A 72,089-nucleotide genomic window follows, 5' to 3' on the forward strand; every position below is an offset into this window, starting at 1 on the left:
ACCCTTAAGGACACTTGGGGGTCCATGGATCACACTTTGAAAACCCCTGTCTTAAGGTATTATCATGATTGTGATTACTGATATTGGTGGTTGGCACCAATACATGGCATCTTTAAATGTACCTCTACATCACGATAAAGCCACACTTTCTCAGACCTCCTCAGCACCTTTGGAAGTGATCAAACTGCCAGCGAGCCTGTCCCGAGCATGTGACAGAATTGTAACCAAAAGGTCGTGATAACAGAGATTAAATATGAATGTAAAGTAGGAAGAAAAATGTATGCTATGACACAAACAAACAAACAGTGGAGCCGTGAATTTTGAAATGGTATTTTTTTTTTTTTTTTTTTGACTGTGACTGTAATTTGATTTTAGTTACAAAGGCGGGTCAGTTGGATTCACAAAATTTGTACAAAGATGCCAGACCTTTCAGACAATTCAGCATCTGACATATACAGAGCACATGCAGTCAGTACACGCTGCTATACTGGGAGAATAACAATAATCATAATATAATAATAAAAAAAAATACGAGCCGTCAGTGTGTGGCACCAGTGTAGTCAAGAACACTCATCGATGCGCATTATTCTGCATTAATTACTCCTCCCCCAGACCAACGTGTGAAGAAACATTCGATCAGGTAGCTCACAGATGTGCTGCTGCTGTTCAGACCTATGAAACCAGCAGACATGTTTCCATAGAGCCAGCAGGAGGCAGTGTGGCTTCGACAACTGAGGAGCCAGAGCTAACTGGCAGCGTTTAAGGCTGCTGCAGCTGTCTGTGGGATCCACTGGTTTGGTGTGTATGTGTGAAGGCTCTCAGCATGAAGGAGCTGGCTAGCAGCAGTCAGACAGTGTGTATCTGCTGACCTGGCTGATTCTACAGAGCCCTGACCACTGCGGGGCCACTGCAGAACCCACTGGCTGCGAATCTCAATGAGGATCTGTGTGTGTGTGTGTGTGTGTGTGTGTGTGTGAGAGAGAGAGAGAGAGACAGGGAGGCACAGAGAGATTGTAAATGATATGTTGTTGGAAGCAGTGAGAGATGTGTGAGTGTGCATGGGGCGTTGTTTATAGTATGTGTTTGTAGGTGTGTGTGTGTGTGTGTATGGTCAATGTCGGAAGTTGCATAAGAGCACCGGGGTGCTGAGGAAGAAAGCTCACTCAGTTGAACTCAGTGTCACTGTGATCTAATCCTGTATCGATCTGACTGAGTTTGCTCGACGCTTTAGATCTTTAATTGTCTCTAAAACATGTCTTGCCTGCTCCATACTGCCACTCTCTCTCTCTCTCTCTCTCTCTCTCTCTCTCTCTCTCTCTCAGAGAAACACTGTTAAAACTGTACTGATTTAAAATACACTGTATTTTAAAAAAAAAAAAAAAAAAGGGGGAGAAGGAGATGATGAAGAAGAAGACCGCAACGTTTGATGGAACAGGATTAAGGCCAAGATTAATATCACAATTGTGAGAGAAAAATCAGAATTCTGACTTTGATCCCATAAGTCTAACTTTTTTCCTCACAATCCTGAGATCAGCCAAAGCTTTGTGTGTGTGTGTGTGTGTGTGTGTGTGTGTGTATGTGTGGTAATTTTGTGTCCAAAACTAGCATGAAATTACTGAAAAATTGCAACAACAGAAAATGACCAAACAACAAACATAACCACAAAAAAGTAACATAACTGAACCCCAAATTTAATATTAAAAGCACCTTTCAAAACGCTCCTGATACTCTGATATGCAATATGCAATATAAATACTCTCCCTTAAAAAATGTGGTTGCACATGTGGTAGAACTAATTATTATGATAAAGCGCCTCCTCAGAGCCATATGCTTTCAAATATGTACAGTAATGCAAGTGACGCTGGTGGAGACTGTTGAGTGTGAGAGGCAGTGTCGAGGTTCGTAACATAAGGCCTCACAGTAAGGGCTCTGGGAGGCCCTGCTGTTCTCAGTGTAACACACACACACACACACACACACACACACACGCTCAACACGCAGTTTCAGCATGTAGATCCACTGTCATTCTCTCAACTGTAACCATTTCCCCTTCCTCAGCTGTTGTTAAAAAGACCTTGTTTTAAGTACACACTGTAAATACACATAAGACACACTTAAAATGTGGAATTTTTTTTTTTTTTCAACTGAGTAGGAGAAATCAAACTGAGGCTGAAACTGAAGCGCTCACTCTCGTACTCAGACTCAACGTTCCATTGACCTCCATAGCAAGTACAGTAATGCGCTGTCTAATATGACAAGTGCTGCTCTCACTAATGCTCTGTCACACACACACACACACACACACACACACACACTCCTTGGCTCCCATCTTCCTAATCCTCTTACAGTCTCTGTCACACTGACATATATTAGGCACACACACTCCCACGCCACCTAATCAATGATAATGGAATCTATATCCTACCTAGTAACACAAACCTAAGTTGGTTGTGAAACAATTAACACCATAACCTACCATTGTCGGTCACACGCACATCTTGCAGGCAAGCAGAGACGTATATAAAGCAGGGATATATACGCAGACTCACATACACACTGAAGAGGAGCACAGCATGCTGAGCAAACGGGTGGAAGAAGGAGTGAGGACAGACGAGGAGAGCCTGAGCCTGTTACTGTTTTTTTTTTCACTTGGATGGATGTAAATGCTTACTATTGTCAGTTTATATGTGAGGCACTGAGGGAGAGAAAACTGCTGTATTATTGCACTGCTCATTTACCCAATTTCCCCTCAGGGGTTAATAAAGTTACTTCTGATTCTGATGGAGACAAGGTATACAGGTAGAATTCCAGAGGGGTTTGGGAGGGAATTTAAAATAACTCAGAACACCCGTGGGCATCTAATGTTGTTTTTTTTTTGGTTTTGTTTAATTTATAAGAAGCTGTGTTGAATGAGATTCCACTGAATACTGTAAATAGTCAATAAATGTGAAGAATCAGGCTATTTTTTACAGTTATTTTTGGCATTTCTGTTTCATTTGATAGTTGGAGTTGGAGACAGGACAGACAGGAGAGAGAGAGGGGAGGACATGCATAATCTTACCAAGATTATTTGTCTTATTTCAAGTCAAAAATGTCTTATTCCTAGTCAAAATATCTCATTACACTTAAAATAAGACATGATCACCACAGAATTAACTTGTTTTTAGACAACTGTCTCTTGTTTCAAGTGAAAATTTGCTTGAAACAAGTGAAAATTTGCTTGTTTCATTGGCAAAATTTTTTCTTGTTTCCAGCTAATTTTCACTTATTTCAAGTGAATTTTCACTTTTTCCACTGGCAGATTTTGCCAATGAAACAAGCAAATTGAAAATTGTCTAAAAACAATTTACTTCTGAGGTGATCATGTCTTATTTTAAGTGTAATGAGATATTTTGACTAGAAATAAGACATTTTTGACTTGAAATAAGACAAATAATCTTGGTAAGATTTTGTGTTTTTGCAGTGAGGACATGCAGCAAATGGCCTGGGCTGGGATTCGAACTGAGCTTCTGACACTTCTTCCAGTGTTTTTCTCTCACAAACAGCGGGCGGCTCTCCCCTGTTCAGCCACCTCCTCCGGCAGCTGTTGTGTCGGTATAGCCGCTGTGAGGAGAGTGTTTTCCCGTCACGTCTTGCTCGCTGCACTGGGAGAGCAGTGCCCCGACCTTACCAGAATGTTGCTTATTAACATGTGCACAGGACGCATTTAGAAGAGATACTTTTGTTCTCTCCAAATACCTATCAGTAACTGCATCTGTTAGTTTTCTATTAGTCACTGATGAGAGGATGATGTGGATGGACCAATGGGATGAGCACACAGTGTGCCTCAGTACGGCCAAACCGCTACGTCAAAGAGAACAGGACGTATCAGGAAAACACACCTACCCCCCCATGGCCAAACAAATACAAACCAAATTCTGGCAGCTGACACCAAAAGTTCCCAGAATTGCAAAAAAAGAAACAGGTTAGCCCAGAACACAACGATGCAGCCTATTCCTGATCCAGCTCATGCCACATCTGCAAAATGACCCATAAGCACAATGTAACCATCTCCTGAAACAAACAATCCATCAGAAACAATCTGACCACGACAAATTACCAGTCAAAACCACCAAAACAGGCACTCAAAAGGAGGCTAATGCCAAATGTCCAAGTCACAATGCTTTCTTATCAAACTCAAGTTCAACAGCCACCTGGAGCAAACACCACCAGTAAGCCAAAAGTGGTTGAGCTCCCAATTTGTCATGATCGGCCCATTAGACCATTGGTCCCCAGCCCAGTCCTAAAGGATCCGCTGTCCTGCAGGTTTTCATTTCAGCTCGACTCTTTCACACCTGATCCATTTAAGGGCTTCATGCTGATTGGTTCAAACAGATCAACCTGAACAGGGCGTGCATGAAAGTACTGTATGTGGACCTTAACTGGGGCAAGTGTGCTAGAATACAGCTGAAACGGAAACCTGCAGGACAGGGGGCCCATGAGGAATGGTTTGGGGACCACTGCGTTAGACCACGGGAAGGAGGGGAGATGGACACATAAATGCCAGCAAAGTTGCAATATTTGAATGAATGAATGAATGAATGAATACAGTTTATTTGGTCAATCCAAACATTATAACACAGACACATATTTCTTTTCACTACCATTAGTTCAGACAAACAAAAGATTCAGTCAGGATTCAACCAAAAGGGTAAGGCTGAAGCAAAGCTTTTAAGGAGCCGTATTTATCGTAATATGAAAGGACAAACAGAAAAAAAAAAAACATAGGTGGGAAATGAATGCTTGGTGAAATTAGCCTTGTAGGTGGATGCATGAATGGAAAACATGAGGTGGAATGACGTTGCTGTCACAGAGGACAAAGAAAACCAAATGCGCCGGGTGCAGAGCAAGGGCAGAGTGGAGTGGTTCCACAGCTTATTAGGCCAAGGGAACACGAGGCCCAGGTGCTAACTTCAAACTCCATCTTCCAGGTAGGCATACCACGGGAGGGAAGGAGAGAGAGAGAGAGAGAGAGAGGGCTGTCACAATGCAATGCTCATGGTAGCAGTAGTATCACTTAGTATCTCACAGACATGATTTAATTAGTTCAGGTGCATTTTGTAAGCTACAATGATTTTTCAAAGGAAAGTGAAATGCCACCCAACAAATGGCTAGTAGGCGTGACGGTATTACACACCTTTGCTGAATTCTACCTGCATTTGGCAGGTGGGCGGGTGTTAATGTCAAACCCTGCTTATAAGATTTCCTCTATACCGCCAAACAAATGTACATACCCCTCTCTCCCACAACTCGCCTTCCAGCATCATACATCACACCCCTGGGGCACCAGGGGTATTAAGCAAAAATCAAGCAAAAATCCCCCCAAATCTATTTGTATTATGCTGATGTTGCCAACTAATATAATAACACGGACCCAATAATATCTTGTCAGTTATCAGTCTTCGCTCTACTTAGTTCCTCTAACTTTTTATTGGATATAATTATGTTTTAAAGTTCAAATGATATTCAAAGTGTGATATTTGCGATAGCATGGGGTTAAGTGGATTGATATGCCTGACCATATAAGGGAAAACAAACGCTGCTTTCCAAATGTTTAACTGTGAAGTAATATTTCCCCTCAGCTAGTTGCACAGAAAGGTAAACCAATTTTTTTGTTTCATGCTTTCCCCCACTCGACATCATATACAGCAGCTCCTCTAAACCCAGGAAAATGCAGCGGAAAAAAACATACAAAGCAAGTTTTACAGCCATTCCTTCTCTGAATATTCTACTGCAGCCCCCCGGGAGCATCTTCAAATGGCAAAGAGACCATATTTCTCTTCTGTAGTTGGTATAAAGTCCGCTCAAATTTTTGCAATAACACTTTTATATTCACCGGTGCTGAGGGGGGATGTGGAAACAGCAGCTGGTGTATATAACCTGTCTGCTAAAACTGTGGATTATCCCCAGCAACAGAGAGAGTGGGTGTAAAAGCCCTGACACTCTAGGACTGCATTTTATGGCACTAGCTGGCAGGGTTGTGACACCTCGAAAATTATTTTATCAAATTGGGGGGGTGGGTGGATTCCAACGACAGTTTTATTGTAGTTGATTTCACTAATTAACACACCTTCAGCCAGAGAACCAGTGGAGTCAAAGTCAGCTCCTGTAGTGTCTGGTTGGAAAAAGAACAGGCAATGCCACATGGCTGGCCACCAGCGATCTAGATGAATTAAAACCCAATATTTCATAACCTTTGCTTATGTTATGTCTACCTATCCTACTTGCTCTGGTCATGTAAGGTTAATTTTATAGCAGAAATGTAATCGCAACTGCTTTAAAGGCAGCAGGCACAGAGCCAGAGGAAAGAGAGGTATTGATTATGTACTACAAAGGGGGTCCTAATATTGGAAGCAGTTCCTTATTGACTTTAGTGGGAAAAGGGTGGAATATGCAGGTTGTGGGATTACAACCATTTACTATTTTAGACAGCATATTTAAGGGGACTGTCTCCAACTGCATGAGTATGTTGGTGGCTCTCAGGATGCCAGGTACTGGATCAAAAGCTGGTTCAGGACTCTCATTAGGTAATGAACTGACAATATAACCTCAAATACAGTCATTATTTGACATGTCCAAACATCATTTGCAGCGAAAAGAAAGCAGAGTACAAGGGAAGTTTTTCTGGTAGTTGTTGCTATTTGGGTTATTTTTATTGGTATTATTTAGCTTTGAGAAATCGGAGGCAGGTATTCCTTTTTAGCCAGCTGGCACTGACCTTTCCTATCCTTAACCATGATGACTAACACTTTGCTAACCTTAACCATTACCCCAATGTCCATCTTTGGTTAGGTCACATGTTCAGCTCACATGATTCATGCTTTTTTCATCTAAGGTCAATGATAACATAAGCATATGACTAATCATTTGATCAAGATAGACTTTTTTGACCCATATGCTCTATATATATACAGTACAGGCCAAAAGTTTGGACACACCTTCTCATTCAATGTGTTTTCTTTATTTTCATGACTATTTACATTGTAGATTCTCACTGAAGGAATCAAAACTATGAATGAACACGTGGAGTTATGTACTTAACAAAAAAAGGTGAAATAACTGAAAACATGTTTTATATTCTAGTTTCTTCAAAATAGCCACCCTTTGCTCTGATTACTGCTTTGCACACTCTTGGCATTCTCTCGATGAGCTTCAAGAGGTAGTCAGTTATTTCACCTTTTTTTGTTAAGTACATAACTCCACATGTGTTCATTCATAGTTTTGATGCCTTCAGTGAGAATCTACAATGTAAATAGTCATGAAAATAAAGAAAAAACATTGAATGAGAAGGTGTGTCCAAACTTTTGGCCTGTACTGTATATATATATATATTTTTTTTTAAAAAGGTGCTATTAAAAGCATGGGGTATAATGAATAAGTGCCACCTTGCATACTGAGTAAAACAACAGTCCTAAACTATCTAACAAGTTAATTACCTATACCTAACCATCTAAGCAGGCCTAGAACTTGCATGTCTAAGGTGTGCTGAGCTCCACTTATTAAAATGCAGTTAGTCACCCAGTTTTAATTACTACACATGTGGGTTTTCCTTTAATTTTTTACCTGTCTGTAAATGAAAATAAACAAAACTGATAGCAAGCAGTATCATTATGATAGCAATCACAATAATTTCTCCAGTTAGCTTTGAGCCCCTCCCATTTTTTCATTTTTCCCTCCTAGCTCTTCTCTCAGTCTCCAGCTCCACCCTTCTTTGCATGTTTGATGTTATCCTTATCCTGTTGTTTCTTGCTTCATACCCAGTGTCTTTTTCTTCCTCCTAGGTGTACTACAGTCATCGGCCTCCTTTGAAATCAATGAATGCTGCTCCATTGCTGCATTCACATTCCTTGTCGTCCAACTGAAGTGTCAACAAGCACGTCATTTTCAACACAGATGCCCCGCTGGGCCTGCTGCTGGTGTTAGAGGAAAGGTCACAGGTTCATCAAATTTCATGGTGATCTACTAAACAGATTTGCCTCTCTGGACCTGCCTGTTGACCGTCCTGACACACCGACTAACCCAGTGATGTACAGGCTCTTCCCAGTGGGGCAAAAATGATGTTGTTGCTAGTTGTTTTCTGGTGTACTGAACAGCTTAAAAATATTTCAATGAATTGCAATCCATATATGCTGTGATACCACATGAAGACCTATAAATTTTTTAGTGATATTTCTGTAAGAAACAGGCAAACATAATCTAATATATACATGTCTACATACAGTTTGACAGCCATGGCCGTCGTTGCCCCTCGCTCTGGCCATAGTGCCCTGCAAAAAATTGTACCCCTCACGGCCAATTTGGTCGGTGTGCCCCAAGCAGTCAATCTCTCAAGGTTATCATGCATGCAAGAAAATCCCGAGGGGAAAAAAAGCGAATCCAACCCAAAATGAATTGAATTTCTGCTCATGTTGGTGGCTTTGAAGCAACGCAATGTTTTGCATGCGCGTGCAACCATTACAAACCAACATTACAAGTCGGTGAAACGAGTTCACGTCAGTTCGCATCTGAGGGGACCGCGAGAGGCCACGCACGCCCCACCACCAGGTAAAGACCGATTCATGGTTCTGCGGACACTAGATGCAACACGCACACAGTTGCTACGCAGATGGTGTGTGCCTCCTCAGGCTTCTGCGTCCTGTCAGTCTAGTGTGCTAAGCAATTCCCCGCCGATATATTATTATCGGTGGGGAATATTGTTACCTACACTGACAAGCCTTCTCAAAAACCTTTTATTTTTGGCATTGTAAATAAACAGTCATGATTTTACAAAACTTACTTGTTTTATTTTCTCAAACAAATAACTGAAAAATAACTGAAATGCACACATTAAGTACAAACGGTGCAAAAGAATAGAAATGTGCAAATCAATACAAACAAAAGGTGCAAAGTAGTGAGGTGAAAACTATTGGAATGTGGTACTGCAGCAGGCAGTGAAGCCGGAGGGACGTAATGATGGACATGATGTGGTTCGGCGGACTATGCTGCATTCCATTGTCCTTGCCTCGCCTCAGACCACAGCATGCTAGTTGGATAGTTGGCAAAATAAGCCTGACCAAATAAATGTATTGTATTAAAAAGGTTGGCTAAACAAATGAAACGTATTGCTATGAGCTATTTAATATTAAAAAGTGAAACTTATGTATTTTGTGTGATGTTTTTTTGTTTAATTATATGAAGTCATGATGTTTATTCATAGCATAGGTTACAAGTCCACGCATTTCACTCAATGGCCTTGGTGCCCTGGCATGTGGCCTTAATGCCCTAAAAAAAAGTTGCAACACCAAAGGCCAAATGGCCTTGCCCCTAAAATTGTGTCATTCCCACCCTGGTCAGAATTGTAGTTTGTTTCTGTGTAGATGTTCTGTATCTTTGTGTGCATAACAAATGTGTTATTTCTAACACTGGAGGGAAGGTCATGGAGTTGCCAAAATTGCAAGGTGTCATCCTCCAGCCAACACAAATGTCACAAAATTAAAACTCGTACAACCACCACTGCCACTGTTAGATCATTTTGCCTCCTATTGGTGCTAGAGGGAGGGTTATAAAGTCCCCAAAATCGACAGGTTTCATACCCTATAGGCAACATTAATGCTATCAAATTCATGGCAGTCCACTATATAGATTTTGATATATGCCACCCTGGACCTGGACTGCTGACTGACCGGCCAACATGGTGACATGCTACATAGAGCGTACTACAAAGACTCCACTTCTCAGCAGGGAAAAGATACCAAAGCTTGTACTTGTTGTTGAATATGACTCCTGGCACCACTAATGACATCGCTACGCCTTTGGTGGAGTTCACCAGACAGCAGCTCTGGATGTCAGGGTGCATTGTGGCTGGCAGGGTGTGCGATGTGAGATGACGGCATGTTTCACTGATACAAACCACAATACCTCCCCAGCCCCTTTGTTCAAGTGTTTTCATGTGTAAGTGTGATTGGGCTGGACGTAGGGATGGGGACTGGGGCTGTTGCCTCGGCAAAACATCACTTGATTATGTCAGTGACAACAAAGGCAATGTCGGTGGTACAGTGAGAAAGAAGAAGTTGGCAAAATATCGAGGTGGTTCCCCTTGCCAAGGTAACATCTGTACACAATCACTGACATCACTGCATTTGCTTAACAGTTTGTTTGTCAGTGAAGGCCTGATGCACGGCAGAAGCTCATTTATACTCAACGTTAAATATAGAATAAAGAATATAGAAATATAAAAATTAAATATAGAAACGGATGGGGCCTTCTGTCCGTTTTATTGGTGAAATTTAGTGACAACAGACAAGGTGACATAAGCAAGGGGGCAATGGGGGACAAATAAATTGCACCAAGTGAACATAAGGTACAGATGATGGACATACAATACAAATCACAACAGACAACAACATAAAGTTGCATTGGTGTGTATATAGGTGTGTGTGTGTGTGTGTGTGTGTGTGTGCGTGTGTGTGCATGTGCTTCATGAAAAGACAGAGGGTATGGTATTATTGTGTCCAATATGGTATAGCTAATATAATGAAAATAGATGAATAAATAAAGTATAAAGAATAAATAAAAAAAAATAATAAAATAAAATAAATAAAAAAAAGAGAAAAGAGGAAGAGAAAAAAAATGTATATATATATACATACTTAAACATACATACATGAATGCAATATAATATGGCATATCTTAATGTAATATAATGTAATGTAATTTAGCTTAATATAATGCGGCATAATATTATAAGATAATGTAATATAATCCAAGCTGATACAACACATTATGACGTGATATAGCACAATATAGCAATATAGTATAGCATCATATGATATAATATGACATAACATAGTAATCCATTATTATATGATATATAACATAATCTAATATAATGTCCGTGCTCTGCTTTCATGTGGTCCATATTTGTGCACGTCTTCAGGAAACTTACAGATATGGACGAAATGAAGCAGTGCCACCAGAAATTCAAGAATTCAAGCAATTCCAATCTATGCACGAGACACGAAATTTTAAAAATTGATATTACAGAAAAGAATTCTCTGTCCTACTGTTGATATATGTTTAATGACCTCACAGACCACTGCCATCTCCAATGCTGCCTACACTTTTGCCTCTTTGTAGCAGATCCTTTATTACGACCTCCTCCACCGTCACCATGTTAGGAGTTTCTCATTTCTCTCCTCGCCTCCTCTCCTCATGTCTTAGTCCCACCCACCGGAGATGCGAGTCAAGGAGGCGAGGAAGAAACTGGAGGAGACAGGAGCTGAGGCAACAGGCCTTTGACAAAATGAGACACCCTTGCTCGCTCCAGCCTCATTTTAAGCGAAGCACAACAGGTGTTTATAAAATGCTGTGTAAATAATGATGATGACACTGATGATGAGATGATGATGCATAACTGTCTTAAAGCATTCTTAAAGCATTTGTTTGTAAATTGTTTCACATTTTTACAATGTCATGGAGGCAGCACATGCAGCGTCATTTTGGGAAATAATCTGATGAGTAAAAATGATCTGAGTGAATTAATTAGGTGTGTCCGTTTCATTTTCTGCTCAAAATGCACAGCAAAAGTTGAAATTCATTCTTAAAACTCATTACATGGGAAAATGTTAATGTCTGACCACTAGAGTTTGTAATTCTCAACCTGAACCATGTCAGGCTCGACCTGATCACATCAATTCAGGCACACATTCTTTAATTATCTCGAAAGGTTTGTGGTGGATAACAGGCTATATGAACTTGAATCTGATGATGAACTGGAATGTGCCGGCGGGGCAGCTGTGGGCTCCTGTTGTGCACATTGTGGGTCTGATGTGTATCAGAAAATGCAGAAGAGGTAAAAATAATAATAATAATAATAATAATAATAATAACATAAAAAAAAAAAAAAACGGCATCCGTGTTTTTATCCATTAAACAGCTGCTTTATAAGCTACTTGCAGGTCACTTTGCATTTGGTCCATCTCTGACACTGCTGGGTCAAATCTGATGAAACTTGGGGGAATTACATATTTTGACATTGATATCCAAAATATACAAAATGAAACTGATTGACCCATCACAGCACCATCAACAGGCCAAAAGGTCCTCACAGTGTAGCCACAGAGGACAAGATATATTCTCACAGTCACAATTCTCAACAAAACTGCTTGCTTCTGGGGGTTTTGGTAAGGATATACAGTAGCTTGTGCTGTGACTGGCACTTAAAGATACTATCAAATAATATGATTTCGTGCTTGATTTTGAATTTTGGAGGACTGTGTGGATATATTACAAGTTGTAATACAGAACTTGCCATTCTGGCACCATGGATCATGGTAGATGGAGAAAGATTGTTGCTGATCTGGCTTTTGCAAAATGAAACTGGTCTGCCCACCATATTGGGGTGGCATGGCTCAGGAGGTACAGCGGACATCTGGTAATCAGAGGGTTCCTGGTTCGATCCCTGGCTCCTCCAGAGAGTGTGTTGAAGTGTCCTTAAGCAAGACACAGAACCCCTAACTGTTCCTGATGGGCAGCTCGGCACCTTGCATGGTAGCCTCTGCCATCAGTGTGTGAATAGGTGAAAAGCACTTTGAGTTGTTGGTAGACTAGAGAAGCGCTGTAGAAATACAGTCCATTTAGCATTTACCATATCAAGCACCACAATGCCACCAACAGGTCTACAAGTCCCCAAGCTTCAATCAGCAATCAGCAAACTCTGAGATACTACGCATATTGTCACTTATATTCTGTCACCTCCAAAACCTGGTTATTAGCCATTCTCATATTTCAATAGTCTCGATAATTTCAATAGTCATCAGAATGAAACAGTATTCACAGAAGGAATGACTGCAACATGCATTTGTTTTGGTTGCTTGTTATGTCTGGCCAGTTTCCCATCTGGAGAATAGCAACAGCAGTTGCTGCTTCCCATTCCATCTTGAAACTAGGGCTGCACAATTGATCGAATTTTAATCGTGATCACGATTTTGGCTGCCACGATTAAATGAGCCTGATCGTCGGTGATATTTACATTTAAAATGCGGGCTCTGCTGCATATCTAATCAAGCACTTTCTCAGCCAGTAGTCAGCCAACCACCAGGGGGCGAACGCACGGTTAAGGCTTCATTAAGCTGCCTAAATAACAAGCGAGCGCACTCTGCAGTGGCAGCCTCAAGTCATGTCGGGAGAAGAAGGTAGGCTATGGCAGTTACTGCAACAAGTTCCCCGTCAGAGAGGCTACTCAGGGCCTGCTCACATAGGGCCATTTGCTGCGTATCATACTAAAGCAAAAATGCTCCCCTTCACGTTGAAATATGACAACAGGCATGTTCCGACGTCATCATAAATCAATATAGTTCAAATACATTCACTATGTCTTCCTTTTAACTAAAAGACGTTTTTGTTTCTCTTAATCAGACATACACTATATTACCAAAAGTATTCGCTCACCTGCCTTTACTCATACTATGAACTGAAGTGCCATCCCATTCCTAACCCATAGAGTTCAATATGATGTCGGTCCACCTTTTGCAGCTATTACAGCTTCAACTCTTCTGGGAAGACTGTCCACAAGGTTGAGGAGAGTGTTTATAGGAATTTTTGACCATTCTTCCAAAAGCGCATTGGTGAGGTCACACACTGATGTTGGTTGAGAAGGCCTGGCTCTCAGTCTCCGCTCTAATTCATCCCAAAGGTGTTCTATCGGGTTCAGGTCAGGACTCTGTGCAGGCCAGTCAAGTTCATCCACACCAGACTCTGTCATCCATGTCTTTATGGACCTTGCTTTGTGCACTGGTGCACAGTCATGTTGGAAGAGGAAGTGGCCCGCTCCAAACTGTTCCCACAAGGTTGGGAGCATGCAATTGTCCAAAATGTTTTGGTATCCTGAAGCATTCAAAGTTCCTTTCACTGGAACAAAGGGGCCAAGCCCAGCTCCTGAAAAACAACCCCACACCATAATTCCTCCTCCACCAAATTTCACAGTCGGCACAATGCAGTCTGAAATGTACCGTTCTCCTGGCAACCTCCAAACCCAGACTCGTCCATCAGATTGCCAGATGGAAAAGCGTGATTCATCACTCCAGAGAACGCGTCTCCACTGCTCTAGAGGCCAGTGGCGGCGTGCTTTACACCATTGCATCCGACGCTTTGCATTGCACTTGGTGATGTGTGGCTTGGCTGCAGCTGCTCGGCCATGGAAACCCATTCCATGAAGCTCTCTGCGTACTGTACTTGGGCTAATCTGAAGGTCACATGAAGTTTGTAGCTCTGTAGCAATTGACTGTGCAGAAAGTCGGCGACCTCTTTGCACTATGCGCTTCAGCATCCGCTGACCCCTCTCCGTCACTTTACGTGGCCTACCACTTCGTGGCTGAGTTGCTGTTGTTCCCAACGCTTCCATTTTGTTATAATAGAGCTGACAGTTGACTGTGGAATATTTAGGAGCGAGGAAATTTCACGACTGGATTTGTTGCACAGGTGGCATCCTGTGACAGTTCCACGCTGGAATTCACTGAGCTCCTGAGAGCGGCCCATTCTTTCACAAATGTCTTGTTTCACAGTCTGCATGCCTGAGTGCTTGATTTTATACACCTGTGGCCAGGCCAAGTGATTAGGACACCTGATTCTGATCATTTGAATGGGTGAGCGAATACTTTTGGTAATATAGTGTAGGTCAAGGGATGTTTATTCACCTTGACAGCTTTGGAGGTAACTTCCTCTTTTAGAAAGGTCCTACTGACAGTCAGAGCGGCATGTCAACTGGCTGCTACATTTAACCGGGTGGCCGCGCACACTGCCCACCTGATGCCGGCCGCGGCACCGGCCAGCACCGCGCCCACCCAGTGAGGTCTGCCGGATCTGACAGGTGCGCGGTGCACACAGACTGCCATATATACCTTTCATCATCAATCAACTTTTGTTTATCCGCAGTTGCAGCAGCACCATGGACAGCGACACAGACAACATGGTTGATTATTGATTGAGCGACGCGGCCATTCGCCGGTAATCGCGCTGCGCATTAAACGATTTTGCGGAGGCAGGAGGAAAGTTGCATGATTTACGTTGTATCCTCGTTCGCGTGCTGCGTGCATGACCGTGCATGTGCTCGTGCGTGAACGCCCGTACCGTGCTGGAGCACACCCACTCCAACCGTGCCAGAGTGGGGGAAGTGTGCTGTATTCAAGCACAGAACAGAGCGATCACACTAGTCAAATAATTTTATTTTTTTATTATTATTAAGCATTTAGTCTTATTTAAAGTTTCATTTTGCACTGAAAACTGTTCATATATTGTTTGTTTAAAAGTAGTGCAATAAAAACACAGATGCTTTCCCTAACATGATGAATAATCGTGATGAATAATTGTGATTACAATATTGATCAAAATAATCGTGATTATCATTTTGGCCATAATCGTGTAGCCCTACTCCAAACCCCTATTTTCCAAGCTGGTCTGGGATTTAAACCTCCCTCAAACCCAACCCTCCCCAACTCACCACCATATTGAAAGCTGTGTTAATGAGTTGTCTTTATCTCTGGTCAATAGTCCTAAACAGCTGCAAATCACATCATGAATTGTAGTAAAGGTAGAAATACTGGCACTACTGCTGTCACATAGAAAACACACACACACACACACACGCTCATTCCAATCTGTGTGTGTGCTCATGTGCTAATGAAGGTATTGAGACTGTGTCATTAACGTGTGTAATAACTCAACACTCCGAGAGTAATCAGGTTTATGAAAAGCTCATTGCCCTCCATATTTCAGGCTTAACCACTGCATAATCAACCGTTTATATGTTTGTCCATTGACAAGTCCATTAAAGCAGCTTCCACAGATCTGACAGGCTGCAAGCCAGACAAGCTGCTCTGGGGATACACACACACACACACACACACACACACACAATAGTGCAAAGCCCCTCCAAAAATGACAAATATCCTATGGCTTAAATTGTCAATAAATCGTCACATAGGTCTCAGTTGTGCATGACGTCCAAGCATCAGTTGTTATTGCCACTTGCTCTGCATTTGCAAGTTCTTTTTCAACTTGGCTCTTCACTTGAGCATACAACGCCGGCATACACGTGTTGGTGATATGCTTCGGGGACGGTACTGTAAGGTATGCATCAAGTCCTGAAATCCTTCCCACTCAACTACCCTGTGTGACAACCCCAAGTGGGTGGGGTTGTGTTTGGTGTCCTGCTCGCCCTCTCCCCTCTCTTTCCACAGGGCGTAATTGATGATGGGCCTCCGGTGTGTGTCTCCGAGGGGGTGGGGGCCGCGTCTATAAAAGCACCTGCGGAGTCCGCCCGCTCTCCCGCTCCTTTCCATTCCCGGCCTGGCCCTGCAGCTCACCTGTTGTCCTTCTTAGACTGCATCCAACACACACATACACACACAGCCATGCACCCGCATACACTACTGACCTTCTACGTTACAGATATAGGTTGTCTTTTGTTGCCGTTTATTGTTACTGTCCGCGTCTGGTGAATAAATGTTATTGTTTGGTAATATTCCCTCTTGCGTTTGTTTGTCAGAGAGCTGAGCCAGCTCTGACAAAACCGGATGAAACGGGTTATTGCAGCCGTGATTTCCTTAGCCCGTGCTGAATTGTGGCCGAGTTGCCCGAAATAGTTAGGAATAAGGTCACCCGTTTTTCGCTGTGTGCTAGCACTGTTAGCATGCCCCTGCTTGTTGCTTGTTTTTAACTCACTATACTCGTCACTGTGTTTTCTCGTTGCATGAAAGTCGAGATTTGTAGTGCTACCTGTGTACTTCAGAGCTGCTTGACAGAACTTGCAAATGGCGTGGCGTTTATCGAGTTGTCCATCTTTTTTTGTAAAATCCAATAACGCTCCAAACTTTAGATTTTTTGTTTTCCTGATGCGTTAAAAATCTTTCGCTGTGAATCACCAGTTCCACTGGTCAAGCTGGTGCTGGCGTCGGTGCTGGTGCTGTTGGCAATATTTACATCCATTTTTTTTTTTTCATCATCGTTGTCATGTTACTAGTAGTTATACTGTAAGTTTTGGGTTGGGAACATTACGGAGCATGTGCGAGAGTCGTTTCGTGAGCTCTCGCGTTGTTTTAGAGATGAAAACTGTAAAGCCTCAGGCAACTGACTCCTAGTCTCACAATATCCGATCCACAACTATACAATCAATTCATCTAAGGATTCGTGGCTGATTCGTATCGATTGAGGAGTCTGCTACCGACACAGCCGTATCTCTCACCTGTAAAAGCGGTTATCTAGTCATATCGGTTTATCGTTCCCAACCCTAGTAAAAGGTCACAGGGAATGACTTTTTGTTAAAGCACTACTTTATATGGGACACTCTCCTTTAAAATAAAACACAACATTGTTAATTCTAGTTTTGTAATTATTACCAAAGGATTTATTTATTTCCATCAAGGATTGATGGAAAAATACAAGTTTATGGCAATTAATAATGATTATTGCCAACCACTAGCAATTATATAGAAGCATGTCTAATATCCTTTAAACACTTGTTTTCTGTTTCAGCTTTTGAATGCTTGTAAGGTAGTGGCAGAAGATGTTCAGGACTACAGTTATGATCTTTATTGTATATACTTAGCCCTTATTGTCTTTAGTGTATATATCTCGCATATTTAGTCTCTATTGTATATACTTTTAATTTTAATTTTTTGTTTTTATTGATGATGCTGCTGTAACATGTGAATTTCCCAGTCTGGGATCAATAAAGTATACCTATCTATCTATCTATCTATCTTATTTTAAGGATGTCACTGCATGCCTCATGAGTGATGAAGAATCAGATGAGGACGACAGGCAGACATGGAAAGTAAGCCAGCCTGCGTGGAGGGCCAACAGGCTGACTGACATTCTCCACCAGTGCCAGAGGAAAATAAACGAGCAGCAACGCAGCTCTGTTAGGATGGTACGCCGGCGGGTGGCCACTGGCATGGCCAGCAACAGAGAGCCTCCCAGAGGGGTTAAGACTGAATATTTGAAGGAAAATTAAACAAGTTGTGTGATAGTGTTGTGTGGTAATGTTAAATACTGTTGCTCTCTGTTAAAAAATAACAAAAATGTTAACAGTTGTCTTTATTACAGGCTTGTTCTGGAATTTCATAAATGCACTAAAACATTGTATTATCATAAGGAGATTACTTTCAGTTATTTTTGGATGGCTTCAGTTTCAACACTGACTTGATGGCAAAACAACAATTGTATTGAAGTTGAACAATATGGATTCTATGCCAGTGTTGTATTTTGCATCATTGAAATAAATTTGTTTTAGAATGCAAACTTGATGATAGTTTAGAATGCTAGAATGTGTTTATATTGTTGATTCAGTGTTTGTCTGAAAAGGTATGATACATGAGAATGTGACTTCAGGATCCTTATTGATACTTCAAATGAAACACTGCATATGGGAAAAAACTGAATGCTGGATATTTTGTTTTAACTGAGGAATTGACATTCATTAGGTATGTAGAGTTCGGATTTTTCAGGATATCAGAAATTCCTATAATATAAGAAATTATATCTATCGGGTATCAGATGTATATCTGATAGTAAGGCTGCAACAACAAATTGATTAAATCGATAAAAATCCATGACTAAATTCGTTGCCAACGAATTTGATTATCGATTTTTATTGGCAACGAATCGCGGGTGTTATGAGACATTAAATGTAGCTTACAGCTGCTAAGCTAAGGGGGAGATGAGCCAGCTCTCTTCCCATAGGCTACAGTTTAAGAGCTGCGCATGCACACTAGCACACATCTGCACCAGTATACCTACGTGCAGGATTAAAGAATCAAGAACATGAAATGACTAGAAGTGTTTCTCAAACTTTTACATTTCAAGGTCTCCCCTTAACTCTGACAGTGTTGAAATGTAACCAAATGGACCCCTTAGGTTCATTTGTTTCCATTTGTATACTGTTGATAATAATTTGAAATCATCAGTTACAGAATCAATTTAGACCCCCTAAAGGAGCCCCTGGAAGCCACTTTGAGAACCACTGGACTAGAATTTATTTTATTTTGTAAAATAAAATATGTGAATGAATAATAATATATACAATATTTGAGTTAGAGACATGTTACAATTTAGCTTGACAAATGTCTTTAAAAAAAAAAAATGTATGCAGTCACAAGAAGAATAAAGGTGCCATGGATGTCTATGTCAACATCAACATGTTGGTGAAAGATATGAGGCCACTCAGCATGGTTTCAACAAATGATTAATGAGTTCAACCCTGAATACATTCTGCCATCAAGAAGCCACTTCACCAAGTTGATGGAGGACAAGTACAAGGCAACCTTTCTGAAGTTAAGTTTATGTAACACACACACACACACACACACACACACACACACACACACACACACACACACACACACACACACACATTTAATTCAAGCAATTATCTATTTCATAACACATTTAGGAAGTAATATTAAGATTGCTGATTAATAAGTTAATTTAGAATAATAAATTGGCTGCAATAATATAAGCAAATCTAAAACAGATATGTTTAATATGTGTGTCTCTGCCCTTAAAATGTTAATGTCCTTAAAAAAAAAAAAAAAAAACAACTAAAATAACCTCTATCTTTTAAGATAAAGGAGATGTTTGAAGATGTCAGCTGCAGCTCCATCGCACTCACTGCTGATGCATGGACCAGCCATGTCACTGAGTCATACCTGGGAGTTTCCTGCCATTTCATAACCCAAGATTGGCAAATGAAGAGGCTGAACCCGGCCACCATGCCTCTGGAGGAGAGGCATACAGCTGAAAACATAGTGACATGGATGGAGGAGGTGGTACAAAAGTTTAATATCTTGCCAAAAATTAAAGCAGTAGTTCACGATAACGGGGCCAACATCGTAGCAGCAATGCGCCTGCTGGAAAGGAAGTATGGATGGGCCTCTGTCCGCTGTGCTGGGCACACACTCCAGCTCATTGTTAACAGTGCCCTCAAAGATAGCAGCATCAGCAGAGCTGTAGGTGCCTCTAGGAGCATAGTGGAGTACTTCAAGAGAAGTGAGCTGGCCTCAACGAAACTGAAGGCGACACAGGAGCAGATAAACACACCAAAAGATCACAAGCTGATCCAGAATGTCAGTACCAGATGGAACAGTACATTCTACATGATAAAGAGACTGGCCAGTACTGAACTGGCCAGTCACTGCAACTCTATCTGATCCTGAAATAACTCCAAAGGGCAAACAATACTTGGATGGGTGCTTCTTGAAGAGTTGGTGCAAGGGTTACAGCCTTTTGAATGTGCTACTGTTTACCTTAGTGGGCAGGAGTATGCCACTGCTTCATGTCTCCCACTGCAACGGTCCACGCAGCAAACCCATTTCGAGATGAGCGCAGGAAAAGCCTTTCTGTCCGCTGCAAAAAAAGGGTTAGCCAAAAGATGGGGGAGTCTGAGCACCATCTCATTAGAGAAGGACCTGGAGAAAGAACCAATTCTTGCAGCTTCTCTTGACCCAAGATATACTAAGATGGAGTTTATGCCAGCTGAAGATGGCACAAGGGTCCAAGGGGCAGTTGAAGTCCTTGCCATCAAAGAAGCATAGGAGAGCGGCAGTGCTGGGGATTCCCCACAACCAACACCACCAATGTCTGCTCGGACATTGGTGGTGTTCTGCTGTTTTCTCCACACTGGATGACCTCCTGCATTCTGACACAGTCAGAGTGCAAATTCGGATGATGAAGAGGAAACCCAGGAGGACAAAAAGATCCAAATGGTGAGAAATGAAGTTCAGCGGTACTTCACAGGGCCACCTCTAGCCAAAAAAGAAGACCCTCTCAGATGTTGGGGGAAAAATGAGAAGAGTTTTCCCACATTGGCAAAGGTGGCAAGATCTGTTCTGTGCATTCCTGCAACATCCACCCCGGCAGAACGAATCTTCTCTGCAGCATGGAATATCTGCTCTCAGAAGAGAGCCAGCCTCACACCAGACCATGTGGAGATGCTAACTTTCCTCTATTTGAATAAAATGTGAATGACATCATGTAGCCTACTAGCCTACCTCATGTTGCAAGTTGCAACATAGTTGTGTCTGCGTAGACTGTAGACCACAAAGAGAATGCTGTGCAGTGTTCACAGAATGCACTTTTCTGTGCTTGAGTTTTGTTGCTAGATCCTTGGTTTAAAGAAGGGAAAAGCTAATATTTTGCTGCTACTGTAGTTTGTTTCCAAATGAGTCAATGACACATTTTATATCAGCACTTTGCCTAAAGAGAAAACATTGTTTACTCCTGTCCTGTTGCATTTTCAATAGCAGTGCAGCACCTTTATTTGATTGAATGCTTTAAGACCCCCTAAACCAATTTTTTTTTTTTTTTTTTTTTTTTTTGAAATTATTAACATGTCAATGTAGTGTTTGGGTTCTGCTACAAGGCATATCAGCAGCGAAGTCGCTAATGCACGCCATAACTGAGCATTTTAGATTTGAAAATGCAGTTTGAAAACCAGAGTCTGAAAAAGTTGGATTCAGTTTATCAGCGTCCAGGCAGGTTTCCTACGTCACAAACCCAAGCAACCAATCCCGTTGAGTTTTCTCCATCTCATTAACATAATATATGCACAGGTAGAATGCGGGAGTAAACGTTAGACGTTAGACAGCAATGGCAGAGACTTGCTCTGTGTCCGGCTGTGGAGCGGTGAAGGACGGCAACCTGAGCCTTCATATTTTACCGAAGGATCCTACCACACGGGAGCAGTGGGTTAATTTTATTTGGAATCGTCAGCGTGTCCCCGAAAAAAATCCCCTCTAAAACGCGGGTCTGCAGCCGCCATTCCGAGGACAGCTGTTTTGAAAACCTTGGGCAAAAACGGTTGGGTCTCGCCACCAAGCTAATTTTAAGGCATGATGCTGTTCCCGGTCTTCGTCCTGCGAGTGGGAGTGAATATGTAAGTTCTGCTTTACTTTTCCTAATCAAGCAGTCAAAAGTTATTGTGTAAGTTAGTATATTTTAGTGAAATAGCACTAACTACGTTCGCTTATTGCTACAGTAGCGTTATCTGCCTCACGGGGCTCGGTAACAATGTGACCGTTGGCTAACCAACGGTCACAGTTTAGCCATCCCCGTCACTATTTCTAATATTACTTGACTATTCTCATAGCCTTTATCCTGATAACGTTACACATCGTGCAATCATGCTAGTGTATAAATTATAGATTTCAGAAGCACGTCAGTTTTAGGAAAAAAAAAAAAAAGTTAAACTCATTTCACATATGGTATGCATTATACAAAGTTTATAGAAAATATACGCAAATGTAACTACATTTCTGTTGGTGTTGCTGAAGGTGGTGGCTCCTAGTACAAGAAATGCAAGCTGTCAGACTGATCCAGTGGTCACAAATGCAGTTGCCATCCAGTGCAGTGACCGTAGAACAAGAACTGTTGGAACACAGCTGTCAGAGGGAACCCTAAAACACCGAAGAAGCCACGGTGTGTGTCTGCCTTGAATTATAGTGTACTGCTTTTCTTGTAGCTGTTTATTCCAGCAGTAATTGGTATCTAACCTAAAGAAAACTCAACTGTGCCTAACTAAAATCTGCACAAGACCAAATGTCTAACACTCACCTATATGTGTATGTAGTGTGCGTTTCTTATTGTGAATAAAATGATTTGTCTAATAAATGTCTTTAGTATTATCCACTTGAACAACAGTTTCTTATTTTAAATTTCGTGTATCTGCTACAGGTGTCCAAAGTAAGCCATCTACACGTGCTGTCGGTGTTGGCACTGAGGGTTCACTACCACCACCACCACAAAAGCAGCAGACTTTTGGGTTAATGTCAACCCCAGTAAAGGCTACTCAGCCTCCACCTGTACCCAACTGGTCCCTGGCTGAAACAGAAGATGATGAAGAAACTATGGATCTTGATGACAGCAGTTATGTCCCAGGCTTCTCAGGCATGGAGGAATCAAGCATTGCTGAGTAAGTTTTACAGTATATTTGGTACTGCAGAAGCGCTGTAATTTGTGTCTTTCAAACATCTTGGCACCCTGAACTACTGTGAGATAAAAGTTGCAGTTTTTATTTTTGACAGTTTCTAGTATGCAATGTATTTTCATTTCAAGATGCTCCTGAAAAATGTAATCTAGATATTGGAGAACATGGAGAACGGTGAATCTGGCTGAATTATTGTGGGGCAGAGAAACTGACACAACCATATTATGTATAAAATATATACAAGATAAATTGTTGGCAAACATTTTCCATAGATTTACATATCAAGTTGTTTGTATATGTTCCTAATAGGTCCACTTATCAGTAAATTGTTTCTTGTCTTGTGTTTTCTTTTTTGCAGATCCCCCAGGATACCACTAAAAGATGTCCCCAAGTACATTGTGTATGAGAGCTGTTTGCTAGAACTTTTTGCTCTTTGCCCCTCCTGCAACCACAAATGTACAGTGAAGACTTTTGCTAGAGGGACATTTCTTTCAGTTAAACAAAACTGCCTGACATGTCACCTTACAAAGGAATGGAATAGCCAGCCAAAAGTGGGAAGCATGGTAGTAGGCAATCTGCATCTGTCTGCAGCTATTGCATTCACTGGGGCATCATTTAGAGAAGTAATAAAGGTGAGGCTTAAGAGGTTTTTTATATTTTTTAACATTAACCTCTAACATTTCTGCTAACGAAATTGATGACTTCCCACTGTTGCACATAGTACAAGGTTAAATGATCAGATTAATACATCAAGTTCTTCTTTCTGAAAATACTCGATTACAGTATAGTATAGAGGATGCCATAGGAGTCAATATCAATATAGGGTACCATTTGGTGTCCCAGGCAGAAATCACTCACTTTTCATGAAAAATTTGCAAAATAACAAAGCTCTGATGGTTTATTATAAATGGCCAAACATTTAAACACACATTGGTACAGAGATACATTTTTGAAAGGGTGTTTTTCATATTTAAAAAAATTTTCTATGATTAGATGCATGTGATTTTGCCATGTCCCAAACTCCTCTCTACTAACTTCACTGAGTGAAATAAGTAGATAAATGATATACAATGTACAAACCTTTTACATGCTCTTGTTGCTCTCATCAAGTACTTGAATAAAATGAGTCAATTGGATCATTTATGGTCTAATGTAATAATAATAAACGTTTTGCATGTGTCCCTGGATGTGCTGTCCACCCCGTCATTAGGTGGTTACTGCCACTAAAAGAAACCCCCTGCTGTAATCAGTGACATCACTACCACTGCTTTGTCTTTTACAAATGGAGTGAAGAATAGCTCATGCAGAGAGAGTATTTATCAACATTTATATTTTGACATTTTCATCATTTTATGATAGAACTTGAATGTGTTCAATCTTAATGTGTCCACCCTGTCATTGCAAAATATGAATCTATATAAATGCTTTTCAGAAATTCAAAATATGTTTGTTAAAGTATACACAGTCACCTTCCTAACTGATACATGTTGCTAGCTAATGGCCCACCATGTGCTCATTAAATGCTAACTTCAGCCAGAAACGTCCTCCCTGTCATTGTCCACCCCGTCATCAGGTCTAGTTTTATAACAGTTTTATAAGTTTTTCAGTGTTCCAGAAGTCAAGTGGAGGACAAAACATATGCAGAGAAAGAAACCATTTGAAAGGATACCTATGTTTATACTTTTTGTGGTAGGCCTACATTTAGGGACCAAGGGTTTTTGTTTTGTTTATATCAATCTTGTTTTTTCGTCTAGTTGAAGGTTTTATTTATTTATTTTTGCTGTTGTTGAGTGTCATTTCCAAATGTAGCCTACCTGTGCACAATTCAAAATACAGTAGGTGAAAAAAGTCATGTTTTGACAAAAAACATTTGTTGACAAAACCATAACATTGTCCACCCCGTCATGTCATTGTCCACCCCGTCATGTTCATGTTTTATGTGAATAAATAATTATTTTCACAAGTTATCAAAACCTTTTGTGTGATTTTGCTCTTAAGAGATTAGGGCCAAACAGTATTATTTCAAAGTTTGACCAGATACCTTTATTTATAGAGTTTATTCAGAAAAGAAAGTACAACTTTCACAGATTTTACATATACAAACATATTTTTCCATAATTTCTGTATTTTTGAGAGATGTTTTCCAGAAACTAAAATATATTCCTGAACGAGGGACCAAATACCTTTCTGAAAATGTACATTTTGTAATCAATATGATTAGAACATATTTACTCTATTTAGAAATTGTCCCATGACAGGGTGGACACATTTTGCAATTCACTTGTACTTTCTATTCTTGCAGTCAATTTATAAAAGGTGCAGGAGCTTGACCAACATGCATTTCTAACAGCTTAAGGTCTACTTTATACAATGGATATGGAGTTCAGTGGAAAATCTCATCTTTTTTTTTGTGTCATTGGGAAGTCTCAATGGCACTCTATACTGATAATGACTCATAGGGAGGAGTCCATACAATATAGTTTCACCATTGTTACTTCAAACTTTGAATTTACAGGTTCTGAATGCTCTTAAAGTTAAGGCCATCAGTGAAACTGCACACTACAAAAATGTCACCACTTATTTGAACCCCTGCATCTACAATGCATGGAAGATACACCAGGCTGAGCTGTTTCACTCGTTGAGCCAGGAGGAGGAGGTGATTTTAGGAGGAGACATGAGGGCTGATTCTCCAGGCCACAGTGCAAAATACGGGTCCTACACAATGATGGATATGCAATCAGGGAATATTGTAGACATTCAGCTTGTTCAGGTAATTACTAACATCACACAGTTAGACACTAACTTTTAAAAGTGGTTGCCAGGTATGTAAACGGCTTTTGGTTTAAAGAATGGTGAAAGAATCCACACACCAAAACTTCCCAGCTCAAAACGTCACTTGAAAAAACCAGCTTTATGAGAACTTTTGGATTGATGAATTTTGGATACTCTCCGCTTTCTTTATGCCTTTTTTTTTTTTTATCCAGCACCCACCTAGGCATGTGCCTGACACTTTTTTTTTTAGCAACTTTTGGTTGACAAAAATGCACTGTCAGATGAATCAACTCAGAGGATTTGTGTTTTAAAGTACTTGTCATATTCATGATCACTCAGGCAAAAACTCAAGAACGGGTATTCTGGCCTCTTAATGGATTTGGATTGATTTCGATCAGTGATAGAGGTTTGTGTGTCTGTTTTCTCTTTGATGTTTACAGAGTAGTGAAGTCGGTGGCAGTACACATATGGAGAAAGGACTCATTCGTAGCCTGAACCTCCTCGAGAACTCTGGTGTGAAGATCAGCAGCATCATCTCCGATCGCCATCTTCAGATTCAGAAGTTTCTCAGAGAGCAAAAGCCTGAAATTAAACACTTTTATGATGTGTGGCATGTTGCCAAAGGTGCAGTATTGACTATTTAATGTTAATCTGGTGTTCTTTAATGCATTCTTCCTCTTTTCTCTTCTCCTTTTCATTCAGATTCAATTTTACAGGTGTTTTTTTACTGATCAGTAAGGCATAAAATGTTCACACTTGTGAGAATGTAATTTGTATTGCTCTTAAATAGTGATGTGTTTTTTTCTCCAGCTGCAGCAGCCCATCCACTATTAATCAGAAGGTTTTTTTTTTTTTTTTGGTTTAATAAATAAATAAATAAAATAAATAGGTTTAATAAACTTTGGCTACACTTTTCGATGCTGGTGTTTGCTGTCAGGTAATAATTTACAGATGGCTGTTATCACATGCGACTTTTATATTACAGGTCTCTCAAAGAAACTGGAGGCACTGTCGAAGGAGCGGGACTGTGGCAAGGTGAAAAACTGGCGGCAGAGTATCATTAATCATATGTACTGGTCTGCCACCACCTCTGCCACAGGACAGGAGATTGACGCAAAATGGACATCTCTAGCAAATCACGTCCAGGATGTCCACACACACAGTAACGTCCTGTTCCCCCAGTGTCAGCATGCTGCACTGACTGGTGGTCAGTCTTCCAAGTGGTTCAAGCCAGGTAAATTTGATGAAATCTTTACACATTATATCTGAGAAAATATTTTTAGACTTGGCAAATTGTTTTTGATTAGTCGATTTTTGGTCGAAATTTCAGGCCTTTAGTCGACAAAGACTTTCTTTGGTTGACTACAGCCCTAAAATACAGAGCTCATTACTTTACATTACTTACATTACTTACCTGAACTTCGCATTCATTTCATACTTTCATACTTACTTTAACTTGTTTTTTTTTTCCTAAATTCAAGATTGATTACTCATGAATATGATCAGGGTTTGTTTTGTCTTGCCTATTTTCAGGGACCAAAGTCACTGGGAAATTGGAGAAAATACTGCTGGACACGCGTTTGCTGAAAGACATTGAGAAGCTCAGCCCTCATCATCAGACCTCAGCAATCGAGGGTTTCCACAGCCTAATTCTGAAGTTCGCCCCCAAGAATCTGGTCTTCTCTTTTCATGGGATGCTATGCAGGTGATTCTGCTGTGTGTGTGTGTGTGTGTGGGTGTGTGTGAGAGAGAGAGAGCAACTGCAGACACAACAGGGACGACCGGTATACAAAATCCACTTTCCCAAATGCAAGAAGGGGATGTACTCTGTGCAAGCATTAAAAAAGAAACCAACATATGGTAAACAATAACAAAATTATTTTATTTGGATAAATGCAAAGTAACACATAAATATGTAGAATCAAAGCTTGACAGTAATTACAGTAAGTAAGAGAATAAAGATAAAATAAATAACTGCAAATGCCTTTTTTTTTTCTTTTTTTTTTAAGAATATGTTGAGAAACTTTTGAACAGCCTGTTCACAGAAGTGCTCCTCGACCCACAACCCTTTACAGCAGAGCTGGCCCTGGTGCCTGTCCCTCCACCACTCTGTGCAGCATTTGAGAGACCTGACAAAGATGAGGCGATTGCTGGCTTCGTGTCCCGCTTCAGTCATTAAGTCGGGGTCTAAAGCCAACATACCGGCCCTCACTGTCTGGGAATTCTCTGTGAATCCGGATGACTACACAGGAGGGCAACACCCTGCGATTTCCAGCACCCAGAGATCCCCATACCCAGCTCACAAAACTGCGATAGGCCAAGTACCTGCAGCGCCTGAAAAAGCACACACAATTACTTTTCTTTTCTTGGTTTTAATGGCTTCATTAAGTTTTTATTTTTTATATATATTTATTTTATTTATTTTATTTTTATTCACTTAATTTTTATACTTTGTAAATAGTTGCTTTGTTTGCTGTAGAGATGACAAGTGTCAATTAAAAAAAAAAACAGAAATCATAATATCTTTTTCTCTTACACTGTGTATCAGTTTACAGATCGTAATGGGCCGTTGTAAGCTTTGTATTATTTGTAAATAGTTGCTTTGTTTGCTGTAGAGATGACAAGTCTCAATTTAAAAAAAAAAAAAAAAAAAAACTGAAATCATATCTTTTTTCTCTTACACTGTATCCATTTACAGATTGTAATGGGCTGTTGTACGCTTTGTATTATTTGTAAATAGTTGCTTTGTTTGCTGTAGAGATGACAAGTCTCAATTTAAAAAAAACAAAACTGAAATCATAATATTTTTTTTCTCTTACGCTGTGTATCCGTTTACAGATCGTAATGGGCCATTGAATGCTCTGTATATGTTGAGTGCATTCTGTAGGGCATATATGTTCAGGCAAATTGGCTCCAGTCCAGGATGCAGGCTCATGCAGGTTAGGGGTTGGGGGGCCTCGGCATCTCCTAACAACCTATATTTCAACAGCATATATTTTCTACATCTGTCGGCATTGTGCTGCAGTGACCACAAGAACACCTGTCAAATACGACTTGATAGTAAGTCTTCATAAATAAACATTTTGTTATATAGATATAGCATGGCAAAAACACGACAAGTTTAAGTGAAAACTGCTACAAATTAGCAAGACAAATGGTCATGGATTTGTGTGTTTTTTCGTGCTTCGCCGACCGGAATTGGATACAATGATGTCAGATCCACAACCAGTCACTAGTGTAACAAACTAACAAACTAAGCTTAGCAAATAAAAGAGACTAAGTTACGGTACACTTACCATTCTGATACGTCTGCTAGCCGGCGACTTGCAGATGTAGGGTCCTCGTCGGAGTCTGAGCCAGCCTCTGGCTCAAACATATAAGGCTCAATATTGCCGCAAGAGGTAGCCATTTTGACGCGGACCGCTGTTACCGGGCAACCCAGACCAGGCAGCGGCGATGGGCGGGCGCAAGTCACGACATATTTGCATACTCATGAATATTCATAGAACCTGGATTTTTTTTTTTTTTTTTTTTTTTTTTTTTTAATGAGGGAGAAATAGTTGTCGTGTTTTTAGCCTCTGAGAGTTTTTTTAAAACAACTTTTTGTGGGAAAGCAGCTTTAATCAAAATATAGTCATAGCAGAGCAGTTTTACAATTTTTAAAATGCCTCTTTAGGGGGTCTTTTAATAGCACTTTGCCTGCTTTGTTTAAAGAGACAAATGTTTTGTGTTTTTTATTCAGCAGCCTGTACTTAAAAGTACATTTTTGTACAGTCAAGCTGTAATAAAATATTATTTCTTAAGGAATAATTACTTTTTATTGTCTTTATTGTTGGTTAGAAAATGCCTAAAACAACTTCAAGCTAAATTGTAAAGGTTATTGCAAAAAAGTGCCATTATCCGATTAATCGATTAGTTGTTTAAATAATCGCCCGATTAATCAATTATGAAAATAATCGTTAGTTGCAGCCTTATCTGATAGCCAATCGTGAACAGGATAGATCACAGTTGCATTTTACATAGAAAGATAAGACATGAAGATCCTTAGCATATTAAATTGCAGGATATTATGTGTATATTTCAGCATATCTGAGATTCAATAAATATAAGAAACTAATATCTGTTAGATATCCGGTCCATTCATCTCTGATATCTAAAACAGGATACATTAAAGATGCAGTTAAAATATGAGAAGACCTGACATACACATCTTCAGCAGATTGCAGGATATTTACGTATATTTCACAGATCAGCATCTTGATTCAGGATTTTTCAGGGTCCAATCTTGTCCGTTTACGGAGATATATCAATACATGATCTGTCAAATATCCAGTGTGTTTTCCTCTGGATATCTCCTGTATCTCTGAAAAATACAAACGTATCTAACCTTGGATAGGTCCATATTTTTGAGCTTTTTTTCCAGTGTATTAAATTAATATTGTACTCAATTAAACGCAACAAAGTATTTTTTAATTACATTCTTTGCTTGTTGTGTCCTGTATTATAATTTTGGCAAATAAATCAGCAAACCATGTGCATAATGTCTGTACATAACAGACCATGTCTATTTAAAATAAAAAATAAATATATAAATAAATGAATAAATAAAAACTGTTTGTGTTGTTTGGTTCTACAAAGTATTAGAATATTTCTGCAGATGCCATTTTGTAAGGCCAGGGAATTCAGAGGGCTATCACTGATGACAACGATACATTGGTTATAGAATCTCAAGATTTAATTCCATTTATACACACTTTCATTCCATATATTCAGACTTTCATTCCATATATTCAAGTTTCACTGGCGCCATCTTGTGTCTTCGATGTGTAATATTATTCAATATAGAGTGTCATCATCTCGCTCTATATGCAAATTAACACATATCATCTCAGAGAGGGGGGTTATTGTCATATGTGCAGTAAACCAGGCGGCTACACCATACAGTGAAATTACTACTGTGCTAGTCCTCCTTCCCCGCAAAAAATAAAAATCAAACGCATTTAACAGGCTGCAAGTGTTAAACAAAAGGGGACATTTTAATGCAGCGTCAATCACTGAAGACGTATTTCATGTGTTACAGTTGGACCTGATCACCTTCAGGCTCACATTATTGAATTATTCCAACAGGGTTAGTGTAATATTCTAATCTAATCTAATATTCTAATAATCTGTGGTATTCCTGTAGTAACTGGATCACGTCTAGGGTTAGAAAGAGTGGATTTACTCACACCGGGAAACGAAATTTAAGAAGACTGCCGCCTCCGATTTTGATATGGAAGTTTGCATTTGATCTATCGGCTGACAGTTCGTTCCATATATTCAGACTTTCAGACTTGTATATACACTATATTACCAAAAGTATTCGCTCACCTGCCTTTACTCATACTATGAACTGAAGTGCCATCCCATTCCTAACCCATAGAGTTCAATATGATGTCGGTCCACCTTTTGCAGCTATTACAGCTTCAACTCTTCTGGGAAGACTGTCCACAAGGTTGAGGAGAGTGTTTATAGGAATTTTTGACCATTCTTCCAAAAGCGCATTGGTGAGGTCACACACTGATGTTGGTCGAGAAGGCCTGGCTCTCAGTCTCCGCTCTAATTCATCCCAAAGGTGTTCTATCGGGTTCAGGTCAGGACTCTGTGCAGGCCAGTCAAGTTCATCCACACCAGACTCTGTCATCCATGTCTTTATGGACCTTGCTTTGTGCACTGGTGCACAGTCATGTTGGAAGAGGAAGGGGCCCGCTCCAAACTGTTCCCACAAGGTTGGGAGCATGGAATTGTCCAAAATGTTTTGGTATCCTGAAGCATTCAAAGTTCCTTTCACTGGAACTAAGGGGCCAAGCCCAGCTCCTGAAAAACAACCCCACACCATAATTCCTCCTCCACCAAATTTCACAGTCGGCACAATGCAGTCTGAAATGTACCGTTCTCCTGGCAACCTCCAAACCCAGACTCGTCCATCAGATTGCCAGATGGAAAAGCGTGATTCATCACTCCAGAGAACGCGTCTCCACTGCTCTAGAGGCCAGTGGCGGCGTGCTTTACACCACTGCATCCGACGCTTTGCATTGCACTTGGTGATGTGTGGCTTGGCTGCAGCTGCTCGGCCATGGAAACCCATTCCATGAAGCTCTCTGCGTACTGTACTTGGGCTAATCTGAAGGTCACATGAAGTTTGTAGCTCTGTAGCAATTGACTGTGCAGAAAGTCGGCAACCTCTTTGCACTATGCGCTTCAGCATCCGCTGACCCCTCTCCGTCACTTTACGTGGCCTACCACTTCGTGGCTGAGTTGCTGTTGTTCCCAAACGCTTCCATTTTGTTATAATAGAGCTGACAGTTGACTGTGGAATATTTAGGAGCGAGGAAATTTCACGACTGGATTTGTTGCACAGGTGGCATCCTATGACAGTTCCACGCTGGAATTCACTGAGCTCCTGAGAGCGGCCCATTCTTTCACAAATGTCTTGTTTCACAGTCTGCATGCCTGAGTGCTTGATTTTATACACCTGTGGCCAGGCCAAGTGATTAGGACACCTGATTCTGATCATTTGAATGGGTGAGCGAATACTTTTGGTAATATAGTGTATATATACACTACTCACAAAAAGTTAGGGATATTTGGCTTTCGGGTGAACTTTACAGAAAATGTAAAAAGTTCACGCTACAGTGATATTATATCGTGAAAGTAGGGCATTTAAGTAGAAGCATCCACTGGTGATTTCCTCATCTCAAACAATTTATTGAAACAAAAGCCAACAACAGTGGTGGATATACCACAACAAAAAATGTCAGTGTCAATAACTTGTCATGTGCACTTGAGCATCAATTACAGCTTGACAACGACGTCTCATGCTGTTCACAAGTCGACTTATTGTCTGCTGAGGCATGGCATCCCACTCTTCTTGAAGGGCGGCCCTCAGGTCATTGAGGTTCTGGGGTACAGAGCTCCGAGCCTCTACACGGCGACTCTGCTGATCCCATAGGTTTTCTATGGGATGCAGGTCTGGAGAAAGTGCAGGCCACTCCATTTGAGGTACCCCAGTCTCCAGCAGCCGTTCCATGATGATACGACCTCGATGAGCTGGAGCATCAAACACCTGTTGTGAATTTTGCCGTTAAACTCCTTGTTAGAGAACAGCAACTTGTGCAAAAAGTACTGAAACATTGAACAGTTGGACATGTGCATTCAAAAGTTTACAGAAGGTCACATTAAGTTCACCTGTAAAGGTTATAATGCATTTTATTTTTATAGATATAGATATATAAATTAATATTAGCCACCTGACTCCAAAATTGCCCAGTTAATATTATGGGGTCATGCCTTCCAATGGCATCTTGCACTTTTCCAATGATCCCCTGAAGGGAAGCCTCTCATTCTAAAAACTGAACAACCACCACTCTGCTGGGACTCAGTCTCCCACCAACCAGCTCAGCAAGGTACACTGATCTGTGAGAATAAAATTCAAATAGTTAATACCTTTGTGTACTTTGTATATCAACAATAAGTGGACAATAGAGTGCATTTTCTAGGGAAAAGTGTTAAAACATGTTTAAAGTGGTATTAACTATTATAACACAATAACTACAAAGGAGACAAAGAATGGCAACTGGTGTTGAAATGATCAGATCAAATCTTATCCAGCGCTTGTGCAACAAAATCAAATGATAACTTATTTCCCATCTCATAATTAATACATTTGAAATCATATCAGACCGTTTGACAGAAGTTTAACAAGTGACTTTAAGGTTACCTTTGAAATGTTTTGGAGACAGTGGCTCTGGGGGGGCTGAAGCCCGGTGTGCAGGTGAACTAGCAGCACTAGTGGCAGGTGATCGCATGAATGAAAAATGTTGATATGTGGAGCTGATGGGGTGAGCTGGTCCTCACCATGAAGCTCATAGTGAGCTCTGGGAGTGAGGTGCACTGAGCTGAGAACACCTGATGCTCCAGGTAACACGGCCATGTTTGCCTCATCACTCATGTAGCCTATAGACTTTGAGTTGAGACCTGGGAAGAAATTCAGGGGTAAAATAACAGCGAGCAGTTACTTTCAAACCTTCCTATATTCCTCTGTGAGTCAGAGGAGACTTTTCCAAATGCTGAATTTCTAAATTACTAGGGATGAGCGAGTAGGGGAGCGAAGGGTAGAACGTTTCAGGCCCAAGGCAAAAAAATGTAGGATATGTAGGAGTTAGAGAACTCATTTTTTTAATACAAGCAACATACACATCTCTGCTACAAATGAACACTTTAACTTTGTTTCTAGAACCTACCATTTCCGTGGAATTTCACCCTAAGTGGAAGAAGAGAAATGTTACAATTTACCCCACAGGTGGGGTAAATTGCTACGAAGGGAGTCTTAGTTGTAACACTTATAGAAAGGTTTGGTTTAACACAGTTTAATACTTTAATATTATAGGAATATTATAGGGACACTATAGCAATATTGCCATAAAAGTCTTGTGGCCAATAATATAAACGCAGGCCTACAGTACCACAAGTACGCTATGAGTCCCAATTAGGATATTACAAGAATACTATACGCCTACCATAGGAAATAAAAAAAATAGGCCTAGAATAATAGTAAAAACCCACGCAGATGTGCAGTGCGGACTGCAGGGGTAATATCATTCTGTGGATGAATGAATGAATGAATGAATGAAGACAATCAACCCATCCCACATGGGGTTATTCTGACACCACATAAATCATAACTCTGGCTTGTAAGCCTCACAGAAGAAAAAAATCTGTTAATACACTAGTTGGAGTATCTGTTTCAATATACACTAGCTACTAGAAAGAATACAGCAGAAATCCCATGATGATAGGGGCTCACGTTATATCCACACACACGCTCCACCTTGTGCATGCACACGCACGCACACACACACACACACACACACACACACAGCTACACTACGTAGCTAACATTACTCTTATGTTAGTGACAAATATGCAGTTGTTTTTATTGTGGCTTAGTTGTAACACTGCGTTACAACCAACCCCACTGTGTAGTCACTGGTCTCAAACCTGACTAGCACTCGCTATGAGTTAGCTAAATGATTTGAATCAGTGCTATGTTTTAGGCAACATGATGCTTAGATGCGATTTGATCACAATAGTAAACAAACTATTTACAGAACAAGCTTTTTATAAACACAGAACATGAATATTCTTAAGTGCATCAATGAATACAACACATGCAGTAGGCAATTATGAGGCACTAGAGAGAGTATATATATATAGCTATATATCTATATCTATCTATATGTAGATAGATATATTTATATAGATATATAGCTTGATTTGTAATATTTACTACTATATTTATTTTTTTATGAACTACAGTGAGAAAGTGCATGCAGCCAAAATAAAATCAAAATAATAATATACTTTGTGTGTTGAGCTAATGTATGTGTGTAAGTGGTGTGTGTGTTCAGACTGTGACTCTTTGTTGAGTGTTGTTTGCTCTGTATAATTCATTTTAAATAGTTTTGAGTAAATAAAAGTGAGTTAAATTTTCTCTCTCTTTCTCTCTCTCTCTGATGACATCATTAATGACCTCTTGATTACATCATCAAAATGATACCATCAATATTATGATGTCATCAAGAGGTCATTTTGACATTGTGACATCATGATTTCGCAATGTCTGTGACATCATCAATGGGCTGATGACATCATCGCCCCCCCCATCTCCCTGAAGGCATAAGGCATGTGTGTGAATTAAGTAATTAGTGACAGTACTGTTACTGCGAGAGACACAACGATGGAGAAGCTCGAGAACATCGACACAGTCGAACAGTTAGAAGCGGAGTCCGCTTTGCGGTCCATGGAGAGAGAGTCTGAGTTGGCTCTAAGTGAGCTTGCTCGTGACGAACGCATGGACCATATTCGTGTGCATATTGAGAAGGTTACCCATGCACTAAGAAAATCTCATAATAATGAGAATAGGCTCATGGCCCGCTGCAAGCAGCTAAATGCAAAGATTGCATCCATATCTGCTAAGGCTCATACTGATAACAGGCGGGCCGAGTTAACTCAGACAGAACTTAAATCTGTGAAGGGGGACCTGGATAAGACCTGGAAGAAGTTGTATGATACTGAAGATCTAGCAGAGAGCCGCAGGACGGTCATTCTTGAGTTGGAAGAAAAACTCACAAGCCAAGCTAAAATGCATGAAGATCAAGCCAGTATTTCAACATCCCTTACACATAAAACGTTGACAAAGGTGACCAGTGAGAGGGATGAACTGTATGTAAAAGTACATACTCTGGAGGAGAACCTCTTGGCTGCAAAGGCAGAGATGCAGTCCCAGAGAGAGACTGATGGGAAGAAAATTATTAAACTACAGCAAGAATGCCAGGCTGCCTGGGACTCAATTAAGAACTCACAGCAACCAATGGAAATCAACACGCTAAAGAGGGAGGTAAAACGACTGCACTCTGATTTGGAAGCTAGCAAGATGGGAGCCGAGGCCCAGATCCTGGAGTGTCAATCAGCCAAAGAGTCTCAGCAGAAAACAGAGCAGGAGCTTAACAAGAAGAAGCTCCTAATTGACCAAATTATCCAGCAGCTGGGGCAGGAACAACTGAATCACACTAAGCTGCAGAAGGAGAGCAAGCAGCTCTCCCAGGCCCACAAAAAGCTGTCCTCAGAAAACCAGGAGATTACCAAGGAGCTCGAGACGAAAAAAGACCGCATTAAAAAGATGCGTCTGGAACTTAAAACGCTAAACAAGAAAAACATGGACATTCAGAAACAACTCCACCAGATGAAGAATGAACAGGAGAATATAACAAACTTAAAGGCAAAAATAAAAACACTGGAAGTCAAACTTGAGGCTTCTCATATTGAAGAGGAGACTGGCAGAAAGTCCTTAGATGCGGTGATCAAAGAGAAAGACAGTCTGACAAGGCACATCATCAAAGTTGAGCAAGAGAATGAAGAGCAGGAAAGCCTTATCAAGCTCCAGAAGCAAGAAAAGAGCAGCATGGAGCAGCAAATCCACAAATACCACCAGCAGGCTAAAAGCCAAGAAGAGACCATCAAACAGCTGGAGAATGACTGTGCCTGCTATGTCAATGAAAAGAACAGCCTCAAGAAGCAGATGCAGCTACTTCAAAACAAGCTTGCCTCAACAGGTGTCGACATCACTGTCCTAAAGGATAGAATCACTGGAAGAGAGAATGAGACACAGAAATGTGAGAAAGAATTTCTTTCAGTCAATTTGGCGAACCTTGAATTACAAAAAGATTTGGCAGAGCGTAATGAGAGGATCAAAACGATGACGTTGGAGTTAGAGTCAAAGGACAAGTGCCTCGCGAATCTGTGGCACAGAGATGATCAGTGGATGTCGGCCCCAGACGAGGCTGAGGAGAAATGCTTGGAATTGACCGAAGAGAATACAAAACTCAAGAAGGAGCTCTGTCTTCTGAGAAAGAAAATAGAACAATTAAACAAGGACATCATTAGCCACAAGACAAATGAGCAAATACTGCACAAGATCAATGTGGATGATGATGCTGAAAAGGCCCAACTACAGAAAAAAGTGGACCAGATAAGCAGGGAGCGGTACCTCCTGGGTAAACAGCTTCTGCACCGCAATGATGAGCGGACGCTGCTGCACCAGAAGGTAAAGATCTTGCAATCACTGTTGACCAAAGGGCAGAATCACTATAATCAGCGTGTGGATGAGATCCTCCTGCTCAAGATGGAGATCAAGAGGCTCTACGGTGAAACAAGCAAAAGTTCACGTGATATAAGTAACCTGAAGGCAAACCTCCTGGAGACACAGAAACTGCTGTTCTACGAGAGGAAACAGGCCCCCTACTTAAGAAAAATGAATGATCTACCCGTTGCCTTGATGCACCAGTGGAGGTTGGACGCCAGCAAATTCAAGCTGGTCCAAAAGATTCGGTTGCTACAGAAACAGCTGATCACCAAAACCCAAGAGGTGGCGGACCTCATGCTGTCATTACAGGAGAAAGAAAAGAGCTATGAGGAGCTGGAGAAGAAAATGGCACGGAGGCCGGGTCCGGAGGTTGCTATGCAGCTCCAGCAGAGCAAGTGGAAGATCAGAGACTTGGAAGAAAAGTGCAAGGCACTAACAGCACAGGTGAGAATGTACTACTCTGACAGAGAAAAACACAAAGTAGAAACCTTTAAGTTGATCAACGAGCGTGACAACATGAAGAGGAATTACTTTGCTGAGAAACAGTGCAACAGGGTACAGTTGGCCAAAGCCAAGGACCAGCTGCCGCCTCTCAAGTTGCCCATGATCAACAACAAACCACGCTTCACTGGAGGAGGATTCAAGGTCAGCAGCCCCTCAAGACCCAACCCAAACAGCAAAGACTTGCCCACACTTTTCCCTGTCAATGTCAAATCACTAACAAGAACCTGATGAAAAACAGTTTTTCTTCTTTTGATATTTGAAATCAGCAGATTCAGCAGATATCGCCTCATGATCCACTAGCTATTCATTCTGTGTGTGCACTGTACCCAGCTGCTGTTAAAAATAGTGGTGGCATCCAATCCTAAAATGTTGTTAATGCTAAATAAAAACAGAATTTTTTGTAATTTAAAAAAAAAAAAAAATGTAAAATTTCATTGAAATGTTCTTTCTTGTTTCAGATTTTGGGTAATTTGAATACTTACTGTTTTGCATGGGCTTTCAAAGGTTTAAAATTTAATCTAGTTATCAAAGGTTGCTTTTAATTTCAATAGACAGAGGTTGTTGGTATTTCTGTGGTTCCCCTCCGTATTTGTTTTAATGTGTGTGCACATCTGGATTCTCTCATAGCAATACATTCACATGCACACATGTGCAGTTCTGAGTTCCTGCCTGCCTGTTGTGGGCCAAGAGACACCATGAGGCTGCAAACAAAAGATAATGGAGGCCAAATCAGCACTGAAGGCACTGAGACAGCTCCAGCTCAGCATTACACACACACACACACACACACACACACACACACACACACACACACACACACACACACACACACACACACACACGCAACAGAGAGAGGGAGATTCAGAGGAAGAGAAGGATGCATAGCCACTTTTAATATGGACACTTCCTTTCTCTCTCTCTCTCTCTCTCTCTCTCTCTCTCACTCTCTCTCTCTCTCACACACACACACACACAGTCACACACACATACCCCATTACAAATATGTTTGCTAACCTGCTAAGTGTAACTACCTGTTGCAGTTATACTTCTTTGGGGCTCTGGATGGTGTGTATCTACGTCCCAGACAAGGACATTGCTTTCCTCTTGGGAGACGCCTGGCTGCTCTCTCCCCTCCAAGTTGCCTGTGCTCTAGTGGAAAGTGCAGCACTTTAAAAGACAATGCTAACAGCTGATTTGAGAGGCCACAGCTGACACCAGCCTCTACGCCATCTGCCGGTCAGGCCATGTCTTCAAACGAGGGGAATCTAATGTACCAAGCTCGTGTGGACAGTTCCATTGCTGCTTTGATAGCTGCAGTCTGATCCAGTTGGTATTTTCACAGAATCTCTACTTCCTAAGAGCTCATCATAAATCAGAGGTCCCTTCAACAAACAAACAAGAAATAAATAAATGTGTAATTAAATAAATGATTATATATCTATATCTACCTACAGTATCTATCTATCTGTCTGTCTGTCTGTCTATCTATCTATCTATATTTGTGTGTGTATCTAGACACACACACTCATAAACACATACACACAGATAGATAGATAGATAGATAGATAGATTTTTAGTTTCCAGGAAGTGCCACCATCAGGCAAAATGTTCACTTCTCTTGCAAAACTTTTGTGTTCTCCTGAGAAACATTTAATCTGCCTTTTTTAGACTTGTAAAGTGTACTTTGACAGGGGAGGGGAGAGGTCCCTCCTCTGTTGCTCCCCTGAGGTTTCTTCCTATTTTTTTTAGGGAGTTGTTCCTCATCCGATGTGAGGGTCTAAGGACAGAGCATGTTGTATTTCCTGTAAAGCCCTTTGAGACAAATTTGTAATTTGTGATTCTGGGCTATATAAATAAATAAAATTGAAATTGAATTGAATTGAATTACAAAAGATGAACCTGTAGGCTGTGCCGGACGAACTATTGCCACCTAAGGTGTTATTAGCAGAGCACCGATGCCTGTCACCTCTTGCGTTGGCAGTGGGACTAATCGACAAGCCATGGGTGTTGCCACTGGAGATGGTAGGAGTTCCACTGGACAAGGTGGGAGTCTCATCAATAACGATGGCAAGACCAGTAGGGGACATTCTGAGGGTGTCAGCTGAGACTGAAGGGGCTTTTGTGCAAACATCCTGGGTGGCAACAGACCAGATAACTGGATCACCACTGGAGAGGGACTGGGGCTCAACAGTGGAGATGGCTGAGACAAGTTCTTGGGAGATGTCAGGCACACTACCAATGACTGTAAGAACATGGAAAAATAGTAGATTAACTTTTAACTTTTCAGTAACATTTAACTTATATGAGGGGAAGTATCACAACACATTTTGGTCTTGTACAATGCCTGTATTATATAGACGATTGAAAAAAAAAAAGATTTGTAGTTTTTTCTGCACAAGATGTTACTTAAAGTAAATTTGAATCTGGTTTTAAAAAAAGACTTAACATAACTACAGTTAACACAAAACCAAAATCAGAACAAACATCATTTTAAGTGTCTTAGCAGATGCATGTAGATAAAATATTTACCACATTTGTCAGTGTCCAATGTTTCTGTGAAATCAAGGCTGTCTGAATGGCTACTGTCTCCATCGGACCATGACTGTCTGTTCAAACAGATAAATACAACAACCGTTAACAAAACAAGGTAACAAACTTCTGTATTATGTCAGAGCATACTAAAGTAACAGTGTTTAAGGGCATCCAGTGTTGCCACTGTCACTGTCATTTCTTGACATCTTCAGCACAACTTACAGATTATTTGTCCTCACTCAAAATGACCTTGTCAGGCCTGACATAAATGGACTTCTGATGAAACACTTTTTTCACAAGATGTCCACTCAAAGTCTGTTGGTGGGGAAGGGACGGCTCAACTACTTTGTTGTGGCATGGTAGCAAGATTTGTAAGCTGAGGGGCCAAAAGAACACTGTACATGAAACTTCTAGACTGCGGTTCATGGAAAGGTTTCAGTTTTAATGCATCATTTCTGTCCACACAGAAATGTATATTCTGTCAGTTGTTCAGTCAGTAAGTTCAACAAACTTCTGCTACTTGAACATAACTTTAAAGGAATTGTTACAAGACATTTACAACCATAATGTGTTGAAAAAATTGTGTATTTTGTTACATATCCTTGCAAGCTTAACAGAAATGAGCAGCAACAAAGGGGAATGTAAAATATTTGAATTCACAACACACCAACACTCAATATTGGCCTTTCATAAAATTATACATCATGTTATAATTGCAAAAATACAGATAACATAACAGGCAACAAATGCGACAAAACAGATCAAAAGCTTACCTGTATCCCTCCACATGGCTGGAAGGCTGCCGTTATTGCCTGTATTATTTTGTCAGAGTCCCAGTCACAGCCAAATACCAAGGCAGATTTTATGTGTCCATTTTCAAAAAACCAAGCTTTCCTGGCAAGCCTTGGCACATGTGTAGATGTATGGTCTGCCAGCAGAACAGGGGCGAGCGGTCATAATAAGCTATAAATGCAGCGCATGCCCAAGCCCTTCAGTTAAAATCTGTAAAATGTTGGTCTCCTAGTGTGTCCTTTTATAATATACCTTATTTCTGTCATTTTGGTTGCAAACCGCTGCCTATATACACGTATCTATCTCAATTTGCTAGCGACATGCTGGAAAGTTGGCAGCTTAACGCGCGCATGAGCTCTGTGATACGAGTATTTACAGTAGATTTGTAGCCGGTGTTTCTGTATGTGGGCGTTTTGAATGGAAAATAAGCTGCCTGCCAATCAGCTTTTCAGAAGACGCATGCGCAACACGAGTAGCTACGTAGCAAGCTCGCTTGAAATGTTCAGCGGCAACTGCAAGTCATTCACTTGACAGCTAGCTACCGTTAACGTCGTTAGCTGGCTAGCTAGTACGTGAACGTTAACATTAGTTTGTTCTTTCATCTGCATCGTGCCAATCAAAATGGGTGAAAATACAACTTCAGTTGAGTAACCTGGCATGTTTCATCAATTTAGGCTGTTGCAGGTGTTATGAAAAAGAGGTGTTCTCTGACGTTTATCACTTTGGTGCGTAGCCTGATGGGCAGTTGGGCATGTTTGTGTGTCATTTCATTGACCATGTAGGCGAGCTGGTGACATTGCTGTGTGTTTGCACCCCGTGGCACGTCCCAATAGTTCCCATGTCATGGTAAATTCCAACATTTTGTTGGTAACATTGTGAGCATATTCATGTGTCATTTGCTTGACTCTGTAACTGGTTATTACTGCATTATCCGTCTGTTCTAATAATTTCTGCTGTTCTCTCGCTCGGTCGGCCACACAGCTTCCCCTCTCCGATGCGGTCCAGCCGTTCGTTCATGCTAGTGTGTGTCCACTGATCGGTGCCCTCACCTTCTCCCCTGTCTCGGCGTTTCCCCATTCTCCTGCACCTGTCTGTAATCCCCAATTAACCTGCTTGCACCGTCCCATGCGCCAATCGTGTGTTCAGGGGTGTGTCTCACTTGATCCTCCATACAAATCAAAACCAGTAAAACCAGTATAAAATAACCCACGCAAAACACGCAATAATAAAATCAAGATAAAATCTAAGAATAACTATAAAATGATAAAACCACACAAACTATAAAAAAACACACACATCAGGATCAAATGATAAAAAAACACAACTGATAAGAGTCTGTGACATATTCACTTATCTTTACTGTTTACAAACAAGCAACTGTGTTAACAGTGAATTTATTTTAGTAAATTTACTGTAGTTATTTATTTATTTTTGTGTTTGAGAGATCAACATTTGTGTTTTACCATGGTACACTATTAAATTGTCTAACTTCATAATTTACTGCAATGTTACTAAAAATACAGTGTGATTACACAGCAGTGTTTTGCAAGTTATTTTAAATAAAACTTTAAATAAAAGTCCTGCAGAGGATGGATTCGCCATTCAAGAAGGTATTTTCATCAATGCATTGCAAGGGCCAACATCCTCTCAGTGTTGATAAGAATATGTGGCCAGACAGACAGGAACGTCTGGATGCACAGGAATAATTTACTGTATGGCGGTACAGTTACAATAGGGCTGTAATCTCCCTCACAGTTGTGCACAGCTTTGCCCAAGGTGCTTGAAAACGCAAACTTTTGAAACCGGGTTCCAGAGTGGAATTTATTGATAACGCCACTCTCCCCGTCGCCGTGTAAACTGGCAATACACAATTCTTGTGAAAACGATGATGACACGGCCCCACTTCTCGCGCGACTATGACATTTTCAGCTATGCGCAAACAGGAAAACAACAACAATGGTGGACTATCGAGCTGTTTGTGCGCAGGCACGCGGTGCTTCTCTGTGGTGTTACATTGCAAAGTTCACCGCCACCTACTGGCCTGGCATGCACACTACAGCGTTTTCAGTTGTTTTTGCGGATCCGTGTGAACGAGGATCGTTCTCACAGCGTTATCGTATAAACATGGAACGTTTTAAAAATGCAAAGGAATGAGTTTTCCTTTTTCATTAAAACTATTGTCGTGTAAACGGGGCCTTAAACTACCATTACCAAAACTGCCTTTGAAGTACCAGTACCATCTGTTAGGTCTTTTCTGTTTACAGTTTTTCTTACATTAACATTTGTCTTTACCAAACACCCACTGCCACCAAGTACCTGTTCCTGTTACTAATTTGCATTCTGTATGTTCAAATGGAGCAAATGTTTTTTTTTTTTTTTTTTTTCACACTTTGCTCTGAGTTGTAGTTATGAGACAGAGTAAGGCCTCTTTGTATGGAGCAAAGTCATCGTTCACTGCTCTAGAGAACAAGTCTGATATGTCTGAATATTTCTCTGTAAACTGATTCTCAACTGTAAGTTGGTCCTATTCGGTTGAAAATGGATCAACTCCAATAGGAGAATGTGTGGTTAGTTTGGATCCCAGCTGTTGCAACTGAATGAGGTAGCAGCTCCTGTGGGATTTTTCTGGGACAACCACAGCCAGCCAAGTTGTTTGGTATGCCTTTACCTCTCAAATAAAGAACATATGGTTGATCATGAAACTTACGAATGCCTGTTGTAATTATTTTCATCCTCTCTCCACTGGTTTATTCCACCTGGTATTCGGTGAGCGTTCCACGACTCCACCACCCTTGTAAGACCAATCTGACATAACTGTACAGTCAGGTTGGACGCACAGTGTCTGACAAGGCTGTCATCCATGTGTAATTCCTCTTGATCCACCGATTGCAGAAGGGCTGTCTTCAGGGGATAGTCGACATGATTATTGACCTTAGGCCAGATTCATTCAACTATATGATTCTGAAATCAGAAACACAGATTTGTCATCAGATTGCTTACGTCAAACAAAGCAGACCTGTGTGTAATTCTGACTTGTCTGTCATCATTAACTTGCAGGGTTAGCTGGGCTTCCAGCAGAATTCTTTCAGTGATGTCATGTTTTCTATGGCATCACTTAAGAAATGCTGGTATTGTTAGCCCACGCATCACTGAAGTGTTGTGTTAAGAATTAAAGTCCTAACTCTAAAATGACCTGAACTTGTACCCTAACAAAAACCTAATTCCAACCCTCTCTACACCCTAAAAGATATCCTCACCCCAAATTCTAATATGGCTCATTTGAGAAAGTGTGGACCAAAATGATCTGAGTTTACCAAAATGCTCTCACTTCGAATGTGTTTTAGGACTGATTTTTCCAGTCTAAAACACAGTATATTAAAACATGCTTTTGTGGGTTTGTGATGGGATTTCTGCCCAGATTAGAGTTATGGAGGGCATGCTGACAGCGGTAAAAAGGAAAAAGAGAAAGGAAAAGAATTCTTTTACTTCAGCATGATGAGAGGTTTGTCTGCGGAATGTGTGTGTGTGTGTGTGTGTGTGTGTGTGTGTGTGTGTAGTGTGACAGTGGACTGCTGCTACCTCCGGCCCCAAGGCCTCTCAGAATAAATGGATTTTCTTTTCCCATTCTAGAGCGCACTGGACCTTATTTCCTTCTCATCCTTCCCTCTCTTTCTCTGTCCACATTTCTATTCTTCCCCAGTTACAAGACCATGCTTTCACACATTTGTCCAAACTCTCCCTCTCAGCTCTATTATGTTTTATCATAATAATGAAGTTTATTTGTGCAATGCTTTATAACAGCAGGCGATGCACAGTGCTCTCATCAAATAAAAGGAAACATCACAAGAATAAATTTCAAAGTGAGTAAAACAAAATGGTAGGTATCCACGTAGGTTGGAATGGAGATCAACTGGACTATTTGTAGATTCTTCAATACGTTTCACTTCTCATTCAAGAAGCTTCTTCAGTTCTAATAAACTGGTGGGGACTCCCAGGTATTTAAACTGTGTGGGGACATTTTCCAGTTCGTTGAAACGACTGGATTGTTAGTGCTCCTTCCTGTTGTGATGACTGTCGTTAGTGTGGGTGGAGCCACGTGACCTCAGGAGTGAACAACGGTTGTTAGGGTCCTCCAGGAATGAATGGTTGTCGTTGGGGTCACAAGAGGTCAAGGGTATGTGGTTCAACTTCCAGTGAAGGGATGATAGGACAGCATTGTACCTTGGAGACAAACGCTGTCTTAGACCTTCTCCTCTGTTGAAAGATTGTTTTCTCTATTTTGACACAGATCGCTTCCTTCACCCCTCTTTCAAACCATCTGTCCTCTCTATCCAAGATGTGGACGTTGTGGTCCTCCAAGGAGTGTCCCTTTTCTTTTAGATGCAGGTAAGCTGCTGAGTCCTGACCTGAGCAGTTGGACTTCCTGTGTTGAGCCATGCATTAACATGTTAAGTGATTATTTGATTTCGCCAATGTACAGGTTTGTACAAACCTCACTGCACTGGACGGCATACATCAGGTTGCTCCTCTTGCGTTTCGGTGTGGGGTCAGTTTCTGTTTTAATGTAATGCTGGGTTTGAAAAACACCGGGATACGGTGTTTGTTGAATGTCCTCCTCAGTTTGTCAGATAATCCTGAGACATATGGATGATGATGTTATGTTTAGTCTTAAAAACTAGTGTTTTTCCTGGATCTTGTATCTGTTTTCACAAAGGTCCAGTTTGGGTATCCACAAGCTTTAAGTGCTTCCCTCAGATGTTTGTGCTCCTTTTCCCGGGCCTGAGCACTGGTTGGCACATTATCAGCTCGGTGGTGCAGGGTCCTGATAATGCCTAGCTTGTGTTCCAGTGGGTGGTGTAGGATCCAGGTTTCCAGGCCTGGAGACAACCACCAACAAATGGCATGTCTGCCGTTTGACCAGAGGCTGACCCAGCCTACGGAGCCATCCCTGCCAGGCTGAGGGTTGTAAATGTGTCCTGTTTATGACCACACTTGAATAAACATTTGCCCCACACCACCGAGGGGACCGAAGGGTCAGGATGATTTGCTCTACCAGAATTTCCCTGGTTGGGATCAATAAAGTATATCTATTTATCTATCTATCTATCTATCTATCTATCAAAGGCCCTAACGTCTCAATGACTCAACCAACCCTTAATTTTACAAGTATAAGAGGGCAAAGGACGCATTCCCAAACAGTCTGGCATCCTCTTGATAACAGATCAAAGACCCCACTGAACACAAGGAATGCAAGACTTAAAACCAACACATACACCTACACACACACACACACACACACACACACACACACAAAAGGACACCCTGCATTCGTCAGGAGTTTTGGGGCACCTTGAAACTGGATTTTATCCTCCTTAATGGACTGTACAGCAATATGGGTTACCAAACGTTCAACAAATCAGTAACAAAGGTTAGGCTTGTTGGAGAAGCCTGAATTACAGCTGCTTAAAAGAACTGGCAGATGTGGATGTGACCATGCTGTGATTTTGTATGTCATGTTTGGTATCACTGTGCTACTCAGGGCGAGGTGAAATTTCACCCGAAAGCCGAATATCCCTAACTTTTTGTGAGTGGTGTATGTTGATTGAATCTGGATATTGGGCCACTGCAAATTTTTATTCTGATGACTGTGGCAGCCATTTTCAAAACTGGTCGCCAGTGGTTACTGGCATGCAATGCAAATATAATTTAGAGACATTTTAAAGTGGGAAAAATCTTTAATACAATGTAACAGAACAGAACATAGTTACATACAACATACAACATAGCTAAAGCTTTGCTACATACTTGCTACATTCCAAGCTAGCTACATGTTCCAAGCTAACTACCTATAGTTGGGGGCCTAATGGCAAAATAAGGGTCCTTTCGTGCAAATTCATCTACAAGCACCAAATTTGGCACAGATGTAGCTGAAGGCATACTGAAATGATTCAGTCAGGGCCGCCTCCTGAAAAGGGATTTGGCTATAGCTTTTGAACCAGATGAGATACAAATACAGTCTTGATGTCTATTTTACCTTTTCTGAGCATGGGAAACCCATAAAAATACTTACTTTTGTGATTGGGTATATCAGGACCCCCAAATACCCTAAATCCAATATGGCCGCTGTCCAAAAAAAAAAAAAAAAAAAAAAAAAAGGTTTGGCAACAACCTTTTTAACCAAATCAGCTGCAATTGAAAACTTAATGTCTATTTAAAATTGTTAACCATGACAAACACACAGGAATGCTTTATTTAGACCTCAAATGTAGGCTACATATTTACAAGAAAGCAGTTACCTGCCAATTGATATTTTCACAATATTCCCACAAAATTTCTAATTGAGAAAGTAGGGAATAATAGAGAATAGGGAATAGAAGGCATATGTCAGAATTCCAGTCTAGATTTGGGAAATATTAAGCAAATTGAACATAATATTGAGAATTCTGGTTGACTGTACATGTATGGAGAGGTCCATGGACAGTGACTTCCTGAAAAATGAGGACAACAAGGATGAACTATTTGGATATATCAGTGATGAGATAACAAAGCATTGCATGTCAGGTAAACTGCTCCTTTCTACCAAGAAAGACACTGTGCTCTCCAACAGACCAGGGTATGACATGTCTGCCTTTCAGCCCTTTATTGTGAATGGCAGGGTCCTTGCCTTGGACACTGTCTTATAATTCAAGAAGAGGCTGCTGCTTTTCAACAATGTCAGAATTCACACAACAGCTGTATACTAATCAATTGTCAATATTAAGCCCTGCCTGTTACAGAAAAAGAGAGATGTGGGGAGCTTTTGGAGGAGGAGATAGAAAAGGCGAGGCTGAAAAAGAACGTGAGAGGTCAACATGGAATACAGAGAATGAAAGACAGAGAAAGAAAGAGATGAAGAGAGAGAGTGGAACACAGTATGCTATGAAGAGTTATTAACCAAGAAAAACTCAATAATATAAAATGGTAAAAGACAGCAGCATTAACACAGAGAGAGGAAGGGGTAAGTAAAAAAAATCTCAGATCCATTTCCTACATAAAAACCTTTATTAGCACCACACAGCCAGAGGAAACAAATACAAGTCATTAATAAACTAAACCCTTTTATTGACACGGTGCCTCATAATGTTTAAATCAAATCCATTCCCCCACTCACTCATGTGAGCTTTAAGACTTTTCAAGTGCCACCTCCAACCATTCCCCACATAGCGCAACAGCCTCAGTCATTCGCGGTAGATGTTAAAATAAATAATCAATGTCAAGTCATCAGGGATATTATAATTTCACAGCATTTTTCCCCAAAATGTTCATTCTCCACTCAGCTTTGAGAATGTAAAAGTCAGTGACAGCAAGAGAGATGATGTAACCACAGATATGCAGGGTCATATGGGGTGGCTATGGGATATGAGTCTTAAAATAAAGAAATATATTAACAAGATATGCATTTCTGTGTGGTTAGACAAATGAAATCTGAAACCATTTAGGGAAAATGCTATTTTTCCCCTCTGATTAAGCCACCACTCAACAGGACATAGCCCCACTGCTGGTGGAAATCTTCTGAAATTGACATCATTTGGATTTCACGTCAACTTATAATTATGTCTTCATTATAAATATTTGGCCATGTAACAATGACAGTAGTAGTGCAGTTACTCATAAATATTTGAATCATTTATTATTTTACTGCATTCTGCACCATTGCCCTCACCTTGATGGGAAGATCATCAAAAGCCTCACCGACAATCTGAAAGGATCCGAAATGGATCCGTTTCTCCTATTGTAATGAAGGGCAAACCTCAATGCAGTTTTATAGGAGTCAACACAGATATTTCATGATGGCTCAATCGAGTATAACAGACAGCTTCAAGTGACTGAGACACTTTAAAGATACATTAAAAGGTTGACAGTAGAGATGGCTTCATAATGCGTCTCTACCAAGCTACAACATGAATCGCACTGACATTTTGAATAATCAAGAAGAAAATTCAAACATTCTTTGACAGGCATGACAAAAACCAGGGAAGATGAAGCTGAAATGTAGAGAAATCCTGCAATAAGGCTATTAGTGGTTAGTTTGGAGGTGTATATACGTGCCACTGCCGGGCCTTGGTGTGGTGTTATCAGCAGGGCTGTGCTAAGGGCAGCCCCTGCCCTGGTGGGGTGGAGACCCGCTCCTGAATCCATGGTGGCATTAGCCTGTGTTTTTGGTTAGGGCTCATTCATTATATTACCAAAATCTTCTGGCAGATCCCTGCCATGCCAGCTACACATACCACACACAACTTTTTATCTGCTTTGTTGTCCAAAATGTCACTTTGATCCCCCCTTTTTGCAGCTGTCTATCTTATTTCTTACAGCAAATACTACATGTATCTCACACAGAAAGTATAAACTTCAGCTTGACCCTATATTAGTGTTAGATCAATGTATATACTGGCCACATATTAGCCTGTCAACACTATGATGGGGGAGAAGATATGTTTTTGCTCCACAGCTTCATACAGCTGCCTCCTCCTGCCATAATGAGCTGATAACCAGCCTGAGAATTCAATTTGTACGGGTGTTAATGGAGAATTTTAGCTTTCCAAGGCCAGGCAAACACCATCGGTCGCAGACAAACTGTCAGAATCACCAAGGAAACTGCACATCTTTGCTCACTTATTGTGAAAGGGTCAGCCTGTCACGTCCCAATCTTCTGATGGAGTCTGGGATTGCCTGGGATGTCCCGATCATTTTCAAAACATGTTGGAAATTTTTGCCATTGCTCTTATAATATGAGAAGGTACAACGAGCCAATTTGTCACACTGGCCAATTAGGTTGCAGCACAGTATGTCATCACTCTGTTTACTGTACATGCAGACAAATACAGAGGACATGGTTGCAAATTTTATTATGGAAACTGTCTCACCATCAACGCATTATGTAATTTCAACCTAACCACATCTGTGCCCCAAAGTCATCATCATCTTTCCTTCTGCTTGTAAGCATGTGCAAAATTTGCAGCCACCTGATGCATAATTGTTTTAATACGTCGCTAACATGTAAACGTCTACACTAATGACCCATTTGGCTCTGCATATCACCAGGTCTAGTTCAGTGAGGCAAGACCTATGAGATTTCAACGTCTTATCAACTATGTTTGAAGTCAGGCTCACTCAGTCAGTCTTGTAATGTGCAAACTTGTTGCTTCATCATAAAGTGTGGGCACTATTTTGATTGAAGATGGGAATCGGTAGTTTGGTCAGCAAATGTGAGATATCCTGCAACATTTGATCTTTTAAAAGGCCTCTGGCCTAAATGCTGTTTCAAAGGCTTGTCCACATTGGCAACATCAATGCTCCATGGGAAACTCTGAATGTTTGACATTTTGGGGACTTGATCAAATTTAAAAATACAGAATATCAACACAAAATATCAGTTATGAATAGCTTAAGTTGGAAAAAAAAAAAAACAGTTTCAGTATTGGCCTCAAAAAACCCTCTTTGGTCTTAGACATGGAAAGTACTCATAATGGCATACCTGTGTATTACCCGGCTGAAACGAGTATCCGGTACAGATAAAGCAGTTTTGATGAGTACAAGTTAGGGCATTAACGACACCAGATTTTTTCATGTCAACGCTTCAACGCTTCAGCTTGCCTTAGCAATAACTTAAACAATAATAACACCAGTAGAACATCATTTTCATTGCAAAATGTAATCTAAAGTCAACGCTTAACACCCGAAAACAATGTCAGCTTACAATAATTAATTAAATAACGCCAGTTATAGCAACATTCGTTGTAACCAAAAATACAAGGCTTTTAATTGCACACCCCAAAACGAAAAATGTCAGCTTGAGTTTACAATAAGAAACATCAAGAGCATCATTTTAACATTCAAGCTTTTTCAGATGCAGAACAAAACTCAGAGAACAGCTCCAAAATAAAATTCAAAATTCACCCAGATAGCCTCTTGAAATAAAACCTCATGTAATCCAAATTAAACGGTAATTAATGTTCCACTGTTAATTTAACTCCAGTAATCCTATACCGCGTCGCTGTCAATGCCTTTTGTCTTTTGAAGAGATAGAGGGCAGTATAGAATAATAAAGGGAAAGGAAAAAAGTAAAATGCTGCTTACCTTCTGCCTCTTGTTTCCCCTCTACAAATGAATTGCATGGAAAGTGTTCTAACTGGTGTTAGGGTTAGGGTTGTGTACAAAAAGACAGGTGGGTTAATGGGTCTGAGTTTCACCCTGTGAGTGTGTGTTTGTGTGTGTGTGTGTGTGTGTGTGTGTTTGAGCAGTCATTTAAGTGAGCATTTGATATGAATGCACATACATATCTGAGGCTGGTCAATAAAAGGAAAAGATTAAGATGGGCAAAAGAACTAACTTTGGATAAAGGAAGAATGGAAAAAAAGATATGTTTTTTTCTTTGTCACTCTGCCAAGAATGCCAAACATCCTGGACTCACCTCTTCACTGCTGACATTGAGACTGGTGTTTTGGCTGCCAGCTGAGGACCTGGGAGGCATCTGTTTCTCATACTAGAGACTCTGATGTACTTGTGCTCTTGCTCAGTGGTGCACCAGGGCCTCCCACCTCTCTCTGTTCTGGTTAGAGTCAGTTGGTGCTGTTCTGTGAAGGGAGGAGTACACATGTTGAATGAGATCTTAAGCTTCTTGCCAATTTCTCGCCATGGAATAGCTTTCATTTCTCAGAACAAGAATAGACTGACGAGTTACAGAGGAAGGTTCTTTATTTTCTATTTTAGAGACTATAATCAAACCCACAAATGCTCGTGCTCCAGATAATCATCTAACCCAAGGAAAGCCAACTGTATTGCTTCCTTAATCAGCACAACAATTAAAATGTTACTTTAATTGAAAAAAATGATGCTTTTCTTTCAAAAGTAGAGGAATTTCTAAGTGCCCCCAAATTTTTGAGCGGTAGTGTGTATCAGTTTGGTGTCTTTTACTCTCCCGCTTTGCTTTGCCTCTCACTGAAGCACTCACCTTTTTCTCTTTAGACTGATATTTGGTCAGATATTTGTCCTTTACATGTAAATGCAACAGAAAGCATTTCAGAGACACTTGCGTCTCGGAATTAACTATTTATAGCAAATGGTTAAACAGATCGATTCAGCAGAAAAGGCCTCTTGCATGATGCCACTAAAATGTTGAGATAATTACCATGTAAACAGTAATATTACATGGAGATGCAATCACACATATGTCCCACATTAGGGATGCTCCAGTCCACTGGATCTGCATTGGTACCAATACAGATGTTGCTAAGAGGATATCATCCAGACCTGACCAATCCACATTAAATACAGCTTCTTCATCAGTGCCATTCTCCAATTTAGTGTTTTATCATCAGTTCACAGAATCATGGTTAGCGACCACTTAAATTTTTAGTGCCACTGCAGTCAGTGGCACATAATATTGTCGTGGTTATCATATTATGCTGCCAGTCATTCTGTTACTCCAATGTCTTTACATTTCTGACTCCAATAATTTAACAATATGTTAAATTAATATTATTATTTTAAAAATGTAAACTACTTATCAAACAGCCCTAACAATTCAGCTACCAATGAATGAGCAGCAGTATGCATGTGATAACATAGATTGAAAAATAAGCCAAAGTGATACCTCTTCTCTGAATAGACAAGCTAAGCCAGTGTGCTGCTGTTAGTCAGTGAAAATAGAGCGGAGTGGCAATTCTTCACTTTGTTACACAATCTATGTCAGTGTGCTGCTGTAGCCTGGAAAGTTTCTTTGCCTTTTAGATACGTTCATATTCCACACAAAACAGCATTCAAATTATGTCAAATTCAGTTTTATTTGGCTAATTCCGCAATTCCGTCCGCAATTCCATGATCGCGGAAATTATAGGGCCCTACCACTGTTATATATATATATATATATAAAAAAATAGCGGCACAACTTGGTGGGCGATATCCTGGTAATTTCTCTGCGTGTGAGTGTGTGAACGGGTTGAAATGCCTGTGTCTCATGCCTAATAGAGTTCCCATATTCGACCCGACCCGACATTTTCGGGTCGGGTCGGGCCTAAAATTTACGTGAATTGGGCGGGTCGGGTCGGGCTTCGGGTTCTGTGGGGGATTTTTTTTTTTTTTTTTTTTAAATAAAAAAAATAGAATTATGTGTTCTGTTATTGATTATGACGTTTCATTTTTATGTGACTGGTGGAGAGAGTGAGAGACTGGATTGGATTTGGAGGCTAAACTTTCAGTGACAGACAACCAGCTGTGCGAGCGCAGCGCAAACAAGTGAGAGAGAGTTGCAGCAGTATCCCGCTGTGCTGGCACACTCGGCAGCAGGGACGGTTTTTGCTATGGGCAGTGCAACTGCCCAGGGCGCAATCTACTTGGGGGCGCACAAGAAAAAAAAAAAAAAAAATCTCCAGTTTTCTAGACTACCGTATTGACCCGCACATGCCGCGGCACCATCAGTCGGCATCAGGCGGGCCAGCCGCGGCACCGTCCGATACCGCGCCCACCCGTCAGGTCTGCCGGATCTGACAGGTGAGCTGCCTGATGCAGGCCGGTGCCGCGGCCGGCCCGCCTGATACCGACTGATGGTGCCCCGGTGCCGCGGCCGACCGGCTCTGCTAAATAATGGCGAATTTGGCGATTAGGGGCGATTTTTTTTTTTTTTCGGGCTTTTTCGGGCTGTCGGGCCTAAAGTTCGGCTAATTAGTCGGGTCGGGCCTCGGGCTGGCCCAGTCCGGCCCGGGTCGGGTCGGGTCTTAATTTTCAGGCCCGATGAGAACTCTAACGCCTAACGCGTGAGACTTGAGAGCCCCGTGTGTGTGTGTGTGTGTGTGTGTGTGCGCGCATCATAGAGTCATTTAGAATATCTTTTTACATGTCTCACAAAGTCTGGCAAGAGAGCAGCTCAAAAAACAAGGACTGTTACATCTCATTAACTAACTTTTAGCAGCTAGAGTGGACAAAACGCACCATCATGTAGAAAAAGATCCCAATGAGCTCTACACAGTTAGTTTTACACATTTTAAATATTCATTAATATTTGATCACTACATGGTATCGTCCAGTACTGTGAGATGGGATATCAGAGTCAGTGCCAGAAGAGAAAAGTCAGATCAGTAGTTCAGTAATTGGCATCACAAATGTAAAGACACTTTTAACCCTAAGGTGTGGGCTACCATTGATGTTCTTTTTTCTTGTAAGACTTTAAGATGCTGTGGATAGGGATGTTCCTAGTTTGAAACAAACAGGAGCACTCTCCAAAAGAGGTCGCAGCAGTCGGCGTGCGGCCGAGGGGAAACTACAGAATCAGGGGATAACTCTAAAACAAGGCAGTCACCAAGCAGCTAGCTAATTGCAACTGTAACATTAGCCTGCAGCTAATGTTATCTAGCTAATGTTATTTAGCTAACAGTAATATTAGCTACCATTGACAAACAAATGAAACTTTATCTGTATTTATACTTTATTATTTATACTTTATCTATATGTACACACACACACTCACACACAACAGGCTATTGTTACCTGCTCCTAAGTTAGCAAGTCAAGCAGTTAGCTAACTTTAGCTAGCAAGCTCACTGGTAATGCCGCATTCCTTTGGGTAAAAAAAACGAAGTCGGAACTTTAAAAAAAAATGTGTTGAGCCCAACTTCCAATATAAATGTGTTCCATTGTATTTGGTCAGAAGTAGCGGAAACAAACATGGACGCCCCCACGAAGCTAATGTTTCTTCGGCTAGTTTATATTCAGTTAACATTGTTCAGTAACCTTAATGTTAGCAAACATGAGCCAGCTAAACCAAGTTTACAGCGCCAACGTTAACGTTGGCTAGCACCATCGTTAGCAAGCTAGCTAGGCGAGAGCATAACGTTCGCAATTTATTGAAAAGGCATCAAAATACAGTTTGGCTAACATTACATGGGACTAATGAGAAATTGCAACGTATTGAACGGTTCACTCCGCTCAAAATACAAGATAAAATCAATATTCGAGGGGAAAATAAATTCCACTGCGGGCGCTGCCATGTTGAATCTGCTCCGTAAATAACGAGCTCGATCTACAACGAAAAGCTCCAAGTTCCCGTCTTGAAATTCCGACTCCTTCGGGTGTTCTATTGCTATATTCTGTGTAGGAGGTCGGTTTTTTCCAAGTTCCGACTTAGTTCAATGTACAAAGGAATGCGGCATAAGAACAGTCACATACTCACGTGTTATACCACATATAACAGGTACCAGTGGGATTAGGTAATATGTTTGTCAAATTCCTCACAATGTTGTTACAGTGATCTGAGGACAGGAGCTGCTTGGTAAAATCCATGCTTGTATGTGAGCACACACGTTTTACTCCCAATACGTCAAGGTTTTTTTTTCTTTCTTTTCTAGAATGGCGATGGAATTCTTAATTAACTTAGAGTCATACTCTATAGCCTTTTCCTAGTATTAGCCATAGCCTAAGCCTAAGTGGAACCATAATTTAAAGCGAAGCCAAAATGACCACCCACAATGTGAAAAATAGCGTCGCCCTCCAGGGAAAACAACTGGCGCATTGGGCAGCTCCCAGTGTGAATGTGTGTATGCTGGAAGAGCATGCTGCTTTTTCCTTGAGCATGCGAACAAACAGGCTTTTCTTTCTCCCTCCGGTGAGTATAGTGATCATTGCCTGTCATCCTCTTTCACTGACCTACAAACTAGACACACCTGCCCTCATGCCTGTTGGGTTTTGCTGACGAGTCAATTTTCCTTGGAGAAATGAGAAGAAATTAACAATTTCTTGGTCACTGTGTGTGTGTGTGTGTGTGTGTGTGTGTGTGTGTGGTTGCATGCAAATTCATGTGAGTCTGCACGCACACCTGCATGCGGGGGTTAGTGTGCACGTGCATGTGTGTGTATGTGTGTGTGTGTATGTGTGTGCATCGGATGAGTTGATATTTTGGTCCCAGAACGAATGCTAATTTAATCAATGTGCTGTAAATCCGACTGGCTGCTGACTGATGCTGGTCTGCAAGCCCCAGGAGGGGACACACATGCATTAAAGCAGTTTGTTCACCAGCGCCCTTTTTTTTTTTTTTTTTTTTTTTTTTAAGCACACACAGTCACCCACACACACACACACACACACACACAAACACACACACACACACACAAGGAGGAGCCTGAGGAGGCATCCTAGGGAGCATCGAGGCAGCCAGCTGACCTCCATCTCACACGGTTTCACAGCATGTTTCTACCAACAACCTACCATGTTAAGCACACACACACACACACACACACTAATGTTCATGTAGATGTTGTCACATCAGGTGAAGTGCTGATGATGTCATGACTGGCCAAGGGGATTCATGGTGTTTGGATGCATCTGTGTAGGAAGGACTGGCAAATCACCTGCACGCACAATTGGATATGCACTGCCTGTTATTTCAAAGTGTAAAGTTGTGTTATTTGTATGCTGATTGATGAACTGATGAGACTGGATTGGTGGATTAGCAGCCCAGGAGAGCACAGAGCATCTAATGACCACCATATAGACTCATATAACATCCAGGGAACTATACAATGCAACACTTTACCAAAATCCAAATTTGCCTTAAATTAATAGCAACAGAGAAAATATTCAACTAAATGTCTTCAGTCGTGTTGTTTGGCCTACAGCATGTGTTTTGGAGAATGCTCCTTCAGCGTTCATCAGGACAACTATCACTGACCCTCCAGTTTGTTGTCTGCAACAGACAGTTAGCTCCATAAGTATTTGGACAGTGACACAATATTCATAATTTTGCCCTTGTACACCACCACAGCGGATTTGAAATGGAGTAATCAAGATGTGATTTAAGTGCAGACTTTCAGCTTTAATTTAAGGGGCTGAACAAAAATATGACATTAACCTTTTAGGAACTGGTGACAGTTTTATACATTGTCACCCCATTTTCAGAGACTCAAAGGTAATTGGACTTTAAATAACATACAAAACTGTAAGGATCATATTTAATATTAGGGTGAAAATCCTTTGCAGTCTATGACTGCCTGAAGTCTGGAGCCCATGAACATCATCACCAAACTGTGAGTTTCCTCCCTTGAGATGCTCTCCAAGCCTTTACTGCTGCTGCTGGTTTGTGGGTCTTTGGCCTTCAGTTTGGTCTTCAGCAGGTGAAAAGCAGCTCAGATGGGTTGAGGTCTGAGGACTGACTCGGCCATTGAAGAATATTCAGTGTTTTGGGTCATTGTCCATCTGCACTGTGAAGCTCTATCCAGTTTCGTGGCATTTGGCTGAATCTGAGCAGATCGTACAGCCCTATAAACATCAGAACTCATCCTGCTGTTTCCATCAGCAGTCACATCATCAATAAACACTAGTGACTCAGCTCCACTGACAGCCATACATGCCCATGCCATAACACTGCCTCCACCATGGTGCACAGATGATGCTCTGCTTTGGGTCATAAGCTGTTCCTTTCATTCTCCACACTTTTCTCTTCCATCATTCTGGTACAAGTTCATCTTCAGTTCATCTGTCCAAAGAACCTGTTCCAGAATTGGTCAGGCTTTTTTAGGTGTTTTTTTTTTTGTTTGTTTGTTTGTTTGTTTTTTTGTTGCAAAGTCTAATCTGAGAAAATGTTGAGTATGCCTCTGTCTTGTATGTGTCTGTTATGAATTGTATGTACAGTACATGTGTGTCTGCTCTATGTGCTGCATGTGCTCGGCACTTTTTTGTGCTCTATGTTGCTTTCTGTCTGCTCTATGTGCTGCATGTGCTTGGCACTTTTTTTGTGCTCTATGTTGCTCTCTGTTGCTTTATGTGATTATGTCTGCATACAGGTGCTGTGTCGTACAACCAATTTCAGTATTACTGACAATAAAGTTGTATCGTATCATATCGTATTGTAATCTGGCCTTTCTGTTCTTGAGTGACACCAGAGGTTTGCACCTTGCTGTTTACCCTCTGTATTTATTTTCTCACAAATGGCCAGGCCTTTTGGTGCTGTTGAGCTTATCAGTGCATTCCTGCTTTTTCAGGATATACCACCGTTGATTTAACTCTAAAGTTGTTTCTGTCTGTCTTATAGACTTCATTTGCTTTTTGAGCCTAACGGTGGCCTCCTTCACCTGCAGGGACACCTCTTTGGATCACATGTTGAGGGTTCTGATAAACAGCTACCAAATTCAAATGCAAACACTTGGAACGAACTCCAGGCCTTTTATTTTCTTAATTTGTCATGGAATAACAAGAGAATAGGCCACACCAGGCCATGAAGCTGTTTTTTAGTCAAGTGTCCAATTACTTTTGAGTCTCTGAAAATATGGTGACAATGTCTAAAAGACTGTAATTCCTAAAAGGTTAATGCCAAATTTTTGTTCAACCCCTTAAATTAAAGCTTAAAGTCTGCACTTCAATCACGTCTTGATTACTCCATTTCAAACCCACTGTGGTGGTGTACAAGGGCAAAATTATGAATATTGTGTCACTGTCCAAATACTTGTTGACCTACCTGTATTAACCACACAGTGTGAATGCTACCTGAGGCTGATTGTTACATTTCTCTTTCCCTCTTGACTTCTGATTCTGCCCTTTTGAGAAGCACTTTGAAAATGTTTACCCATCTGAAAAGGGGCACTTTGGCATTGAGAGGATAAATGGCCCAAGGTGTTGCACTCCTTGGCAGACCCAACACTCTCTCCTCACCCTCCCCCCCAAGTCTCTGGGCTACATAACCAAATGTGAAGACAGCCACTAGCCCTTTCCATCCACACACACTCCCTCTGCCTAATATTTGTGTACAGTATACTGTGTATAGGTCAAGTATAGGACTCTGGACTAAGGCAAATGCAAAAAGAAAGGTAGAGGGAACCAGGGAGTCAAAAAGATAAAGATGAAAGGAGGAGAAAGACCACTGACTAGTTGGTGTTGGGAGAAAGGGCAAGATGTGATTTAATGTAATAGTAATGAGAGAAAACCAAATCAGTATGGAGACAGAGAAAGGAGTGGACAGCAGTCCTGATCATTAAACCCACTTAAACACCATGTAGCAATCATATAGCATATTATGAGACTGGGAAAAACTGGGAAAAGGAAGGGAGGAGTGAATGCGATATGAGACATGTATGTGAAGGGGAAAAATAATCAGTGAAGAAGACTGATGCAAAATTTAATCAAGTTGAGTTGAAACATGATGAATGGATAGAGGCAGCTCAAAGGGAAAGACACAGGAATAGGTGGAGGAGAGAGAAGAGCACTGCAAATGAACGTTTAACACTAGAACAGCCATGACAATCATTTTGAATGTTTTCACATTTCTATGTCATATAACTTTGTTGAATTGAAAATTACAGTGTTGTTGGTCCTTGACTTTTCCTGAAAATGTCTTTATTTTCATTTAAAATGTTTTTTAAACAAACTGCACTAAAGGCAAAGAAAATGTGATCACTTCTACGCGCCGTTGCAGCCGCGCAAAAACTGTTTGGCAATAGAAAAGGAATTTTTGAGAGACTGCAATTGTTTGCAAGTTCTCAAACTTAAATATGTGATGTATTTGTAAGAATTATGTTTGAGTGAATAGTGTCAGAGAAGACGAAGAGATGCTTCAAGAAGAATATGACAGCTGATGATGCCTGGAGGAAGTTTAGATTCAGATGCCGGCGACCCATCTGAGAAAGAGGGGTGTGACAGTGATTTTACTTGGGTCGAGAACGCTTCATCCTCATCTGAAAGTGATTCAGAAGATGAGCCAACAAGGAAGAGAAGACGGCAAGTCTCAACAGAGATGGATCACCTAGATGCGCTCCCAGCCACAGGTAAGCTCAGTGAAGCACTCAGCCCACCTTTGGAGTCATCTCAGTGTGAGGGACCTGTGGAAAAAGGGAGAGATGGGACAGTATGGACAGTCCTTCAACCAAGTGAATGTCCAAGGAGAAGGCAAAGCCAAAATGTCCTCACTGAAGCTGCTGGCCCCACAGCATATGCAAAACGCAACACTGATGATGCTCTCACAGCCTTCTTGTCTGTTTGATGACGGCATGCTTATGCACATAAAGGACTGCACTGTGGCTGTGGCACATCAGCAACGTGGAAACCATGGCCAGAAATCGCTTCAATAAGATAATGAAATTCCTGCAGTTCGACAAGAAGGAGACTCGGCATGTGCGTCGACAGGTTGACAAGTTTGCCTTGATATCAGCTGTTTGGAATAGGTTTGTTCAGAACAGCATAGCCTGCTACAAACTTGGTGCCAACATCACAATAGATGAGCAGCTGTTCCCCACCAGGGCATGGTGCAGATTTATTCAGTACATGGAGAATAAGCCAGATAAGTTCAGCATCAAATTTTGGCTGGCTGCTGATGTCCAGTAAAAGTACATGAAGGACGGATGACACGGAAGCTTGTGGGAGAGAGTGTGGTGCTGAGGTTGGCAAAGCCATTCCTATGGAAGGGAAGAAACATTACCACTGACAATTACTTCACTCCCCTCAAACTAGCTACTACCTTACAGGGCAAGAAGACCAGCCTTCTTGACACCCTGGGTAAAATGAAGCGTGATTCCCTCTGTCAAAGGTCAAGCAGAGCTGTTCAGCACAAAGGTACGGCGTTGATGTCCTTGATCAAAGGGCAAGGAAGTACTCTGTCAAAGCCTCCTCAAGAAGGTGGCCAGTTGCAGTATTTTATAACATCCTTGACCTGGCTGGGATCAACGCTCACATCCTCTTCAAGGAGTGCACCAGCAGCCACATAACTAGGACGAAGTTTATCCAGCAACTGGCAGAGGAGCTGAGAACACATGGAGGAAAAAAGAGCGCAGTAGTTGACGCAAGGCCCCGGTCAGCAGGGGCGTCAGTCACCACAGCCGACATCAAAATGTAGGCAGTGCCAGATCCAGAGGAGCTGCACTCCTGTGTGTGGAAATTGCACAGGGAGAACTGAGGTCACTTGTGTTGACTGTGATGCTTAAATAGTAGGGTTGAGCCAGATACTTGGCTGAAATGAGTATCCGGTATGGATAAATCACTTTTGACGAGTATGAGTATTATCCGAGTAATATGAGTCAATATCTGTGCTCGTGATGAATGAAAATCCTTTGGCTAGCTGACTGTGTCCACGTTAGGGATGGGATTTAGTGATTCCAATTCCATGATCGAATCTGCTTATGGATTCGATTCTTTAACAATTCTCTGATCAAATCTCACTGGGCAGGGGGAAGAAAAAAGTACAAATGGATTTATTTGTATTACCTTTCTTTTGTATCATTGTGTTGTTAAAATGCCACCACTCCTGTCCATCCAAATGAGTTTTACACGACTACATGTGGCAGCTACAGCGATGCAATGCACATTTAATTCAGAATGATCAGATGATATTAAAAGTTGCCAGACAACGCCACCCTGGGAATTTCACCCAGAGAATTATTTCTTTCATATATGTATGTACAAAATATTTTATTTGACACTTTTAAAAATATAAATGTTCTGTTTAAAACAAACACCATTCACACGGGGAAGGGAAAAAGGGAACCTTATCAGGTGCTGAGGCTTACCGGTTGGACAGGGGCTAGTGAAAGGGAGAGGGATCCACCAAACCAACTAAAATCACCCACGCACACGTGACACACACTCTGTGAAGTGAACCAAATCCCAGGGAGCACAGCACACACGAAAAGGGGGGACCCGCCACCCGGATCACCAGCGCCACCACCAGCCTTCAGCAACTGAAAGGGATAACAGAAATTAATGAGGGAGAAATAAGCAAATCAACACAACAAAACCCACTAACTGAACAAAATATAAATGATAGCAAGATTCGAATTAATATAACAAATTATACAATATAATAAATACCCAAATGGAAACAAAACACAAAAAGAATAAACTGATACAATTAATCCGAATAAAACAAAATAACTACCAGTCAATCACACATTTAAAAAGAGCAGTCCATAATTAGCTCCGGCCGACCAACCACCAGAAACAACAGCGGAGCCAGCGGCCGACAAGTTGCTGGAGACAACAGCGGAGACGGCGGCCGACCAACAGCCGGAGGCAACAGCGGGGACGGCGGCCGACCGAATCGGCCGGAGACAAAACAGGCGGAGACAAAACAGCAGCGGTCCCAGTCAGCTGAGGGTGACGTCAGCAGCGTAATTGCGAGCAGCTGATTCCAAATGCACCTGTCGGAGATAGCATTAGCATTTAACGCTAAACGCTGGACAATAATATGGTTGCTACGAAAAGTAAAACCCATACAGACCTGTCAGCAGCGGCGGACACACACACGAGGGAGGAAGAGAGAGCCCAGGCATCCACCAGCACTTTACCTGCGACCACACCAGCGTTAGCTAGGTAAAAGCATGCACGATAACGCCAAGAGAGAGAGGACACCTACCACAAGCCAGGAGTGGGGCGCACGCACAGACAAGCGGAGGGGACACACAAGCCCGGACTACAGTCGCTCTGCGGTACAAGATAAATGCCTTAAGCATCTTCATTGACGAGACAAATGATCAAAAATACAGCACGAGACATACCTGTTGCAAACCGACCCCTAACACAAGCGGAGGTGACGCAGATGGGAGCGCAAAGGAAGAGGCGGGGAGAGAGCCACTGCTTATATACTCCGCTCCTACTCAGTAATTGGCCACCAGTGGCGCACCATACTATGAGGCAGGTCAGTACATACAAACGTAATACATATTTCTATACTGCTACATTCATTTGAGTGTTCATATTATTGAAATATTTATTAAATAACTGTACAAAACAAATATTTATTTTTTTCCCAATGTGGGTACAGAAGGATCAGATGCAAGGAGCATTTGACTGGAGAAGTTCTGATACTACCTGGTACTGGGTTATTTTGCTGAATAGCTAAAAAGGTATTGAGAACCGATACCCAGCCCTACAGCGTATAAGGTATGTATAACTAAATACATTATAAAAATAACCTTAAACAAACCTAAAGCATAAGTAAAACAAAACAAAACAAAAAAAAACCCTTAACCCCAAAGCAGCGACAAATACAATCAAGTCAGGAACTCTAATGAAGAAAAACAGTTTAACATATTACTAGACAATGCTAGCTGTAGCCGCGTTAGCTGTAGCCGCGCTAGCTTTAGCCGCACTCCTGCTGCTGCTTGGTTGAGCTTCATTAACGTTAGCGTCACTCCGGCGCGTATCGAAAACGTCACATTCCTGCAAAGTAACTGCCTGCTGTGTGGACAAATGTTTCTGAATGCTGCTAGCACTTTCTCCCTTTGTTGAAATAGAAGTTTTGCGAGCATTGCAAGTGGCTTTGTTGTCGCCCTTCCCCGTGAGGTAGAACCAAACTTTGAAATGCCTCTGCCTCGATACTGTGCTGACTCTATAGCAACGCAGTGTGCATATGATGTCATAGCACATGCACAGCGGACTCGATAGTGGAATTGTTAAGTACTTCGGAAAACGAGTCCGAGGGTTCGGACTACTGAGAACTGGTTCTTAACAAGAACCGGTTCTTGTATCCCATCCCTAGTCCACATTGTGTGATAGGCCAGTCACACACAGCGCCCCTCCCCTACACACACACACAGTTCACCGCACTGTGCTGCTCGCACACACACACACACACACACACACACACGCACACACACACACACAGTGACAGCCTCTCTGTCACTCACTCGTGTGTGATAGCTCACGTGGCGTCTCTCTTCAGTAGAGGTCAGGTTTTTCCAGCTCGCTCTTCCCTCGGTCTGTAATCACTGACAGTCAGTAGAGTTTCTGCTAAACTTGACTGGTAACAGACGCGCTGCTTTTGAGCAGAGTTAGAGTTAGGGTTAGGGGTTAGGGCTGAATGCAACTTGCGTCGCCTCTCTCACTGCCGACACACCGCTCGTGTTTTTTTTTTTTTTTTTTTAAAGGCTGCAGTCATAAAGGCACCTCCCTTTATGACTGCAGCACAGTTTTCTCTATACTAAATAAATATAGCAAGTTCTGATCAACCCGTATCAAGTATCTATGGTGTAAGAAGCTAAGTCTGGTGCATATGTAAATGGAGAGGTAGGCGTTGTACAATGTGCTGCATTTCTAACTAAATGAGTCCAGGGCAGGGGTGAGAGAGTTTTCCTGGGCTTGGGGGTGGCGAGAGGATTTTCCGGGAGGCAGAAGTTGGCGTTTCCATGGGCATGATTGACATCTACTTTCCTATTAATTAACTCTTTCAGGCCTATCTTGAGCATCCTACACCAAAACATCGACAGGACATTGTGCATGGCAAACCATGTACTTTACGGTTGCACTTTTTTGAGTTACACAGGTTTTCACTCTTGCCACCCCACTTTATCATCTCTAAAATGTAGTCTGGGGCAGGTTTGCAATCTTCTGGTAGATGGGTTGGGCTCAGTGACCTGTTAGATCCGTCTTTTTTCCATCCAAATTTCTCTGGATCCATTGCTGCTGGAAGATGCCCATCGACATTTCGCCCATGAAGCTGCTTGGAAGTGGGCCCTCTTAACATTCTCAAGGAATGACTTATTTGTTGGTGGTAGTGCAGCTAGGTTTGGAGCAGATGTGTGTCCTTTCCCATTCTTTTCCCCCCAGACAGAGGGACGTGCCCTTGCCCTAGTCTGGACCAGCAAGTGCCCTTTTGAAAGTTATTATTTTTTTAAAAGTGTACTGTATGTGGCCCAATGGTGACATCGATCAATTCTCGATTAAATGCGTGTAATAATAATGCCCCCGTTGTAATTTTGCCAGACACCCCTTACACACACACACGTGCCCAAGGCATGAAAGTGCGGCGTGCCCCTCCCTTCCCTCTCTTCCTTTGTGAACGCGCAAAGCGGTCACACAAACGGAGGCAGCTGCATACTTGCTAACTCTCCCGATTCACGCAGGAGACTCCCGATTTTTAACCCTATCTCCCGCAATGCTCCTGGTCAGTAATTTCTCCTGCTAATCTCCCGATTTTACAGTGAAGGAAACAAGTCAGATTGTGGGGGGTATTTGTCGCGGTATCTGGAGACCCTGGCCTGCCTGCGGCCGGTGACATCACTCAGTCACTCACTAAGTAGCGTTGATACTGACGGCGGGGTTTCTGTCTTCCGCTCAGTTCAGCGTTCAGACAGACGAGATGGATAGAGAGAGACGGTTTTCCCTCCACATGCATAAATTCAGGATAAAGTAGTAAGAAAACTAGTTTTGCTTTGAAAAATGTAAATACAAAAGCAAAGTAGCTTAAACTTTTTAAACGGTGACACTTAACGAGGCAGGAGTGCCAGCTCTCTCCCCCATAGACTCCCATTATATCTGGAACCCACAAGCTGAGGAGAGAAGGAGAAACACACACTTTTTCAACTCGTCAAATCTCAGGGATTTTTGGGAGTTTGAAAATAATTTTTGGACTTACTGCCATTGAGAAACAAGCATTTGTTTGACCACTACTTTTATGCGATTTTCTCCCAAGCACCACTGTCACTCATGCTGTGTGCTTTATAGGGCCTCATTTCAGGCTCCGCCCACACAAGCCCCAGTGGCACAGTGGATAGTGTCTCTGCCTGCCATGCAGGAGACCAGGGTTCAACTCCCCACCTGGCCAAGAGCAACAGCACTACACAACCTACAAACAGCATAGGGCTGCAGGTTCACCAAATGTCCATGCAGTTATTTCTATGTTACAACACTTGCAGTAATCTTGTATTTACCTTAATAGGCTATTATTAAAACATGGCCAATGACAAATAGCCCATTAAAATTTGTCTGCAGAACACGGCTATGTGGTAGGGTATTGAAGTTAGGCCATGGGAGTTACAGTCTGGTGTGATGACACCAAGCAGTCTTACCCAAATAAACATCATATGCTATTGTTGGTCTAGGCAGCTACAGCAGGCAGCGCAGGGAAGCAGCTCTCTGCTGTCCTGCAATAGGCCATCTATGAACATTATAGATAGATAGATAGATAGATTTTTTATTGTCATTGCACAATCATATACGTATAATAATGCAACGAAATTAGGGCTCAGTCCTTTCGGTGCAGGGGAGAATAGAAAGCATCGTGCATCTTGCTAGTTGAATAGCCAAGTCCAGTAATAGATGGCTGCAGCCATGTCTCTGATATCAGAAAAAATTCAACAGTCACGGAAACACTTGTTGGATGTGCAAGCACAGTTCATCATCCCGTGTTCGCCATGGACCTGGCTCTGGAAAAAGCTGGGAGGCGGCGGCCCAAAGGGCTGTCCTTTCAGCCGTGTCAACGCGCCGGCCCTGCAGCCTCGGCGTCCTCCGGAATGTCCTGGCAGCGACGAAAGTCCGGTGAAATTGGCATCCCGCAGCGCAATCCCAAGCTCAAAAGGTCCTGATAACTGTTGTTTCCTTTGCTTGTTTACGTTTCCTCCTGGACTTGTCACTGGGAAGAACTATCCACGGAGACCCCGGTGTTCTAACGGCGTCCTCCGGAATGTCCTGGTAGCGATGAAAGTCCGGCGAAATTGGTACCTCGCAGCACAATCCCAAGCTCAAAAGGTGCTGACGACTGTACGTGTACATTGCCCAACATAAGGTGGTGTTTTAAGCTAAAAACACAACCGTTCACACATACAAAAACATAGAATACGGCACCGAGAGTGGAGAGCTGTAGCCGCTGCGTCTATGCGCGCTGCCATGGCAACCACCATTATTTATTTATTTATGGGTATTAAATAAATAAATATGCAATTACGTACATGTGCCTGTAATGATGTTATTATTATTTTTTTTAATCTCACACTACTATAATAAGGCAGCCGGTAGTTCTGCGCGCTGCAGAAGGTGCCCTTTTTTTTCACTTGAGCACCTGCCCCCCAAAATGTCTGTGCATGCCACTGGGCAATGGCATGACAAACCCACCACAAACCAATAGAAACCACACACAGACTTAAACTTTCAACCAGTTTAAGGCACACATCAATGTATGCAAGCCACAAGTGTTAAGTTAAATGTTTACATTTTTAATAAATTTTCAAAGATGTCTGAAAACACGTTTTCACTTTGTCATTATGGGCTATTTTGTGTAGATTTTTTAAAATAAACCTATCCTCAAATCAGTTACCTAGTTAACTAGAATAAGTCTGTAATGTAACAAAATGTGGAAGAAATGAATGAATCCAGCTTAGCTAAAACACCAGACTGGTGAACCTAGTCACAGGCCCCTAGATAAAAGCAGGTAAAGTCTAGTGAAAAAAATGATAAAATCAAATAAATAAATAAAGTGCAATAAAATGTAAAACACTTTATCTCAAGTTCTAAAATAAGGCAGACAAAGCAACAGTGGCAACCTCCTTGGCTGTAGCAACCCACTTCAGAAACTATGCCGGCTCATTCCATGTGCCGTCACCCACTGCTGAACGCCAATCTGAAATGTAGGTCATAGACATAATGTCCGATAATTAAAAAAAAAAAATGCCATGCTGTTTTGTTTCTGAGGAAAATTGTAAATTACACTATAGTCAGTTGAATGCAAGCTCTTAAAGGTGGAGCTAACAATTCTGGAGAAAGATGGTTGATTTTTGAAATCAGCAGTTCCAGCAAATATCTCCTCACGGTCCACTAGCTATTCATTCTGTATGTGCACTGAAAAAAAAAATGCTGCTGTTAAAAATAAGTCCAACTCTAAAATGTTGTTAATGTTTAATTAAAACAGATTTTTTTTGTAATTGGAAAAAAAAAAAAGTTTGGCTGCTGTGTCTGGACCCATTGGAATGAGACCTTATAATGTATCATATTTTTTTTGTTTTGTTTTGTTTTAATTTATTTATTTTTTTATGTGTGTGTGCTAGGACACAAACACTCATAACTGCCAATAATGTAATGACTTCCAACAGCATAATAATTTCTCCCCTCTTAATGTAATAAAAGTCAATAATGTAATAACCCACCAATAATATAATAACATTTCTGATTCAATAAGACAATAAAATGAGGTATTGCATTATTGGCTGGTTATTACATTATTGGATTGATAAAACTAAAAAAAAAAAAAAAAAAAAAAAAAATTAATAAGTGGAGCCGATAATGTACTAATATACTTATCACTATATTTAAATTGTATTGACTATCAAGTATCATACTTCCATGACACTTCCCATTACTTTTGCTTCTATCAAATAGATGCTCAAAAACCTGACCACACACACACACACACACACATACACACACATATTTTCTCTCTAGGAATCATGACTATTTAGTCTGCAAACACAATCACTCTTATGTTGTGAAATATGAAATCTACACCTCTTTGAAGATTTGTCCATGAATACAAAGACCACTTCTTTTCATGAAAAATGTCGTCTTTAATTTGACTTATTTTAATCACTTTTTCGAGCAAACTGTTTCAACCACACTGCTAGAGCTATTCAGCGCTCCTTCTCTCTCCGTGGATTGATCTAAGCTGACTCCTGAAAGGTCACATGAAAATGTCTTACCAAATCAGAATCCTTGTCCTCTTTACATCCCTGGCTATTTGAATACAGTCATGACACGCTGGACAAAGAGTGTAAAATCAGATCAAATAATATTTATAGTTCACTTTTGAGGGAGTGGATTTCCTTTGGCAGTTCCCGTAAGTGACCACTAGACAGCTGTTGATTGACAAGTTGTGACTCTGACATTAGGCTTTCTTCCTTTGTCTGCAAACTTTTGTCATCCTTACCAGACATGTTGAGAGGTAAGTAGTGAGTTTAAATTTAATTACATTTAATTTAAATTTAATTTAGTGGGCTGAAGAAAATTCATTTAGTTGAGATTCATGCACATGGATTGACGTTTCTTATGTATTCTGAGCAAAAGGATATACAATTTTGTGATCAGCCTTTTTTTTTTTAAACTTCAAATATTAGGCATGAAAATTATTCGGTTGTGTTGTACTGTATTGTATTAGTGCCTAAAATTGTTATATGGTGTGACATGAAAGTTATTGTATATAAAATGAAAATGGGGTATACTTTTCTCAAGTAAATCATTTTATCATAGTTCTTGACCATTACTATCTTGAGATCCTGCATTTCCTTGTGCAAATCCACGACATTATTTTTCTAAATCATCGCGCAAAGTATTTCATTTTCATTTATTTGTTTCACACATGTACAAATACAAAGAGAAAGGCGGGGAATCACATAAAAACAACACAACAACAAAAAACAAGAAAAATATGTGCGGGGTGTGGTCAGAAACCTATAGAGGCTTATATGAAAACCACACCCAAAAAATACTAATGTTAAGATACACACAATACAAAAATCACAAATACATATTAAATGTTCAAGTTGAAAATATCATGTAAAAAGTAGGGCATCTATCCTCAGACTTTCAATTCAATTCAGTAAATTTTGATGATTCTTGCTGATATTATGTTCCATGTGTTCCACTGAGATTTTTCAGAATTACCACTGACAAAGCCTTTTCACTGTCACAATTTTGAACGTCACACCAAATGATATTGTGTCACACCACAGGATGAGCCGCACCACACCACAGTTTGTCAGGGCAAAAACGCAGATTTGTCAGTTCAAGAGAAATCACACAAAACTGTGGAACATTGTGCCACTAAACATTGTACAGCAAACATTCATTTATAACAAATTTAAATTAAGTTTTCATTTTAATTGATTTCATTTATTACAAATGTAAAAGAGTAAATATGTTTAAAGGCAACCGAGTCTTTATTGTTGTGTCAGCTGACGATTTCGTGTCTGTGTGATGAGCTGCACCAACTGATCCAGGGTCTGCTATTCTCCCCGAGGGTTTCCAAACAGCTGCCCGGTAAAATATCACATGAGAATGTCACTCCATATGATATCGATTTTAGGACAGAATCTTTTTGATCAGAGCTGACTCAAAATATTACGCCTGGACCTGGAAAAGACCAGCATCACAAATAGACAGCTGTGCTATCATTCTGGACTTGATTGAGGAGAGTTGCATTTATTTTTCTTAGTTTTATTTTAAGTTTTAACTTTGTGAAATGTGCTTAGGACAGTCACACCATGAGTTTTTTCAGTGATGAATTGTATGAATGTTCAGTATCTGCACATAAACAACATAAACAAGTTTTTTGACAAACTGAATTTTTGTTCATTTGTGTTGGATGCTATGGACAACAAAAAGACCATGTCATGCCAACCACCTGTATTCAGATGTGTTCAAGACTGTAGCTTACCCTGACTGCTGTCAATGTGCAGATATGCATATTGTGAGTTCCTTTCACACAAACACACATGCAGACACACAATAATCACGTGTCCATAGAAATCGGTTCATTTGTGTTTATCATCATGAATAGTTGATGGGTTGTTTTACAAGAGAGTGAAACAGACAGAGGTTGTTGGTATTTCTGTGGTTCCCCTCCATATTTGTTTTAATGTGTGTGCACATCTGGATTCTCTCATACCAATACATTCACATGCACACATGTGCAGTGCTGAGTTCCTGCCTGCCTGTTGTGGGCCAAGAGACACCATGAGGCTGCAAACAAAAGATAATGGAGGCCAAATCAGCACTGAAGGCACTGAGACAGCTCCAGCTCAGCATTATACACACACACACACACACACACACATGCAACAGAGAGAGGGAGATTCAGAGGAAGAGAAGGATGCATAGCCACTTTAATATGGACACTTCTTTCTCTCTCTCTCTCTCTCTCTCTCTCTCTCTCTCACACACACACACACACACACACACAGTCACACACACATACCCCACTAGAAATATGTTTGCTAACCTGCTAAGTATAACTACCTGTTGCAGTTATACATTTGTGTGTGTGTGCGCACACGTTCAGGGTGTTATTATGTTTGAGTAAAGGTATAAGAGAGAGCAAGCATATGTGTGTGTGTGTGTGTGTGTGTGTGTGTTTATGTGTGTTTATGTGTGTTTATGTATGTGAGACTTCCGTGCATCTCAATGAAGCAAAGCTGACCATACCAGTGATGTGTTAAAGGAATAGTTCACCAATTTTTTTTAAAGACTGCCTCCTGCCACTGAGGTGCACAGGTCCCACAGTTGGAGTTGGACTGGATAAAACTGAAATGAAACATAAGGCAAAGAACATCACACTATGTTATAATGTTTATGGCATGGTGCACTACAGCCATGGTTACAATGGAGGCAGCAGCGAGAAAAAAAGGAAGAAACATTTGAAATTTGTGTATGATTTTTTTTTTTTTTTTTTTTTTTTTTTCCACTCAGGGAACGCTTGCTTAAAATTATGCTTTGGAATCTTAGCCATCGTGGTGTTTGCTGCTCCATGCAAGCGGAACTGATCGTGATGTGAGAATAATGAAGAAGTTGGACCCGTCAGCTCCTTCCCTGTTGTCAGAATGAGAGCTTTGGCACTGATGGCTTGTGTTTTGACCTTCAAAAAGACCATGTTGCATCACTGGGAGGTCCTTTCATAAGTGTCCCCCTGTCCTCTCTAGTGTTCTGACTCTGCTGTTTTGTGCCCCGTGGACACCTCATCTCCTGATCATTCTTTCAAGCTCTCTCTCCTCCCTCCATCATTATTCTTCTCCCTCTGTCTCCATGTCTCATTTTTCTCTCCCATTCTCTTACTCCATTTCGCTCTCCTTTTATTTGTCTTACTCCATTTCTCTGTCCTCTCTCTTTGTCTCTTTTTCTCCCTCTCTCGCCCCGGGGAGATTTCAGCTCCACACTGACAGTCTGATTTAGTTCCAATACCAACCTCGTCTCTCGCTCTCCCTCTCTTTCTCTCTGGAGAGAGGGTCTTGCACATATATCTCTGCTGTAACCATCTATTACCTTCTAGGCTGTGGTGCTGACCTAATTCCTCCCCGTCTCCAATGTGTCAGTAGGTCCAGGATA

General features: G+C 41.1%; 2 protein-coding genes across 2 annotated transcripts; both read left to right on the forward strand.

Moving 5' to 3' along the window:
• The first annotated feature begins 22,088 nt into the window (after positions 1-22,088).
• LOC115379929 (uncharacterized) lies at positions 22,089-28,081 on the forward strand. The gene is made up of 8 exons (XM_030080899.1): positions 22,089-22,488; positions 22,744-22,981; positions 23,355-23,628; positions 25,512-25,766; positions 26,209-26,392; positions 26,754-27,002; positions 27,302-27,473; positions 27,778-28,081. Exons 2-8 carry the CDS (start codon positions 22,836-22,838, stop codon positions 27,785-27,787), a joined length of 1,290 nt encoding a protein of 429 aa, XP_029936759.1. The 5' UTR covers positions 22,089-22,488; positions 22,744-22,835; the 3' UTR covers positions 27,788-28,081.
• A 7,465-nt stretch (positions 28,082-35,546) lies between these two features.
• LOC115380173 (cilia- and flagella-associated protein 58-like) lies at positions 35,547-38,183 on the forward strand. The gene has a single exon (XM_030081262.1). It carries the CDS (start codon positions 35,547-35,549, stop codon positions 38,181-38,183), a length of 2,637 nt encoding a protein of 878 aa, XP_029937122.1.
• The last annotated feature ends 33,906 nt before the right edge of the window (positions 38,184-72,089 follow it).

The sequence above is a fragment of the Myripristis murdjan genome, chromosome 21 (genome assembly GCF_902150065.1).
Source record: "Myripristis murdjan chromosome 21, fMyrMur1.1, whole genome shotgun sequence".
Taxonomy (NCBI): domain Eukaryota; kingdom Metazoa; phylum Chordata; class Actinopteri; order Holocentriformes; family Holocentridae; genus Myripristis; species Myripristis murdjan.

Bases quoted from the DNA above. Each gene is read 5' to 3' on its own strand.
- LOC115379929 (XM_030080899.1), top strand. From the start codon at position 22,836: ATGTCAACCCCAGTAAAGGCTACTCAGCCTCCACCTGTACCCAACTGG. The intron at 23,629-25,511 runs GTGAGGCTTAAG...TTGAATTTACAG, and splicing joins CATTTAGAGAAGTAATAAAG to GTTCTGAATGCTCTTAAAGT. The intron at 26,393-26,753 runs GTGCAGTATTGA...TTTATATTACAG, and splicing joins TGTGTGGCATGTTGCCAAAG to GTCTCTCAAAGAAACTGGAG.
- LOC115380173 (XM_030081262.1), top strand. From the start codon at position 35,547: ATGGAGAAGCTCGAGAACATCGACACAGTCGAACAGTTAGAAGCGGAG.